Source organism: Pipra filicauda, unplaced genomic scaffold (genome assembly GCF_003945595.2).
Source record: "Pipra filicauda isolate LSUMZ 115617 unplaced genomic scaffold, ASM394559v2 scaffold21_size4447388_pilon, whole genome shotgun sequence".
Lineage (NCBI taxonomy): Eukaryota > Metazoa > Chordata > Aves > Passeriformes > Pipridae > Pipra > Pipra filicauda.
This window is the reverse complement of record NW_024104332.1, coordinates 3934894-3995841: the sequence shown is the minus strand read 5'-3', so window position 1 is coordinate 3995841 and position 60948 is coordinate 3934894. Positions and strand designations below refer to the sequence as shown.

Here is a 60948-nt window from a genome sequence, read left to right as displayed (position 1 = left end):
AGCAGCCAACATTTTTACCAGCTGCTTTCATAAAACTTCAGTCAGCTAATTCAATGTAATTTGTGTCAGATTAATAGTATTACATACATGCAATAATATTACACACATGTAATTCTCATCTTCCATAAACAGTATTCAATTTTCACCATCAAATGAGGAGGTTTCCTGAAAGAGCCAATATTTTTTATGAGTTGTTGGCACTATTCTTTTATGTTGCATTAAGTATAGTTGTGCCTGTGTTGATGCTGCATTTGTGCTGTGAGGGTCTCCCCAGGCCCTCACTATTTTTGTTCTGTGTGCCACGTCCAAATTCTGCAATGCCAAGGCAGGGCAGTATCTTGGCTTAACCCCAAATACGGTGAGATTTCTTAAAAAACGGCATTTTTCTGCTCATTTTTTTCTGTTTGGTCCAAGTAGAATGTATTCTCAGAGGATGCATAGTCTATAATTGTCAACGAGAACTTTAAGAACCTGATAATTTTTTTTTAAATCCCTAATTTTTGTTTGACCTTGTTTTTAGAGGGTCCTTAATGATCCTGGGCTGTGGAGCAATGCATGGTTGTGCTAATGATGTGGGGGCAGGCTCTGTACCTCCCTCCATGGGAAAGACTGAGTAGCATCTATCAGCATCTACCTCTGGGAGAGGTTTCCTGGCCTGGGTTCCTTTGTGTGGCTTGTTTCCTTCTTGTGGCCTCAAGCTCAGACCCTGCCAAACTACTGTAGTAATTGCTTCTCCTTAAATTTTTGCTGAGATCTGGGGATCACTTGGTTGTGCAGTTCCAGTGGACATAAAAAATATCAAGATGTTTAAACTGTCAGCTCTGGCAAACTGCTGGTGCCTCTGGCCTGCCCTTAAACCATTTATTTATGTAGCCCATGACTGCCTATTTATTTAGACTGAGGTGGGTTTTTTGGGGAGGGAAGGTTATATTTTCTCCAAACTGGAGAAGTTCCTAGTAGTGTGCCGTAAACTGCATCCCTTAGGATTACCAGGGTTTCCTTCAAACAAATTATCTTTGAAAAAATCAGCTGAAGTGGTACCAGAGTTGTGTCCTGCCTTGTTAATTTGCTTGAACAAAGAGATATAAATAGTAAACTTAAAAAAAAAAAAAAAAGATAGTCAGTTTTATGAAACAACAAGGAGTTTTATTAAGATATTTTATTATGTGTCTCTGTAAGGAATAGACCAACAACCATATAAAAGCTTACAAAGATGGTTAACCTTCAACACTATAAATGTGTTAACGTGACAGAAGAAATTCACAATTTTGCATCTTTATTGACTTTTACAGAGTGAAGGGAGAAAGTTCTCAACTATGACATGCCAATGGCTATCTTTGACAGGAGACATTTACAATTCTTTAAATCCTTTACATTTTTGGGTTTTTAAGCAAGTCAATAACCCTGACTTGCAGAGTTAGGAGTGAAAAATACATTAGCACCATCATATTAGTCTTTTACACTTCCCTAATTTTAGTGGTCTTGACCAGCAATGACAGGAAAGTAGAGAAGCACCTTTGACAACAGAATACAATCCAACAATAAAATTATGGTGACTACTGACATTAAGGTATTAAACTCTTAAAGTATACTGTACTTTTCACAGCTAATCAGTACAGAAATAGATGTTTTTGTACCAAATGATTCTATGGAATTGACACTGGGTCCAATGTGTTTTGACTGATTTGATTGATTTTTGGTTTGACTCAGACACATCCCAGTTTCTGTCCATGTTGAGGTAGTTGAAACAGGGAGGTCTTCCTAGCTTTATGGACTGCATCTTGGAAAGAAGGGTAAACTTTGGTACTGGGAGCAATCAGTGCTTTTTAAATTGGCTAACATTCAACTAATAGAACACAGTGTTGTTTTATTAAGTGTTGAAGTTGTATTATAGCACCACGGAGACATGTTTTGAAGATGGAATTTGGTAAAAAAAAATAGAGCAAAAAGCATTTTTACTGTATTTTGTGTAATAGCAAAAAAAAAAAAAAAACAAACACCCTTGATATCAAATTGATTTTTCCCCCAGAAATTTTGTTAATAAATAACTGGGATACAGATGGTCACCTGTACTAGCTGACAAGGCTTAAACAAAGGAGCATGGTTGGAGTGTGAATCCGTTTGCTGGGGTTTCAGAAAGAGCAGAATCTTGGATTTATAAGAAGCAGACTGGGCCAACGTCCACACCAAATTCCTGATCAGAACCACCGATATCTATGGGTGCAATATCAACCACGGGCAACCTCATTGGCTTGCGTGTCCTGTATTCAAAGACTGTTTTACCCCATTCACCAGTGTGTTTCTGTGAAGTTAAAAAGAAGAGGAAAAAAAATGTTAGAGAAATGAGTGTTGGGGCAATGTGAAAATCATCCCACAGTTTATCAGATTTCATGTTCTCTATTTCCATACTAACGTGTCCCTTTCAACCCCGTGAAAACTGGTTGCAGTCTCTGTGGCAGTGAACATACAGACAAGGCATTCTTCATTTCTGGATGTTTGTGTGAGGGCTTGTGGCTCAAAAGGGTTGAAATCCTGATGGACAGTAAAGTGCTCTGGAGCAGTTCTAGCATCCTGACTTTGGACTGAAATGTGCTCTGCCGTGCTGAGAGATGGTACAAATGGCTACTCTGTAAAAGTGGTTTTGGCCTCTAGAGTGTCAGCAGTGATGAGGCAGATCTTCATGTTGGTGTTAAAGAAATGACCATGAAGTGGCTGTGAAGTAGATATGTTCACACATCCTTAAATGGCAAAATTTAGCATGCAGTGTTTGTTGTCCTTTTGGAACCTTAAACACCAGGAGGGAGAAAATGTGGACAGTAATAGTGTTTTGCATTTGTTACTGGAAAGGCTGCAGATGCTGATAGACCAGCATGCTCAGGGGTGTTACTGCTCCTCTCCAGTGCTTTCTGCTGCAGTGAAGAAGGCACAGGATCTGCAAAATAACTGCGTTTGCCCCTTCCCATAATCACAGCCCATGGCTTCAAATCAGCTAGCCTTGATTTGTTGGTATGATTAGTTTTACAGCTGACATGGGATGGATTAAAACTTGTTGACTGTGACTTCAGTGTGTTGGCTCTAAAGCAAGGAGGTATGTGTAAAGCAAATATTTTAATGGAAGTGTACCTCACTTTCTACACTTGCTATGGGAATGAAACTTCTAGTGTACAGGATCTAAGTTTCCCCTATTAGGGGCAGCTGTATTCTTTCCTTGCCCAGGCCATGCAAAGCTCTCTTCTTCTTATTTATCTGCATTATTTATCAAACTACAGCAGTAAATTCCTGTTTACTTACCGTACAGCCATCTTCAAGAACAGCATATGTGAATTTGCTGTTTCCTTCAGCCTTGATCTCACTTTCTGTAGAGCTCATCAGTTTGAGAGCCTTTTTAACATTCCCGCTGGCTTCATCCATGTAGGCAATGCTGTTCTTGCAGTGGTAGGTGACGTTCTGGGAGGCACGGCTGGAGAGGATGCGGAGGAAGGCCAGCTGAACTTCTGAGACATCCTCGGGAAGCTCAGGATCCCCATAGCTGAACTGCAGAGTGCCACACATATACAACAGTGTTTAGTCATGTCTAGGGACAGCCTACATCACGATTATTTCACCTATTTATTTTTTAGTAGGCTGTGATGTACAATATGGGCTGTTAACTGTGGTTGTTTCTCACCTGGAAGCCTCCATTCATAGATTCTCCAAACCAAATGTGTTTGTTCCCACTGTTTGCACCAGTCCACCAGTTTTTCCTTGGCACAGTCCCAGGGTTAGCACTGAGGCATGTCTCACCAGTTTCCATATTGCAGTATACTTTAATAGCATCCATCTTGCAGCCCTGGTTTGGATCAATCCAGTACTCCCCTAGAGGTAAAAAACCCCAAAATGTTAAGGAGTTTAATATATTTGGAGAAGAATCTGACTGCACGATGGTAAAGCTTATTTCTATGCCAGATTCCTGAGCCAAATTAGGAACCATATTAATTTTAACCGAAGAGATACCACAGAAAATAAGATGATATAAAAATATAGTGGGTTCATGTGAATATTGTAATGGGACTGACATTTGAAATAAATATACTTATACTTGTGATGTTTTATTCCCTAAAATTATTTAAACATATGTTCACTTATAAGAACGTAAGGAATAGGGTTGAAATCAGTGCATATACTGTTTAAATGTATAGTTACTTAAAGTTTAAAATTATTTAAAATTATTTTTATGTTTATCATGTCTATCAGAATATTTGTTCAAAAAAAAAAATCAAATTTTTTATAGCAGATCACTGCATTTAAATACTCAGTTTAAAAAACAAAACAAACAAACCAACACCCAAGACCTGCTACCACTGGTGAAAATAAAATCTAAACGTACCGCTCTTGAGCTCGGGATGGCAGAATTTCAGATCTCTGCAGTTGCGAGCTGGATTCTTCCGTGACCCGTCAGGACTAATGATGTTTTCAATCTGGTTGTTAATTGATTTCATTGTAGATATGATGTCACTCAGATTGATATCATTTTCTTTTGGCTCATCTCGATATTCATACCCGTAGCCCACTGGACCTTTCTCACCGGCACCCAGGCCAACCGCACCACCACAGCACGGACCAGGAGGACCAGAAGGACCAGGAAGACCAGGCTGGCCTGGTGGACCCTAAAAAATATAATGAATGTAGCCCTGAACAGAGATCATATGTTAAAACTAAAAGTCTGCCCTAATCTTAAAAAAAAAGAGAGAGTTCTCACATAGACATTTTATTTACTCATTCATTAATTAAACAGATGTTTAATGTCTGTTAGAGTTTCCAGGCCTGTATTTTCCTAAGACTGGAATTTTTCTCCCCTAATTTTGTCAAGCTGTGACTGTTCTTTGGTCTGGGCTGTCAGAAGGAGAAGAAACCCTTTCCACCAAAATCCAGAGAATGGCCACTTCGTGGCTTTAGGAGGTGATTATGAGAGTGACCTTTGCAGCTCTGGCCACTCCAGAGGAGTCTAGAAAATCCATTTCAAAGCTTCCAAGAGACAAAGGGAGTCTGTGCTCCGCAATGGAGATCCCGCTGTATGTGGAAAAGTCAATGATCATCCAAGACTAACACGATGCCCAGTGCACCACTAGTTACACTAAACTACAAATGAGCTGTATTTTTCTGCATTTAGCATTGATAGCTAGATACCTCCTGCCACAGACTCTGTCCATGAAATACAGAATTTCCAAGGGAGATATTTAAAGAGGAGAGCACCCTACATTTCTTGAATATTCCCTAAATATTTGTCTACGTGAGCGTGCACTGTTTACTTACAGCAGGGCCGCTTTCACCTCTGGTACCACGGGGGCCAGGAGGACCAATTGGACCTGGGTATCCACTTCTACCCTCTTTTCCAGGTGGTCCAGCTGGTCCTGGGGGACCCTAGAACAATGATGAACACAAATAGTATGGTCAAAATAGTTTATGAGAGTTTATGAGGCAATCTCAAATTCAGAAATACTTTGTGAGATATGTCGAACATTTCTGTAAAATTTCTCAGGTGTTTTCTCTTTCTGTTAGGATGGTCAATGAAAAAAAAAATATATATATAAACCAAACAGTCTGATTTTTCCTTGCAGTTAGGCTAGGTAGTGAGTTTTTCTTACCTTTGGACCTGAAGGTCCTGGACTTCCCAGTGCACCTTGTGGACCCAGGGGACCCTATGAAGAAAAGAAAAGTCAGTCATGCGTGTTCTGCTAATATTTTGCAACTAGCTGGATATACCTTATAACTTATATACCTTAAATAAAGACATCGAAAACATCTTTCAGATTATATGAAACACATCCTTGTAAAAAGACTATGTTGGATATCAGAGAGAATGGTTGACATTCCTTGACCAGATTAGTGATGTGTTATCCAAAAATGCAAGAAAGCCAATTGACACCAATGAGCTTTGGATGAAATCTTGTCTTAATAAGAATACGTAACTATAGGTTCAAAATGCTGCAGTTTTAACCATATTACCAGTGAAATATTGTAAATAATTTGACAAAAACTCATGTTTTCAAATGCATTTAAAATTTGCTCTACATATGCATTACAAAGAACTAAGCCATTTGTTTAATTATTGAACATCTTGCACTCATTGTGTAAATGAGAATTTATCAGATTTTTACTCATATTGTACATTAGAGAATGGATTATATTGCGTTGTTAAATAGGTTGGTATTGGTGCCACCTTTCGTAGATGAATTGAGTGAGTTTTGGTTTCTTGATTCTCACTTGTGTCATGAGTGCTATTAATAGTTTTTTTGGGTATAAATCCCTCTTTAAACTTTTATCTGTCATAAGCATCCAGGGAATGCCTTTCTATTCCTGCCCATCAATTCTTCTAGCTATTAAGAACTGCTCAAATTGGTATTGCATGTTTACAATTCAGTAGTTTACAATTTCATGCCCATTTTGCCCTAATATTACTTCCTATAAAAGATACATGACAGAAGAAAGGTATTTGGATTCTGACTAGCTTTAATTGTCTACCTAGGATGGATTTCTAATACACATAGATATTTCAACCCATACTTCTACCTTTTCTAATTTAATCAGGAATAGCCTATGTAAGTAATTCAAAAAGTGTTTATTGGAAGGGATTATAGTAAACCCAGTTTCAGCTCCTACCAGCTTTCTTCCACTTTTCTGTTAATGCTTCTTTCAGGCTCATTCAGAGAATCTGGACTTTTGAACACATTTGATAGTCAAATTACACAGGTTCTTTATAATTTTTTTCCTTCCTCAGTAAATTAGTTGAGGCTAACAAGGCACCTCAGACCTAAACCACAGAAAGTAAGAACAGCTGTAGATCCCAAATCAATACAAAGTACTCACAGGAGGACCAGGTAGACCGGGGGAACCAGGAAACCCTCTATGACCCTTTATGCCGGGGCCGCCTCGTTCACCAGCGTCACCTTTATCACCACGAGGACCTTGAGGACCCTGTAAGAGTAGATTTGCAACAAAAGGAAAAAATAAGGAGATAAGAGCAGTGCCCAAATAACAGGGAACAGTGAATGGATGATATCACAAATACTTTAAATATAACTTACAGCAGGACCACGAGCACCAGCAGGACCAGTAGAGCCCGGAGGGCCAGGTGGACCCTGTGACAGGATAAGAATGAAATTATATGGATCACTTGGGGATGCCTAGACCACCTTTTTATTTCCAGATAAGCAGAATACTCAAAGCCAGCAGCTATTTAGAAACAAGAGAAAGCTACACACACACACACATACACTCTATAATCAGCAAGAATCAGGACCAGATCCCCTTTTTACCAGCCTTACTCAGCTGCTTGTAGGCACTAGAGCCCTTCTTCACTTAGTGAGGTGCTCAGTGCTCAGGCTGTGCTGGTGTCAGCACTTGTGAGAAATAACTTGAAGACTTCCAAAGGTACTCCCTCAGTTTAAATAAATAACATTGCTTGTGCTGCATGGGCACCAGATGGGATGGAAATTAAGAGAGGGCCCGGTGGGATGATGTGCTTTTTGGCATCCTATGGAGTACACAAATTTTGAGCTTGATTTCTATAGTTATCAGGAACATAAACTGAGATGTCTTTCCCCTTGATATGGTTATGGAAGAGGTCCTCAATGGCAAGAAACTGTGACAGTAAGAAATGTATGACTCTTCAAAACTTCCTCTCTATTACTGCATGAAATGGACTTTGCATAGGAAAGGTACGTAAATAAGCAGTAAGCGATTTACTTTGGTCTTACCTGAAATCCTCTTTCACCAGCTTTCCCAGGTGGGCCGGCAGTACCTGCAGGTCCAGGGTGACCAGGGGGTCCTGGAGCGCCAGGAGAGCCACTTTCACCACGGTCACCCTGCAGACAGTAACAGTTGACAGGATAATAAATGTCACGTTTTACAGAACTCAATATAAACAGTATTTTCAACTGAGCGTAAGAGATTCAAGGAACATATTAGATAGCAGAGAACTGTGCATATTGTCATGCATCTCATGTGTCATTTATTTGGAAATCTAAGTATACTGATGATTTCTTACTTTGCCTCCTGGGGATCCATCGCGTCCAGGCGAGCCATCGGAGCCAGGGTTACCCTGCAAAAGAGAGGGGTATAGTGTGTTCATAAATTGCATGATGAAAGAGCTTGTTTCCCAGTAAGCTTAAATAATGCTCATCAAAAAAGGAGTTTTCTAGCAGGAAGAGTTTGTGGAGGTGGAGTGGCCCCTAAAAGATCTGTAAGACCTGCATTATTTTGCAGGCATACAAGCAGTGCAAGTCTCTTGTTCAGTTCCAAGTGAGACAGATGATACCCACAGGCAGTGAAGGGGATGCCAGACAAAGCAGGCTATGCTACCTTACATGAGAGTGTGATGTGCCCAGACCCCTGTGCATCAGGCACTGGAGGGAGGCTTTGTGAACCCTAAAGCTCATATCCTCCCAGAGTCTCCCTTTAGTAACTCACAAGCTAGCAGGAAAGAATCACATCCACTCACATCCCTGCCAGGCTCTCCAGGTAAGCCTCTTTGTCCAATAGGACCTTGGGGACCAGGGGCACCACGTTCTCCTGGGACACCGTTGGTGCCTGGTCTACCATCTTCACCCTGAACAAAAAGGGAAAGGATTTTGTTACAGATAATGTACTTATGAAATACCAGTGTATTATACATCTAATTATTATGTAGTAATTTTTAAGGAGACCTAATAAAATGATGGGCCAGTGTGGTTTTGGAGATTGTGAATAAACAAGAGAGTATAAAAACTTGGACCAAATGGTTTCTTTTCATTGCTGGTAGCATTCATGCAATGTCATTGAACTCAAGGAATGTTTTTTGTCAGCTGGGAAATAATAAATGGCTATGTCTTATGTGCCCCAAAAAAATAGCCAAAGCAGTTAAAAAGAAAAACTGCTCTATTGCTGTATTACTGATAAAATATAAACCAAGCCTCACACCACCTTTTCTGAAGGGAAGTGAAAGTATTTTTCCATTTGAGTCATAATATTTAAGCAAGAAACATTGACAATGAAGCAAAGATACACAACTTGTATCTATCTCACAACTTGTGAGACTATGACTCAGATCTTGTGGTAAGGAGAGTTTATAGCCTCTTCCTTGACCCTCCTTAAAAGTGTGAAGCATCTTCTATACTTCTAGATAATCTGATATGAGACTTGATAACAGGGATAAAAGACAACCTCACATGCCACATTTGCTGGTTGCCAGACATTCTAAAGCCTGATCTTATGGATGTAAGCACAAACAACTGTAAATTCTGTTGTCTCTGGACTAAAAAGCATTAAACACCCCTCCCCCCCACTGCCCCTGACACATTCATTATTTTTTATGTCCCTGCAGTGAATGGCTCTCACCTTGGCTCCTGCCATCCCAGGTGGACCACTTGGGCCACGCAGACCTGGCAAACCCGTGTTACCCCGGCCGCCAACAATGCCTTGAGGACCTGGTTCACCCGGTGCCCCCTGATCGAGGAAAGGTCACATCAATCAGTATGAGCGTCTTTAACATTCCATGGGTGGTCGCTTATTCTTGACAGACATAATCCCAGTCTGTTGGTGCCACAGTCCCTGGCTGAAGGTGTACTTACCCTTTCTCCTCGTGCGCCTGGTGGCCCTTTTTCCCCTGGTGTACCGGGCTCACCTCTGATTCCAGCAGGTCCCGGACCGCCAGGAGAACCGGCACTACCAGGGGGTCCAGGAGGCCCATCCTTGCCTGCAGGCCCTGCATTACCAGGGGGACCTGGGCTACCCTAAAAAGAATTTTAAAAAGAAGAGTGTGAGCTGAGTTATCTGAAACAGCCGCACACTGGCACTGCTCTTATGAAAGTCAGCCAGACCTGAGTCGTTGCCTGAAGGCAGATTTAGGGTCCAGCCTCTGTGCACCCAAATCTGATCTGGTGCTGTAAGAGAATCCTTTCATGTATCACTCTCAAAGTTGGTATTTTTTTATCCCTGCTGTCTGGACAAACGGTTTGCATAATGTAACACCTGCAGGTTCTGGATGCCCAGCGGCTGTAATGGATCCAACACAGGATACATTTTCCTTACCCAGGGCTCTGCCACAGAAATTGGAAAAGAGTAGCAGATCCTTCTGCTTTCTTAAGTCACTGCTGCCAGATACCTTTAACATAGCGTCTTGGACATATACAGGATGAAACGTCTTTCATTAAAATCTTAGCTGAGCCAATCAATGGAAAGAACTGTGTTGATTTTAATGATACCTTAAATAAAATCCTACTTTTCCTTTTTGTTCAGTAATATTCAAATTTTCATCTACCTGTAACTATGACAGAAAATTAAAATCTGTTTATCCAAATACAAAAGAATTTTTTTACTTTATATCTCAGTTACCATACAACAAAAGTTTGCTTTTAAAATGGTCAAATGCTTTTGTATTCTTTTTATTTTCTTAATTTTTAAAGAATCAAAAATCAGACTAATTTTTACTGTGGGAGTCAAAAGTAGGCACACATTGAACATGCAAGGATATTAAGAAACAGCTTTTCTTCACAGACAGATATTATAGAAAAGTTTGGAATTAATGGATGCATCAGGATGTATTTTTATAATAGGACACTGCAGACTGGTAGATTAAACTTCAGATGAAGCCATACCATAAGAAAGAAACTTTGCCTTAAGAACGATTTCGGTTAATCCCAAAACAATTAAATCTTATGCCATTTTATTCTACAGGTACCTAGAAAAAAATCTCAGCAATTATCTACAAGACATAGCCTTGAAAGTGAATACCAGTTCAAAATGAGTATTGAGTATTTCTTGCATCATAAAAGAGCAAGAGAGAAGATAGGATGTCTGCCACCAACAGAAATACTCAAGGACCTGATCCAGGAGAAGGACTTCGCTAAGTCTGGCTTTGGAAAAAAAAACCATGCTAGAAGGTGTATCAAGACAGTAAGTTAAGTGAATGAATTGCTATTCCATATAAGGAGGGTAAACTCCTCATGCAGATTTACTTCCCTAAGTCCAAACATCATATTCAGAAAGATTTTGCATAATATATTTTATTATATTTATATATGCATAAATATACTCCCAAAGTAAGAATAAAAGGGGCATAAGACTGCTTACATTGCTACCAGGGGGACCAGGTAGACCACGAGCACCAGGGAAACCAGCAGCACCCTGTAAGAGATCAATACTTTTAGTTGTCATTTTCTGAAGACTGGAAAAAGATGAACAAATTGATTTTTATACACCAGCTGACTTTGAATTACAGTTAGCTGTTTTGCTTGTAAGTTCCCTGTTTTTACAATTTTGCTGCGAATTTTTTTAATACTTTTTTTTTTTGAAGTTGAAGATCACATATGCTCCTCAGAGGTGAATTAATGGGCTCTGAGAAGCTTGGAAAAGATACCAAGTAAATATAATAACTGTTGAGATAAGCCATTTTAGAGCCTTGGGTCATTGTACCAAAAGCTATTTTGTCACCTTACTTATATTAAAACCAATGTAATCCAGACCACTAAACACCTCAACTTTAATTACTCCTTCTAGAACACCTTAATTATTCTTGAACAGCAGATACTAAAGTCATTGAAGGTTTTTTTTTCATTTACATCGTATTTTTTGTAATAGACAGAGACATTTAGCAGTGACTAAATCAAGGAGATACTCACAGGGCCTCCAGGAGATCCACGGTCTCCTTTTATTCCTTGGGGACCAGGCGGACCCTACATGGAAGGAAGCAGATAAAGCAAAATGATTTGATAAAGACGGAAATCACAGTGAGTGTCAAGAAGTTTCAGGCAGTTCAGCTGCTTGCACTTGGGGGGGCCTGGCTGCCTCGAGGCTGTGGGAGGGCTGAAGAAACCTCTCTGTTGCAATAAGGGACAGCAAAGACTTACTGGTGCACCGGGGCCGCCCTGTGGACCCGCAGTTCCAGGTGGTCCAGCCTCTCCTCTCAGACCAGGTGGGCCTCTCTCTCCTTTCCCACCAGGTTCCCCATTTTGGCCCTGAAGAAAAATTATATTGCTTCATTACTACTCAAAAAAAAAAAAGCAGATGGTACCACTGTGATGAGAAACCTTATCCAGATACTCTTCTGAAGGGAATTTAAGCATTAAATTAAATGTGAATGCAATTGAACTCTCTTGGTCTGCCAGTACAGAAAGTTAGGGACAAAGTCATGTTGCTCTACATGTGACTGAGTAGAGACAGAGTGGTAGATGTACTTACTGGAGCTCCAGGGAAGCCAGCAGGTCCAGGAAGACCTTGTTCTCCTCGCTCACCCTGTAGAAAACAACATGTCAGCAATGGAAGATGTTAAAAAGATAAGCTTTTCAAGATAACCTACAGGTTAGAGAACACTCCTATTGATGCTGCTGAAGTTTCTTTGTCTTATCAGCCTTTGAAGGAAAAAAAACCCTGTTCCAAAACTACAGTTGCTCCTGAATGCTAAGAACAGGAATTATTTGATAATATGATAATTATCTAAAGCCTGACAGAGTGATCTCAGTTTCAACTGTATAAACCCTGAGAACAACCCATGGTGTTTCCCAGATCCAACTGAGATCCCAATGTGCTGTGTTATCAGTATAAAAAAAAATAAATATAAAGGTATTTTTAAAAGTTTACTTAACTGTAAGACAAAATGGACACCACTATTGCTCACACTCTTGCCCTGGGCTATCAGCACAGCCCTCCGACCCCTTTGCACTGTTAAAAGCACTGATTTTCTGAAGGCTTCTTTAGTACCTATAAATCCCAGGAGTCAAGAGCATCTGAATGTGCTTAGCTTATTTACAGCTCAAGTCTCATGAGTTCCAGACAGGGCAGGTACAGCACTGATGTCTACACCAGGCTACAGGAGCCACGCTCAAGTTATACTGGAAGGAAAGTACTGTCACTCACAGGACCTCCACGGGAACCCATCGGGCCTGGGGCACCTGCTGGGCCAGTCTCCCCCTGTAAGGAACAAGGATGGTTACTGGGTGTTTGTCTGCTCCCCGTGACACAGCTACTGCTGGGACTTCTTACTGCACCACGTGTCACTGCAGGAGATGCTTTACCTTATCTCCAGGTGGGCCGGCAGGACCAGGAGGACCGATGGGACCTACATTGCCCTAAACAACAAGAAAAGAGCATATTTTGTATCAAAATATGACAATGCTACCTGTGTTTTCATCAGTATCGTTTATGTCTCAGTATAAACAGATTGCTAGAGATATTTAAATTGAAGAGAGTCTACAATACCAGAGTGCTGTTGCAAACTATGTTTTGGAGTGACAGTCTAAGTTCACACCATTTTGCAACTGAGATCTCTCCAATGGATTGATAATTTTTTTCTTTTCCCTGCCATCCAAACCTAATTCAAACCCATCTGAAGTTAACAGGCCTCTTTCAATGGTATACACTAAAAGTTACCTGTTGCCCTAACTTTTCATATAAATAACTGATCCACATTTCTTCAGTGTATGTTCAATATCTCATGACTGGCTCCCTGAGTTTTTTCTTTCTTGACAATTTAATGTGTACCTTATGGTTTGAAATAAATTTTTTGTATTTCCTCCAACTCAACCAAGCTGCACTGGTATATTTTTCATGCCTCATTATTTTGATGGATGCACTGCTTTCAGGTACTGATTTGATATATATGTATATATTTCAAGTGTCTATTTTATGTGTATATGCTATATAGATGCAAAATATATCATATGCAGCAACTGTAGAAGTATCCTGAGTGAGAACGTTTCCTACAGATGTCCTTTTGTGATTCATTATAAACCTACATTCTCATCAGTCAGATAGATTTTCTCTACTTCTGTATGATTGCTTTCCCTCCAAAACATTGTCCCAATTAACTGTGATCTTCTGCTTTCAAAAAATTCCATTATATTTACCCAAGCAACGGTAATCACAAAAACTAGTATTAAGTCTGATTTAGTTTACAAAACTAGTTTAGCACTGCTGGCATGAAACACAATGGGATTACTACTTTACACCTCTTAGACAGTACTTATTCATTGTAACTCTAAGTTTATTCATGTTCTAAGTGAAGACTGTGTGAAGCTAATGGATAAATTGTTAGATGTTAAAAAAGGTTACTCACTCTCTCTCCTCTTGCACCAGGAAGGCCGTCAGCACCTTTGCCACCAGGTTCTCCCTAGGAGATGTAAGATGCAAAAAGCATAATCCAAAAGCAAGCATAAGGGAAGGGAAAGGACCTCGTGCTGAGGGTCTCTCAATAACCACATTTCCTTATTGAGATCATACAAATCTAAAATTGGGGATGACATTCTGCCCAGTATTCAGCATCAGATACTACATACTTTGATGGAAAAGAACCCAAATTGATTCAAAATGAAGCCTATGCCAAATTGTTTGCCTGTGGTATGAATTATTCTCATAGTTTATTAGCTGGTTTGATGTATCCATCCCCGAAGAGATCTAGCACAGCAAAATATCTAGCATATATTAAAGCAGGGGGAAAATCCCATATTTTTCAGCATATAGGACCCATATCGCATTGCTAACTCAACAGTACTGCTACACAATCTACACCTCTGAAATCAGGCCAAAAGTGAAGACATGAACAAACCCAGTGCTTTGTGGGAAGCTAACACTAAATTAGCATAAAATTGGCAGTGTGTCTGTGTTACCCTCTCCCCTTTTGGTCCAGGACTTCCAGAAGCTCCTCTTTCTCCTGGCATTCCCTGTAAGCCAGGCAGTCCTGTGCCTCCAGGGGGACCAGGTGGTCCAGGAGGACCCTAAGGAGTATGAAAAAATAATTAGAAAAACAAGATCAACCTGAATGAGATACATAACAGCAGGAAAACAAGAAAGTTGGTGGGTACCTTGGCACCTTCTGTACCAGCAGGACCTGGCCCACCTCTTGTTCCAGGAGGTCCTGGGGGACCCTGTGCACCACGTTCACCTGGGATACCATTTTCACCCTGTGACAAAGAAATGCATTATTCTTTGTTTTCAGGCTCATGCTGTGTTAATTCTTTCATGTAATTCAGAAAAGTTGCTTTATTATTTACCTTAGGGCCTGGGAATCCCGGTCCTCCAACATCACCTTTTGGCCCCTGGTTATGAGAAAATAAGTGTAAGTTATCCGTGCACTTGGTAAATCTCCATTATGGTTGGCATCCTATTTCTCCCCTCTATTATCCCTAAAATCAGACTTCTCTGCTCTGAATAGAGCTGAGAACTGACTGAATTTGGAAATGTAATATAGGAAAAACGTCTCATTAAATAAAAGGAATTACTACTTACTGGTTCTCCAGGCTTCCCGTTTTCTCCAGCTGGTCCTGGTCCACCAGGCAATCCCTATGTGAAGGAACAGTACTATCCATGTTACATAGATAAATTATGCATTTTCCATCTTGTAATTTTTTTTTTTTACCCAAAGATGTGTCTCAAATCATTCCAATCCTTTACAAAGGCAGAGGTGCCAATTTGATAGCTGAGGGTTTTATGTTGCACAATCTAAATTAACCACCCAGGCCTGCAATTATGATATACGAAGTAATAACTTTTGTCAAGTGGATGATCTGTCTTACTTCAAAATATGATGACATGCACTGCAATGTAAATGTTAAGCTGCCTTTATTATCTTTTTATTTCTGTGTGTTTTAATCTATTGAAAGGAATCAGAAAGCAATAAACGCACAGCACCTGGAGACCGGGTGGGCCTGCTGGTCCTGGTTCTCCTCTGTCCCCAGAAGCACCCTAGAATCAAACAAATGAGAAAAAAAGCGCCATGAACTTGTCTGACAACATTTCAACACCACCTCTAATCTATGCCTTCATTTCATGATCTGATGATGACTTTGCATAATCCCAAAGACTAATGGACCTTGGTGTTCTGGTATTTGCTCTTCCCGCTCCAACTGTTAGATGTGATTCCCCAGACACATTTTTACTTGGTAATAGTTGATATACACGTTAAAGGGAGACGTGCTTCAGTTTGAAAAGGTGGTAGATCTCCGAGAGCTCTTAAATTGGCTTTTCATTTCAATCTGTGCCAGGTGTACCTGACTCAAGTTTATCCTACTGAAATTTTGAGTATTAATTCATTAAAATAATGGCAAATAAGAGTTCTTCTATTTGTCTTCATAAAAGGAGATTTCTATATATCATTAAAAATATTTTCCTTCCCCTAAAGTCACAGTGTCAACCTATAGATGCCAAACCCCCTTGGCAATAATTGATCGTCGTCTCATACAGGGCCACCACACTTACAGTAGGTCCTGGAGGACCTGGGAGGCCAACATCACCATTCTTCCCAGCAGGACCCTGTACAAAGACAAAATTAGGCCATGGTTAGGGGTTGATACCATTTTTATAAGACTCATCAAATTATTATTCACATTATGCCGTTATTAAATTGTCATATTATGTAATTATTAAATTATCATCTTATTAAACAAAATGTTGACAAAACTTACAGGTGTTCCAGGTGGTCCACCAGGGCCTCTTTCTCCATTCTTACCCGGTGCACCCTTACAAAAGAGAGAGATCACATTTGAAATACTTGTTCTGGTCAGTAGACAACAACCTGAAGCCACAGCACGAGATAGTCCCAGTATGGAGCAATTTATTTTAACATTTGACTGATCAAGCATCAGAACAGAAGTGGAGAAATCCCACTCACCTCATTGCCCTTAGGACCTGGGAAACCCATTACACCTGGTTGGCCACGTGGGCCTGGAGGGCCAGGGGGACCAGCACGTCCAGATTCACCCTGACTGCCCTGGGATAAGGAGAAAAGAAAGGAAGTCATGGTATCTCTCAGGTGAAATAAAGGAATAACCATCGAAGGGAGAGTGAGGGTGAGACACTGTGGTTCAAAACCTAAATATGTTTTGTATTTCAACTCATCTCCTGTATACTCCATATTTTAACAGTACTAAATGACAGGATTTACAGGCCGTTATTACAATGATACAGATAAAGGGCTCTGGTAGTTAAAACAAACAAAAAAGGAGACAATTAATCTGACTGTGATAACAACCTGTCATGTAGATACTGTGGGATGAGGGTAAGGTCAAGGAGGAGGACTAGCATAAAATATTTGCACAGTGTACATACGGGAGGGCCAGGTTTCCCATCACTTCCAGGGCTTCCTGGAATTCCAGGCAAACCCTGCAATTGAAGAAAAAAAAGTGTTACACTTTGGTTTAAAATGCAGAGTATGTTTCAATACATAAATATATAGAAACTACTTGTTTGGTTTAATCCTCTTTAATAAAGATTAAAAGTCCTCCCATTTCTCCCGTCCCATGAAGGGGAAAAATGGAGAAGGCTAAAATATTTTTTCATTACGGGTTTATTGCTTTTCCTGAGGGGCACTGTATATAAACAAGACATGGCACGTTAATCAGCAAGCACAAAAAATGTATTCTTTCATTATTTGGGAAGAAAACTAATTTCAGATGGTAAAAAATCAAGGAATGAAACAATTCTGACTATGTACCTCTACCTAAAAGTAGCACAATTTATAACACTTTTTTATTAACTTATTTTTCTACATATTATTTTTGCTGCATTTTAAATAATTCATTTTCACTTCCAATAAAATCTTGTTTGGCTCCCAGCAGCCTGCAGTTGGGCTTTTGAACTTCAGTGTATTTGTTGTCAGCAGTTGTTAATTTTTGGTGTAGTTCACAGAATGCTGTTCCATTGTTCTATGAACACTTACATATTTTTACATCCTGTGAGTATCACCTGTGAGGCCACCTCCAAAAATCTTTGAAAGCCTGACCAACAGCTTATTTGCTTTAATTGCAAACAAGCAACAAATGTAAGACTTGGCTATATTGAAATATATAAATGGATATATAATTTAACTGTTTAAACATTAAGGTCTATTTAAATAATAATTTAAATATAAATGTATTTAAATAAAAACTCCTCAATCGTATCAGCTCCGACGAGTCATCCTTAATAGAGGTTCTCTCTCTTTCTTGGAGATGTCCTGTCTTACTCTCATTCCTGGAAGACCTGGGCCTCCGTCTTGTCCGCGCTCTCCTGCAGGTCCACTGGGGCCAGGGGGACCTGGGCTCCCACGCTCCCCTGCGGGACCCTAAAAAAGAGATGTGGGAAGTCACAGCAAGGAAACCAGCACCCTATTGAATCCGAAATTCTCCGTTCAAAATCACACGGATTCTCTGAAAGCTTGGAGGGTTTTTTTTTTAGGGGAAGATTTATACCTTTTCACCTGGAAGTCCATTGCTACCGGGCAAGCCGCGGAATCCAGGGGAGCCCTACCAAATAAAAGAACAGACTGTGGATCACAGGCAACGTGGCATAAGTAATGGGCAAATGGGTTTTTCTTCTAAACTATTTACCATTAGACACATTGTTATGAAAATTAATGAAAAGAAAAAGGTGGAAGTGGCATTTTACTGCAGTAAGAAGGATTACAGATTATTTTCTCTTTGGTTATAACCCTCCTGTTGAAATTATAATCCACCCATTATTATTTTAACTGGCTCTGCATCATTATTTATGAGTTTTCTAAAGTAAAAAAAAATAAATGTCATATTCAGTATCGAACAATTATACATTATATCCTCTAATTCAATACTGAGAAGAGCTCTGGTTTATTGTTTTAATATTTGCACTCACTACTATCTTCATTGCTTACAAAAAATTTTAATTGCAAAATTTAATTTGTACCCCATTTATGTATTTAGTATGATTAATTTGTTCGCTGTGCATCTTTGGTTTCCTCATAGCTTCAAGGAAATATTGCAATCAATTATTAAGTTAAGAGTTATAAATAGATTAGCACAACTTTGCTGATGGTTCAGATGGGATCAGAAATCTAAAATCGGTAATGATGTTGTTATTTATTTTGTTAAATAAATAAATTCAGGAATTCCTTTGTGAGAGTGTCTTCAGAACACTATTGAATCTACTAGCTAAAAAGATTGTTTGCAGTAAAGATATTATAACACAGAAGACATCCTGACAATATTGCTGCTATAGACATTTAAGATGTATTGACAGTAGAGATGTTGACATAAAGACATATCTTGAAGGTGGAAGAATTTGCATTAATTTCACTTTCCAGAGCTGAAATTTTTGTAATTGTTTATTTTTGTTAACTGAGAAGTAATTTTGAAATTTGTTTTATTTATACCCCCTTGTAGTTCTCAGAGTTTATGGTGCTTTTCAGCACAAATCTTTTGATACAACTTCCAGATATGTAAGATCACTGCTTCTTCAACATCGAAACCTGAAAGGCATTAATTTATTTCAGGCTGAGATAGATCCAAGTGCTGCAATTCAGAGGAGAAGCTGGATAACAATTCTTGCCCAGTTTCATAACCCAGTTTTGCGTCTGGAATTTGCCAAGAAGAGACAAGGAGCCAAATTTTCTCCTGGAAGTATTTTGAACACCCGAATTTGCTGTCTCTGCCTTAACTCAAAAGGTACTTCACGTGCAGGTGACCTGCAGCACCTTACCCTTTCTCCAGGGGTGCCGGGTACACCGTTCTGCCCGGGCTCACCGTTTGCCCCTCTTTGTCCTGCCTCACCGGGCGGTCCAGGAGCTCCTGGGGTGCCATTCTCACCCTGGCAACGACAAAACCCAAGCCCACCAGTGAAGGCAGAAGTCTCCAAAAAACCCCAAAAGGGTTTTTTGTATGGGGAGTGATTCAGAGTTCAGACTTCCTTGAAGAAGTCTCTGAACGCATTTTAAAATCGCTTACTCGCTCGCCTTTTGGGCCTGGATCTCCTTTTGCACCATCCTTACCAGGGTCTCCCTAAACAAGAGAAAATCCTGTTAAAAGATGGGTACCAACAGGGTAAAATACTAAAAAGTAAACGTGATATCTTTCAAATTATTGACTCATATTTATTATTTATCAATCTGCACAGAAATTAGCATTCACTGGCTGAACCTGGGTGTGGAAGACAAAGGGCTCCTTAAAAATCTACTGAAGAAAGAAGTGATACAATATTAAACACCACTGAGCAAAATTTTGTGTCTGTTTCTGAGCTATTCCAGACATCGAGTCTTTTGCTCAAAGTCCTTGAGTATTTTCTCTGACAAAGAACTGTGTGTGGTCTAAGGCTGTCAGAAAAGAGTCTGCTGGGGTAAATGGCAGTATAAGAGTAGGTACAACTCACTAGATGTAGTGGACTGTGGACTCAGCCCATGGGAATTTAAACAGGTGAAATTAGGATTTTAAAACAACAGATTTAGTCCAAGGTAGACATTTGTAGTGAGTTTCTGAACTGATAGATAATTTAGGAAAAGAAATAAGTATTACTATCCTCTTTATGTGTTTTTTGTATATAGCAATACCTAAATGTGTGAAAGATAAATATATTGTATATTTATAAAAAGTATTGCCTATTTTCATTATAAAATAATTTATTAGGCCATCTCAAGTGAATAGAAGTTTAATCATAGAATCATAGAATCATGGAATCAGATGACTTAGAAGGGACCTCTGAGATCATCAAGTCCAACCCTTGATCCAACCCTGCTGTGGTTCCCAGACCATGGCACTGATGCCACATCCAGTCTTATCTTAAAAACCTCCAGGGATGGAGAATCCAGCACTTCCCTGGGCAGCCCATTCCAATGCCTGATTACCCTTTCTGTAAAGAATTTCTTCCTAATGTTTCGTTTTGGTTTTTAATGGTATCAGAGATACTTTCACCATATTTGCTTGTACCACCAGTGTAATGAATATTAGTTACTCACCGGACTGCCTTTTGCTCCAGGGTTTCCACTTGTACCTGGTGGACCAGGAAGACCACGGCCTCCTGGCAGACCAGGAGCACCAGGAATACCAGAAGGTCCCTACAGAGAGTGAACAGCAAACCGGGATGAAGAGACCATGGCAATATTGGACTCTATCCAGTCCAAATGGTGACCCTCACCAACACAGCGCAGCAAAAGGCAGTGATATGAGCAGTACCCACCATTTCACCCTTGCCTCCGGGGCTTCCAGCCCTTCCAGGAGGGCCCTGAAAAAAGAAATGTATTAATAAGCAATGCTGCTCCCCTAGGACTGAGCCAAAGGACATGCAGGGCTTTGTGAAGAGCAGGTGACAACAACCCCTCTCAGGTCCCATGTGGCATTTATGTACCTGAGGCCCAGGTGGCCCAGCATTACCCTGAGGACCAGGTTCTCCTCTCTCTCCAGGACTACCACTAGAACCAGCAGGACCAGGAGGACCAGCTTCACCCTATGGAAAAAAAAGCAAAATGAGAAAATGAATGCATTTTAACCTTGTCTCCTGGACAATCTGTATTGACTTTATGGTGTCTTCCTCTAACTGTGGCATCTCTGACCTGGAAAGAAGATTGCCAGAGTCACCTCCTGAGTGCAAGAGACAAATTAGACAGTGCCCCCAGTGCTGAGGCACATGGTACCCAGTAAATGCTGCACAGTTCCTGAAGTTGTGGGAAGTTCCCTTCAGTCCCTGCCTTAACACAGCACAGAACACAGGGCCTACTGCTTAAAGGAGTTTTGGAGTGAGCATTCATGAAGATGATGGGCATAGGGTTTGTTTCATGCTACATATGAAAGAACATCAGTTCTAGGCTTGCAAACAGTGTAATAGCAGCCAGAAAAATGAGGGCTCACAAACTGATTATGTACAGTGACATAAGGTGTATAATTATAGAAAGGACCAAATCCCATGTAATTATGCATCTTTAGCTGAATACCTTAAAACCTGGAGAGCCTGGAAATCCTGCAGTTCCAGGGGGACCTGGGGGACCCTTAAAAGTGAAAGAAATACTATTAATGCAAAAGGTAAAAGCCATATGGAATTAATCTTAAGTTAAAAAAGAAATATCTGATTATGGGATTTTCCTCTGAGTAAGGAAACACCTGGCAAAATAGAAAATACAAATCATTCTGTAAAAGATGAAGTTTGGCTAGTCCTAAAGTATCACACCTACACCTTGGTTACTCTGACATTTACATGTTCAGATAAATTTCTGTGTTTTAGATTTAAAAACCGTGAAATCTATCATTGTAGAGATTAAGTTATAAAAATGTTTAAAATCTGTTCTAATTATAAAAAAGGTGTAGGAAGGGGAAAAAAGCCAATATAGCTGTCACATTTATAAGTGGGCATGCTCAGGTTTCTAGGCAGATGATGAAGAAAAAATTTTTTCCCACCTCGGACAGCTTATATAAATGTGTTTGATAAGACTATTCACAACTGCATAGAGGAAAGCAATTCTATCTATCTGTATGTTCTCTGAGAATAATCTGGTTTGGGATTTTTGCATTTTCCTGATTTGCAGTGTTAAAACTCTCCTATTGCACTCTAAGTGCTTCAAGGGTCTTAACCAACACAGTTATGAAATATAATTAAATAAAATGGTCATTCTTAAACCAGTGCACTGCAGAACACCAGCTAGAAGTAACTAGAATAAAGCAACACAAATACTTAAAGTCAAACATCCGTGAGTTGTCTTACAGGTGGGCCTGCTGCTCCTGGAGATCCGTCTTTGCCATGGGCACCCTACAGAAAGAAGAGAGGTGTTGAGTACAGAGCACAGAACCCACATGCTTTTATGTCCCTGACTCAGAGACCATGTTCTTGTGTCTGTACATTCCCAGCTAGTTGATCAAGACCTGAGGATTCTTCAACTGAGAAATTGCAAAATAATAATTAAATAAATACTTTGTGAAGGAATGTCCAACGCTTCATATGACTTGTACTGTAATGATGAGACAGTAAGATGCAAAAATATATTCTTACTACATTTCTTAAGGAAATGCTGGCATCATCTCTGTGAATAAATAAGATTGCAATACATGTGTATTTCAAAGTAACAGTCCTAATTCACATAAAAGACTAAAATTTCACTCCAAAAACCTAATAAACAGTGGTATGATTTAAATCCTGTTGCCTGTCTTCCAGACATATTAGACCAGGTCCTCTACTCAGGTTATGTAGTGTTTGTACAAACAAGTTGCTGGTTATTATATGTTAACTACGCTTTGGTGATTGTGTTGAATGCTATGAATTCCTTCAGAGCAAGTGATGTACTCCCTAATCCCAATCAAAGAGGAATTTTGTCTTTTTCCCACAGGTTACTTCTGAGATTGCATTTTTTCCTCTCTCTGCCTTCTCCTGCTGCCCTTTGCTTCCATTCCTCCTCCCTTTTGCTCTTGGCTGAACCTGAGCATATACTGAAATATAGAATTCTCCCTCAACGTGTAATCAATTAATTTAAAAAAAGGAAATACAAAATAAGATGGTGAACAGGTTGTGAGTTAGAATCGTTACATTTTTAGTTGGGGACCAGAAAGCTTTCCTGTATGATTTTACAGATGCCATATAGTTTTTTAGCCCTTTGCATTACAACTGTTTTAAGGAAAGCTATGAAGTAGGGAATTCTCAACATATTGAATCCAAATATGCTGCCTCTGAGTGAGAACAACAGCTGCAATTACTCACAGGGCCACCAGGATTCCCAGGTCTTCCTCTTTCACCAGCTGGACCTCTTGGTCCCTAGAAAACATATGAAAACAAGTCAGTTAAATGGCTTCCAAATTAATATGGCTGAGCAAAGAGACATTGTTCTTATTTGCATATCTTGCTATTGTTCAATGCATGTGGTGGGGTAATTAAAGTTAAGAGAATGATGAATAACTCGGGTAACACGGAAACACTACAGGATGCACAGACTTACTGGTTGGCCTGGTGCTCCATTTACTCCAGGAAGACCAGTTTCACCCTGTTATGGAAAGAAAACACCAATGACAGAATGAACTTTGGTGAGAACACTTTTTGGTTTATTCCAGAGGAAGAGACACAAAACAAGACACGCCAATCCGTTGCCCCTTTCTGCATCAAGCTGAGTGTCCCAAGCAGGAACTGAGGTCTGAAAGGTCTGAGAAGTCTAAACAAGTGCCAAAACGAAATATTAAACAGGAAAAAAAAATCAGGAAGACTCAGTCCTTTAAGTGTTATGCAACAAAGTTAGATGATCCAGCCATGTCCTTCACTTTGTAATCTCATGTTTATTATGACTAGACGACTGGGACATGATGTGGTTCAGGAAGTCTAACTCATTTGTAATGATTCTTATTCTTTTCATAGAGAAATTAAATGGGTTTCTTTAATGTTAACTGGATTTTTATAACTGTTTGAGAGGCAAAGCACAGCTGTACAACGACTGATGGAGGTCATTAATCTACCTACTACAAAGATGACCCTCTAGTTTTTTACCTTTGGACCAGGAGCACCACTGTCACCTTTGGCACCATCTTTTCCATCAAAACCCTGTGGGAAAGTAAAATCGTATCTGTGAATAGTATTCCTGCTGCATTCTGTAAAACTTGGTTCCTCTTGGCAAAATATTAAGCCCCCAAAAGAGGCATATTTTGGATAATGAATGCTATCAGCTGTTGGAACACTTTTTGGCATTTGGGATGAAGCTCTACAATTGAGATAACTAGACAAAACTTAAGTATTTGTTACAGAAGGTCAGATCACATTGTTAAGAAATTTGCCTTTAATTCTAGGATTCAATCTCTTTGAACTGATGACTGAAAGAGCACAACCATGCAACGCCATAATTCAAGTGGTTTACTTACTCGTTGACCTTTCATCCCAGGCATCCCAGGCATCCCAGGGATTCCCTTGTGACCCTAAACACATAAATACAGAAGTGTAATAAATCATGTATTTACTGTATTAAGGGCACAAACCAATGTTCACTGTGAGTCATGTTCACTTGGGAAAAAAAAAAACCCTTTTGATTAGAAAACTGTTGTTAGCGGGGGCTTTTCCATACCGGTAATCCAGGGAATCCACGGTCTCCATTTCTGCCTGGTCTTCCTGGTTCTCCCTATTGAAAGAAAGTAAATTTTTTCTTTTTTTGGTGCTTACTATTGTTTTAGTTAATGGCAAAGCAGCAGTTCTAGAAGATCAAGGTGAGCCAGAATAAGCAGGTGAAGCTTCTACCAAAGACAGTGGGAAAAATCATAGCAGGGTGACAGTTCACTGCTTTCTGAAAAACAAGTGCCAGGATTTAAAAACTCAATTTTAAACAAGATTTCAGTTAATATATAAGTTATTCCAAGACAAACTTTAGAAGAAATGATCCCAGAAAACTTATTTTTCCTGTGAAGCACTCAAAGTGGACAAAATATTTATCTTTTTGTCTTGTCTGGTACTATGCCTATTCAGGGCTGCCAGGTGTGATATAAAACGTGGTGTTAATGGCTAGAACTCTCAAAGGAAGATTTAAGGGGAGCAGGAAACTACCACTACTGTCTGATTTTTTTTATAACTGCTAATTTATTTTGCACCAGATCAAAGTGTTTTTTTATGCTCATGTTTTCTCTCTTTTTTTTAATTATATCAATCAAATTGCCTACTAAAACCAAAACATTTTTAATGGATAGTTAGACTTAATGTAAGGCAAATCCAGTGTCTTACAGTCATGTTGTCAAATGCAGAAATATTGAGATGTTAAAAATTCTGAAATGCAATGTGCTTTGCTGTCTTACCATTTAATTAACATTTTTTTCCTTTCCATTTATTAATAAATGGATGAATAATAGTGCACTTACATCTTTCCCAGGTGGACCAACTGGGCCTATCATTCCAACGGGGCCTGGAGGACCCTGTAAAAGAATAAAAAATATTAAGTCTTTTTCAAAGTAAAAATGCATTAGGCATCATAAAGTACTTGTATATTTGAAATGCATTATAGTAAACAGACAGGATGAACTGTAAAATTTCAATCCACTCCAGTGATGACACTTGCTTGTAAGATCACGCCTTTAGCATATAAGTGATACAAAATGTATACGTACAGGAGGGCCAGGTTGTCCTGGTTCTCCAGGGGAACCTTGGTATCCAGCAGAGCCCTATAATGCAGCAAAAAACCCAGTTAAGATGTAAGCAATTACATGCATCGTTTCGTGGTGCTGTTACACTTTATAATCACATAAAGGTAAGGAGAATTGTAGTCAGAATGGTCAACAAATGACCAAAGGTCAATTTAGCAGAACCAAGCAGAATCTGCCTCTGTGAAATCAGAAACAAAACTGCTCCTCTAACAGGAGATGGATGTCAAAAAAACAGACCCTTTGTGTGTTCGCTGAATGTGTATCAGGGTTCCCACTCTCCTTTACCTCCTGTTCAGCTTTTTGTATGGGTAAACATTTGGGGTTGTTAACAGGATGACAGGCAGTGGCACATCTTAAAACTGCCTTGGCTGAGACCCCACAGACTTGCAGAGAGCTCAGGGGTACACATGGACTTAAGCAAGCACAGTGTATTGCCCTCAGCTCTTGAGTCTTGGTGAGGCATAGAAGGTACAGCCCAATCAATAGAGGATGACATTTATCCATAAAATTCTTCAGCATAATATCTAGATTTACTGGTTGAAAAGATACTTAATATTTATGACAGAGAAAAGGAGAGGCTCATATAAATGGTATAAGGTGATTATGAAAAGATTAATTTTACTTACAGGGGGACCTGCATGACCAGGTGGGCCAGGGGGGCCACTGGGGCCAGGGGGTCCTGGAAAGCCACTCTATAGTGTAGATTAAAAGATAGTAGTTATATTAATGTATATAACTGTAAAGCTTAATGCAGTTGCAATAGTCATCAATACCTGTGAAATAAATTTTTACATGTTAGAACAGAGAAAAATTCACAGTGACCTTTGCCAGTCAAAAAGTGCAGTAGAAAAGAGGCAGCATTATATATACACATTACTAAAGAAATACACTGTCTTGTAGCTACAGTCCCTTCAGGAAAGGCTTCACTGGGTTTCTCCTTGCACGCTTAGCTGACATACTCCACAAGCTATTTTCATAGTTGCAATTCTTGTTTTTTGAGTCACTATGCCCCTCCTTGAGACACCTAGAAGGATGCTCACAGCTCAGCTTGTCAGCTGCCTGAAGGGCAACGGTAGATAACTGGAACTCCTAATTTGTTAAACAGAATAAATGAGTGTCAGCTTCTCTGCCATGTAACTGAGCTTTACTAGCCTAACACTACAGATTTCTCAGGACTTGAGGGTATACTGAATTAAGGTCATATTTTTGTTACTGCTAGTAAGGCAAGCATTTCCACCAGTGAAATCTTTTCTGAACTTTAACAGTACTAAGCCATAAGAAGGTTAGTCTGGACTAACTAAACCCTCAGTATTTCTACTTCCTGTAACAAGAACCACAAAAGCATTTGATGCTGCAAAACATAAAACATTTGAAAGTTAGCACAGTGGTCTACTGCTGCTGTATTGAGTTCTTCAAAAAAAGCTTTTGTCAAATTAAACTCTTCATTTGTTTCATAAAGCCAAAAGAGTTACATAGGTGAATTATATGAGAATCACTGTGTGCTGCAGTACTGGCAATATATCCCATAGTTAAATTATCCACATAATGTGTGTTTCATGGGATATTGTCATATTGTGTCAGAATAGGTCACTTGTTACGGGTGTTACATGAACCTAATTTTCATAATACAAGATCAACAGTGTTGCTATACTATCCTGGCATATGTAGTATAGTATACTACTATACTACAAACATGCTATGTTAATATTAGTCCACAGATTGTCTTTTGTCCAAAAAAGTAAATAATTGTAATATTTACTATTTTTTAGGACAAGAAATATACAACGAGTGGCAGAGCAGTCAGGGTCAGGGAAAATGGGGTGCCCTTCAATGTGTGAATATAATAAGCAGTCCCTCGTTGTTAATTGTTACAATTCATTTGGTATGAGTAACTAGAGACTCAAGATGAATTAGAGCCATCAACTTATCAATAGCAACCAATCCATTAGGCTTATGGCTACAAACAAACAAGATATTATTTTTTTCAAGCAACACAGTGAGGAGATAAACTAATAGTTAGGGGTGACACGTGTCTGCTGACAGCATCTCCAGGCAGTGAACAAAAATGGTGGAAAGAGACACAGACAGCACGTGGAGGTTATATGAGAAAGTCAAGAGAAACTGTGATGTAAAGCACAAAATCCATCTGCAAGCAGTGGAAAACCATGGGAAGACAGCAATGGAGAGATGTGTGATAAAGGAAGTACCAGGCATGGTAACCACCCACGGACTATATTTGTGCTATGTTTTTTTCATAAATCTTTCAAATTATTTCAGTTTGGATACTTATTCAAACTAAGTATTTAAGTTGAAAATTGATAAATTTATAAAATACTAAAGGATTTATCCTATGTAATGATAATTATAAACATTATTTATTCCTAATGATCTTAGTCACATCTGCCTGTAGCTGCTGTTACTTTGCAGTCACATATGCCATGATGCAAAGCAAGAAACCATATGACCTGAAAGCATACAGACAATCCTGAAGACATTCTAGGGTGCTCAATAAAGTAGTTTGATGGAGTTTTTTTTAGTCAAGTCCAGGGATCGGAGCACAAGAAACCACTGATCACTTCCAGGAAAAATGCCAATATAGAGAGGAGTAGCCATAGTTGTTAACTGAGTGTCTTGGTTACCCTGCCTGCTTCAGCACATCCTCTATTAAGAAAATAGGTAGTAAAATGCAGATGATTATGATAAGCTGTGGGCAAAACTGTGAGGAGCTGAATATGAATGAATGAATAGATAAATACAAAACCAGATGGTTGAAGAAGACCAATGCATGGGTAATCACATTAGCAAATGGAGGAAGCAGAAATAAAGAGATTAAAATAAAGGTGAGAAAATAATGAACTATATTTCAGGAAAACCAGCTGTCATGATTAGTAAACTTTACTTTGCAAGATGAACCCTGAGAAATAACACATTTGCTTGGAAGTGCCTTGATATGTTACAACATGTGATACCCAAACCTTGTTATGCAGAATTGGACAGAAAATAATGATTATGCTTAATGAAATAGCAGCCAATTTCAAATAATAACAATTCACAACATCCTCTATATAGCAGATTGCCTGAATCAGGAACACTTCATGGTGAATATCTCTAAAGTCCAGTGCCTAAAAGGAAAATCATAAGGTGCAACATTCAGATTTATTTTATATGGGAAGTATAGCTCAGGCACAACTCTTTCAGGCAATCCATGATTTTTGTCACTCAAAAAACCTGTGAAAAGCTTGTGCAGATACAGCATCCTTAGTACACAGTCTGAATAGCTGTGGGTAAAAAAATGGCTATTGTAAAAAGAAAAAGTGAAAAGATTTTGACTTCTGGGATGAAAAAAAAAAGGTTTATAAGAGGGTTTATTCACTTTTTATCAGGCAAATTTGAATTGTGGAAAAGCAAGCAAGTATGGAGTATCATGCTGAGTAAAGACAGAATGCTGCTGAATGTGTAAAGGTAGATGGAGGGCAGTGGAAAAGGTAGAAAGGTTGTGGAAGGAAGGGAAGCAATTAGTGGAAGAATATGAAGCAGATAAATGAGGAAGGTATGCAAGGGAGAAAGGATAAATGTTTAAATAGTATAATAAAGTGAACCAGAGACAGAGATTAGGAAAAAGAAGGTAAGAAATTGAAGAAAGAAAGTGAACAGGCAAAAAATCCAGATGATCTATAGCTACTTTCTAGAGTAATATTGCCGACCAAACTGCTGCCTTACATCACATTCAACTTGCAGACAATAAACAAATGAGAACTTACATTATTAAATTAAAATCAGGATACATACACATCCAAGGCACAATCTACAAGCAGAAATTTTATTCTTTAAAAAAAAGAAAGGACAGAAAAAAGGCTATAGCATCTTACAATGGCCTGTGGGTACATGGGTACACCTGGACCACCAGCCTTCACATCATAGGAGTCATACTGTGGAGAAAAACTCTGTAAAAGAAATAGAGAAGAACAGAAAGGAAAAAAAAAAAGAAAAAAAGAAGAAAAATTGTGATTGCTACAAATAGAGTAAGTCTTATCTTACATTGGCATGGCAAATTTATGGAAATAACTCATTTGTATCTACTGAGTAATACTTGTTTGACATATAGCTGCTATATATTTACATCATCCAAAACAGAAGTACAGCCAATGTCTTCCTTCTGAGGTCATGGTAAAGTTAGCTCCCTAGGCTGGGTGTATCCATTTTTCATCTTGACAGCTGGGCCTCAGCTGAACCAAAAAATTACCATTCTCTCTCCTTTTATTCTTGTTTTATTCCTTTTAAGCTTCTTCTCCCAGTCTCTTTTCTTTTGGACTTAGATGTCACTCAAGGAAGTTGATGAAATATTTTCTGTTGCACTAAAGAATGCAAATGTTTATTATTATTTTCCTGATTTCTTTTACCTGTGACTAATGAATGACTAATGAATGACTCATTTCATGTTAGCAGACTTAGTTAAATGATATGGCATTAATGCAGTAATGGCACACAGGTGGCTGAGCATGAATATGTGCAGTGTTCTGCCTGATATCCCAAACCAGTGTGGACCCAGCTCCTCCACTGGCCAGGTACAAGACTCCTGTGCTACTGATATCAACTCTCTTGTCAGGATTCAACAGCACATCTTTGGGTGACTAATTCAGCCTTTTATCCTCTCCCGTGTCACCATCTGCCCACCCAAAGCCAGTAGCTCTCTTCCTGTGTTACTGTGGTGTCCATTGAGACTGGTTAAGTGATCCATGAGGACCTCTCCCAAAAGCTCTGTCCTGCAGGGGCAATCCCTTTCAGAATTAAATAAAAACGACATCTTTCCTCAGTTTCTGGCTTACCTGGGAGTGAAAGTGTACATGCAAGTTATAATCAGTGGCCTATATTCAAAAGTAGCAATTGTTTCAACGTGCAGTTTTTAACATCCTGTAAATCCAGGCCCAGTCAATTGCATGGAAGACAATTCCATCTCTTAAAGCACTACAGAACAAATCCAACTGCACAGAAACTTTAGTTACAATATAGTTCTCTTGCCGAGCCTCGCCAGCTCTAATAAAGTTCTTTGGTAATCAGAAATGAATTCAAGATTCAGTGAGCCAGAAGTAAAGAGGGAGCACAACAAATAGGACTTGCATGGCACTTCCTTGCAAGCAGAGGACCTGTGTTTCAGTCTAGTCTCATGGGAATGTTTCTTTATTAAACATGCATTTCATAAAATATAGGAAAGTATGAGAGTTCCCTAACCATTGAGTGGACATACTGCCTCCTACATGCTTTTTCTTGTTGGACTCTTTCTGAGATACACAAGTGCTTCAACAGATCTGGCTCCAAAAGGTAAAAAAATAAGACAAGGCAGAGATTTAATTGCCCTTCGGGGAAGTTTTATAGACAACCCCCCCAAAAAACAACAACAAAACTCCGCCTACCACTCAGCTCTGTGTTTCAAAGGCATAAATGAGAGATGAAAGCAAAGCACCTGTGAAGGTGCAAGGGACAGGTGCCTGCAGTATTGCTCTGCATGTTTATGGACAACAATGTAGAAGTTGAACATAACAATGACTTACACCTCCACTTATGCTGGGACATGACTGGCAGATCCCAGGAGCCCCAGGAGCTCCAGGACTCCCTGGCTGTCCTGGTGGGCCAGGGGGACCATTTCTGCCTGGAATCCCAGGAGAACCCTGCAAAGACACAAACAGATACAGATGTTGTCACCTGCCTTCAACTGCAAGGGCATCGCAGGACAAATCTTTCCATTTGTAACAGAGCCTGTGTGACTGTGGTGGGAAAGCTCTGTCAGACACAGGATCACAACCAAACATTCAGGGAAGACATAGTACACCAATTGCACACATGGAAACAATTCTTAGTTGCTGGAGCCTTATTGCAACTGGTATTTGATCAAACATGTTAGAAATATTAAGCAGCTCAATTCCTAAATCTAAAATTGATACTGCTAGTGTAGTCATAGATTTTTTTATTTTGCTGCTGAAGAAGTATAACAAAGCATAACAAATGTGACATCATTTGGACCAATCTCCCTGTGTTCTTCCAGTTTAAATTTTTGAGAGTTTTGTTGAACTTAAAGGGATACTTCAAAATAACTATGTAGTACAGTCCTTCAGACAGTGCAGACACCAATAAAAGCTGGATATTTTAGCAGATTGGATAGGATATATAACACTAGAGGAACTGGGTCTGGTTTTGTTCATTTCTCTTCAGAGGGAAAAAAAAAGATGTACTCACAGGGTCTCCTTTGGGGCCTCGGGTAATTACTCCAGGAGTCTAGAAAAGAAAAAAAGAAAAGTAATTAAATAAGATAATAAAAATAAAACAAAAAAATTACACACATAAACAAGAGCAAAGCACATTTAAACATTTGAATATAGTTTTAGGACATGAATTCCATTTATTCTTTTACAGGATATTTAAAAGCTATGGGATCTGTGGTCAGTCTGTCTGCATTTTTTTTTTGGCTCATCCATAGAATTACACCTCCCCTTCAGCCAAAAAACCATGGCCCTAATAAAGTCAATGGAGCTGTGCTGTTGAGTACAACGGAGACACAATCCACTGTGGAACTCTGTAAGGGACATTTTTCTTGTGTCCTTCTCAGTCCAGCATGTAAAGTGTGAGTGTGTAGCTAATTTTGAATGCTCAGATCTACGGTTCCAATTTACTTATTTTTCAATGAGTTATTCAGTTACATGTTGCGATCTGGATTTTCAATTTACATACTCAGCTGCTGGTGGTAGCAAAGAATATTCAGCTGAAACTATCTTGGATCTTTCAAGGTGGCATTTTCTCTCTGCACCATGCGAGGTCAACAGGACAGCTTTCAATGGGCTCATATATCAAAGAGTGAGGCTGGGGGAAGTACTCCACATGTCCTTCATTATCAGGAACCCCAGAACTGATAAAATGAATCTCCAGACACAATGAGAGAGGGAGTTGTGCTTAAATCTCCAGTGTGCTTGTATGTACCACTCATTTGCACCTCTCAAACTGTTCTCTGAGGCAGCTCAGGTAATCCTGGAAGGAATAGAGTTGAACTAGTGTGGTGCAAATAACATGAGGTGACATCTCATGTTCAGGCAGGTATACTCTAGAGCTGCAGAAATGCATCCTCTCTCTCTTCCATATACACATCTTTTTCACTCTCTTATCCTCTAGACAGGAATCTTCAATGTGTCTGTGGCAACCTCTGTGCTCTAACAGAATCTCATGGGTCTTAAACACGGTTGAAATGTTCAGATAACCTTAGAGCTCAGCACAGCTGGCTCACTCCCTGAAGTGGTCAGGCAGAGGACTTGGCTTGTACCAACATTCTTGATTTTCCTGAGGTTAAGTTGCTGCAACTGGCTTATATAATGTTGGTGCCTATAAACAAGATGATGATGAGTTAGGGATGTGCAGTTTGAACCACCTTTCCTTTCCAGGGCATTAAGTCAGCAGTAAGTCTGTAAAAGGACATTTACTCTGTGCTGGTGTAGAATTGAGTTGATAAGAAATGCAGACTCTCAGTATGGTGTAGAAATTCTCCAGTTTTCTTTGACTCTGTGCTGGCATTAGTTTCATGGACATAGACTGAGCATGTGGTCAGCAAATAAGGTGTTTACATTATTCCTATGCTTCTCCATAAAATGAAAAATGTAATGGCTAATTGCTGCCCTCTGTTCCTTTCTACTCCTTTTCTGTGCCTATTGTCTGTGTAAAACTGAGTTGAAAGACTTAATGCTTTCAGCTGCATGGCCTGAAGGTCTAACGAGTGTTTTATGAGAGCTGGTACCAATTCTCTGAAAAAACATAGAAATATTTTTGAATTAAGCAAAAAAGGTAAAACTCTGTAAGTTCAAGCTGGTTTTTAAATTTGGTTTGCCAAAATTTGCCCATCCTAGGTATTTGCCCAAAGCCAGAAAGTGGCATTAAAAAGTGTTTAAGAACATCTAAACCAAAATGAACTGAGGTTGACATGGATCAAGAAGGCAGCACCACCAAAGAAGCAACATTGAGAATAAACTCACTCTTGGAGATGGTGTTGTTGTGGGTGGACAAACTGGACAGCACTCTCCAAAAGGAATCTCTGGGTTGGGACAGTCCAGCTCCTGGTCATCACAGACAATGTCATCACAGAGAACAGACCCTGAGTCACACACACAGATCTGGCAAGGCTCTGGTTTCCAAACGTCCCTGTCAGCGTAAGCCTGCCCAAGATGGGTACATCCTGTGACTGGAAACAAAGACAAAAGAGTGTTTAATTTTATTTCAATTTTTTTTTTTCCAAATCAAAGATGAATAACATGAAAACTGTAGGACAGTTTATTTTGTTTACTGCTGTCATACACTTCATGCACGTGAGGTAAAAGGCTGAATACTCCCCTTCAGACACTGGAAAGGATCTGTTACATTAACTGCAGAGTCTGCTCTGAATGTAGAAACAGACATCAATGGAAACCTCCTGGAGCTGATCCAAAGCCCAATTAAATCTCTGATAATCTTCAGTCTGGAGTAATTTTAGTGTCAGACTGAGTTACTGTCTAATTAGCAATTGAATTCTCTGCTGCAGCTAAAATGTAAACGTGCCAAACCTCTCAAACAAGTGTATGTTGGTCCCCATGTGCCAGTGTGAGCACTTACACATGGAAGAAGCCATCTGGCCAGCTTGTCACTGCATCCTGCATTATCAGCTAACACCAAGGGTTTTCAAAGTGTTTCTTGAAAGTAAATGTATGTGACAGATCTAAAAGAATGTTCACATTGATTGCCCAAATGGTTTGCAATTGTTGTGTCATCTGGCCTGCTCAAATGTTACAAGTGTCTGTATTTTCAGAAAAAATATTGTTCGTCTGTAATACTCACGGCTTTGTGAATTCCTTCCAACAGCTGTTTTACTAATCAACCTTGTTGTATATTATGAATTTGAAGAGATTGACAAAAACCAACTTCAAACATTAAATTTGGGCTTTGTATTTTCTTAGAAAAATACCATAAACTAGAAAGCTGAGTAATTTAAGAAACCAATATGAAAATAACACTACAAAGATTTATAAGCTCATTTTTAGTTTTATAGAAGTTATTACAAGTCTCAGATTACACATATAAATATCAGTGAATGTCTCAAATAATGATGTAATATTTTTTCCGTAACTAATTCAAAATAATTGTTTACAAATGCAAAACTCTGGAGGAAGAGCTACGTGTGAACCTACATCATTCTTAAAGCTTTAATATCAGAATAATTTACCTACAACACACCACCATTCAAAAAGAAAACCAAACTGCCAAAAGATGTAATTCAAAGCTCTGACATTAAAATTACCACTGGCTCCAGGCAGAAATTTCTGAATGCCATCAAATTGTTGAAATAGTCATTATTATGTAGTATGAGACTGCATCCAAATTTATAGTGCAGTCCCTTCCTATGGATTATTCAGTCCCTTCTATCCCTCACCCCCCTGTCCCCTGTCCCCTGTCCCCTGTCCCCTGCATCTTTGATCCCATTTTTTCTCTCCTCCACTGCTGCATTAGCACACTGGTCTCTTTTTTCTCTTTACATTCTTTGTTTTCCTTTCTCTCTGTGTTTGTGGGTACCTGTTCCCATACCTACCCCCAGGCTCTTTGGCAACTCACATACTTAGATGTGTTTCCCCTCTTCTCATGCTCCCTCTGAGCTTCACGCTTCCTATAACACGTGACTTCCCTTTTCATCTTCCATGAATCCTCTTTTATTTTGTACCTGAAGAGTTCACCTATCTTATTGCCATGTACTCAACTGAGATGAGTTTTCCTCTCCTCCCTTCCCAGTGTCTCACTCAGCTGTTTCCTTGTCCATATTAACCTGACTTTTTCCTCCATTTCACCCGTGAAATTCATCCCCTCCTTGTATGAGCTCTGGAGGGGTGACTGGGAATACAACCAAGATATCATGACTGACTGAGAGGAGAGCTGGAGTAGGGATCTTGGAACAGGGCACTACATGGGACAGGAGGGTTTTTTTCCAATTTCAACCCTCCTACAGGCTGTCTGTGCACACCTGTTATTTTCACACTCCAATTATACTTTGAGCAAACCAGAAAATGTTGGCTATCAGAAGGCTGACACTACTTATGGTTAAGACTTGATTTTGAACATTATCTTTATTAGGACTACAACAAGATGCATCAAGCTTCAAGAACCCTTTTCAGATGTTTTCTTTGCCTGATATCAGGCTGGGAGCCAGTATTTTACCTTCCTTTGACAACAGAGAAAATCCTAAACGAAAATATTCCAATGGCATATGAGAATTCACCCCCCTCAAACATTATCACTTAGAAATTTACTTTTTCCCTTTCCATCTCTTTTGGGTCTCACAAGAAACTTCAGATTCTGCACAAGAGAGATGGAAAAGAACTGCTCATTTCCAGGACAACCTCTTCCTCCCCCACACAACAGAGGGTCATGGCATCAGAGGATGCTGCTTCAAAGGACACTGCCTAATAATGGCTACCTTTGAAGAGGATATAGACATCCTTCCTTAGTCTGCCAAGTTAATTTCTAAAAAAGTTGCTTGGTTTCCCAGTTCTCGCACCACATAACCATGCCCATGGATCCCTGGTTAATAAGCTTATTCTCTGCTTAGTTAAGTGCTGACTGTTTCTGCAAGAAACATTTCCCTCCTTTTCACAAACCAGGATTTCACTGTGGGCACTTATGAAAAAAAAAATAAGTTGCCCACAAGACTAATGGTAAATGTTTCCTGACAAACAAGAAGGCTGAAATGTTTTTTACAAATGAAAAAAACCCTCATATGCTGTGGGAGGCAGAAAGCCACCAAAGTTACCGGGGAGGTTAGAGCTTGTTATCCATCCCAAAGGAGCTGGTTGGATACACCCTAGAGAGCACGGATGGGCAGAGATCCATGTCAGAGTGACTCAGCTGCCACTCCACTTAAGCACTTCCCAGGTCCACAGGTTAAAAGATTCTTTTCATTTATAAATGTAACAAGGAAGGGGAAAAATTATTTTTCTTTAGGGCAAGTTTAGATATAATTGTTAAATAAAGATACCGGGATACAGATCTAAAAGAACTTAATATTATTACTGCTTGCACTTGTAATGGACATTTATGTGAATTACATACACGTATAAAAAGATGCATAGTGTACACACTTTTCTATACCCCAAAGATGTGTTCAATTAATTGTAATATTCAGATTTTCAGCTCTCAGTATCATTTCCTTAGCCTTTCAAAACAACATTTTTTTTAAACTATGTGTTTAAGACCGCCAAGTCCTTATTCATTAGGAAATTCATATCCAAGGATTTGCACTTTCATATGTCCATTGTTTTCTTACTCCTTACATCATTTTCATTGATTTGTTCTGTTGTTTTGTTATTTTCAGAGATGTGATCCTGCTGCCCTACTATGAAGAGGACAGCTTGGATGGGTAGCAGAAAAAGGCCACCTTTCCCATATTTTTACACTACCAGCTAGAAAAGATTCTGTTTTCAGAACACCAGCAGAGGCTTTTCTCAGTGACCAGCTTTTCCCACTGAGAGCACCCACCTTTCCATATTTTAGTAAACAATATAAATGAAAATAATGGAAATTCAAAATGTGTCAAAACAATTGACACAATTTTACAGTAACAAGCAAATAAAGCAGATTTCTCCACATTTTTACAAGATTGCCATTCAGTTATTCTACAGTAGATGGCATCATTTAACAGAGAGAAGACCAAAAAGTCGAAGACATATGGATATAATGACATTCATATTTGCTTCTAACTTTCTGGGCATTGTTAAATGAATTAAGAAATAAGCTAGGAGAGCTGCAATGAAAATCACTGTGGCCTTTGGCAGAATGAAAGCATTAAAAAAGGTTTCCAAAGGAAACTTACATCTGGGAAGACTTAGTCTGTTAAAGACACCCCCTCTGTGCTCAGATGTAGATCTGTGTGTCAGCATGTTATGACATAATGCATTTTGCATTGCTCATGAAGATTAACCATTAGCTCCAAAATCCTTTGGAAAGCTGATTTGGGCTAAAGCACTGGCGAGTAACATATAGGAATAATGAGGTTATAAAAAGCTGACTTGTCTGCTTCTAAACTTATGTTATAACAGTCACATACTTGCCAGCTTTTCTTATTGATTCTTAAATGTACACATCAGCCTAAGATTTAAAAAATATTAGAACTCGACAGTATTTGCCTATAGCAATGCAAAGTCCTATTCTTCTTCCCAAAGTCCTAAATAGGGTGGCTACACAGCCACCTCTGTGGCACTTACTGCAATGGTTTGTTGAAAGTTCTGTTAGTCTCTAGTGCACAGTAAAAAAGTTAAATATTTGAAAGCCTGAATAATTTCACGTTTATGCTGTTTATTGAGCATTCATGTTGTTAAAGATTTTGCTGTGAGTAGCATTTCCCTGGGCCAGCCCAAAGAGTGAATAAAAGAAAAAAAGACAACACAATCTTTGTCATATGCTGGTTTTGAATTTTTTCCCATTTCAAGCAGACTAGCAGCTGTACAGAAGCAGGCCAATAGTGAGAACTGAAAGGAAAATCATGATTTAGTTCCAAAGGGCCTATAGGTGTGGTACATAAAGGAGCCCAAATGGGTACAAGGGAAAACAGATATGGTCACTGCAGGCCTCAAGGATGACAGATGTCATACGGGACACAACCCCAATCCCAGTGAGGTGAATGGGAATTTGTTATCAAGTGCTATGAACTGGGAAGCTGACCTGTTTTGTAGCTGCTTTTGGCTTTGCATTTGTGCAAGCACCATGATCGTGACTTAACCACAATTACATGGCAAAAGGAAAAAATTTCCTAATAGTATCCTCAAAAACCACAGGCTTTTCCACTTTGGATAGAGCAAATGTCCAGCTTTTGCATTAGGAGCAGACTCATATATCCCATTTGCAGAGATGTGACTAAATGGTTAGAAATTAAAAAACATCTTGAATTTGTCTGGTTCTGCCTCAGAAAGGGCAATAGTCCACACAGAGGTGACTCATGATCCTCCAGCAGCCGCCTGATGATGGCTTGGGAAACAAAACTGAGGAACTTTGATCTGTGAGAATCTGATCACAAATATAATGAGTCAAACAGTTTTTGCTGTGTTTAAAGTGAATTTGGTAAAGGTTAAAGCACTGACATGAAGGAGACCTTGCCTCTAACTTTGACTGGATCCAAAGCCTGGTGAAGCCAAGAAGGGTCTTTCTGTTGCTTTTTAACTGTACGAAGCCTGTGCTTCCTTACTCTGACCTGGTTTTACTCATTTGCTTTACAGGATGACTACTTCAAAAGTTGTTTTACATTTCTTCCATAGTAAATACATTTATTAATTACATGCTCCAGCACTGTTTGGTACACTGTTTAACCAAGGGACAAAGCAGAAAGGAGATGTGTTGCCTATTTTCAGTGGAAATGCTATCATTCTCCCCTGCAGTGGAGTAGATGGAGGAATCCATTCCAACATCTGCAGCAAATGTTGCTTTCCATTTACTGAGCAGAAAAGAATGCCACAGAGCCTACCTCAAAGTAAATGGTTTGGGCTGCCTGTCTGGTATTATGATGATGTTTATAAGAAACCCAAACACGCTCGTTCTATCCCATCATTAGTAATGGAAACAAAAGGACTGTCATAATGAATGAATTGGCTTGCTGAGCCAGAACGGCTGGGCTTGTTGGCCTGTTCTCCTCTCAGGTAAGGGCTGAGTACTCAGAAAAGTCTGAAATACTCTCTTTTTCAGGGAGTCAGAAAAAGAGACGGAAATAAAGGAAAAGAAATGGTTTAACATGTGGGGTCCTTTTTCAACAGCAAGGCCTTCAGACATTCTTTCAGCTGGAATTGTCTTAAAACAACAAATTGAGTCTACTTCACACAGTGCATGAGGACATAAGGGTCAGTTTGGGCATCCCTACCTATTAGGGCATTTTCAGGAAACACTTTGTAAGACTTGTCCATCATGTGATCAGAGGTACCAGGAAAGAATCCTCAACTTATACATCACTTAAATGCAGACCGTGAAGAATTGGAGCGGGTCTATCTTAAAAATCCTTTCCTGCTCCACGAGCTGTAGAGCATGAAGAACTGCTATCAGGTGGAATGGAAAAGAATGAATGAATAGTTCACAGATTTCCCAAGTTTCACACCAAAAAGAACGACTTTCAGAATGAAACCAAAGCTTTCTTACTACTGGAGATGCTTGTCTGCCAAGAAAGCTGGCGTTGGAACAGTCCTGCCACAGTGCCAGCCCCAGTTTTCCCCTTTTCTCACATGCAGAGTAAGAAAGAGAAAGCTGCATAAAAGAATGCTGGTTAAGCATAATACAGCCCTTGTCTGTCAGCAGTATTGTGGCGTGGAGTCACGCACTGTTCCACTGGCAATGCATGGAAGAGGCTGAATTCTCGGGCTCAGGATCCTTATGTCACACAATCAAACTGTCCTTGCTCTGACACCCACCCAATCTATCTATCAGATTACAAAATAAATAAGAGAAAACCAGGCCTGCACTGGAACAAGCAAGTACTTGTATTTTAAACAAATAATTTCTTGTTACCTTCCTTCGTCTTTGTATGCTACAAGTGCTGCAACCTTTCTGCAGTCTTTAAACATTTTAGAAATGTATCTTAAGGATATTTACTACCAAGTAAAACACAAATTGCCTCCATTTTTCTTGCAGATGATTGGCTTTTTTTCTAATCTTTCAAAATGTGATTTAAGAACTCTAATTTTCCTGCTTTATCTTCAGGGGGTTGTTGTTCTTTTCAAAGGTAATGTGGTCTAAAGGAGTTGAATCTGTCACATTGTATTGCCTCAGCATTTCTATTTCACAAATTGCTCTATTTGGGCATGCATGCTGACATCCTGGAATGATGTTCTTCATACAACTTCTAAAGGTCACCCTGCCCCAGCAGTGCTGCAAGGAAATAGTGACCAGCAATGTCCCATCAGTGATATTGTTACACAACAGCCTCTCTGGCTTCAGCTGGTGTCCAGGGTGAGAAACAATGGCAGAAGAGTTTCCTTGTTTCAAAACTGCTAATAAACAAAGAAAGTTCAAGAAGGTTTCTCTGGTTTTTTAGTTGGTGGGGATTGGTTTTGGCAGAACTGTTGTTTCAGGCTGAGTCACACAAGGGGCAGGATGGAGCAGACTGCTGTATATCTATCACCATGCTTCTTTTTGGGGCTTGCCCAGAGAATTGTTGTCTCTGTTTCTGGACTCATAAAAGTAATTTTGAGAAAAACGTCTGATGGATGCAAGAGATGGTTATATTCCTTTTGTTCTAAGCTATTCCTTGACAACATCACGGCCTATATTGGTTTTTGCAAGGGAGGAAGATATTCCTGAATGACATCTCTATTGAGATGTTATTCTGGGATTTCCTTTCCAAAGTCTTCTATTGACAGGTTGACTCTGTCACTCAATTATATTTATACTTCTGTCTTTTTAGTAGAGATTAACCTCTTTTAGCCATAAGCTGCAGAATGCAGATAATTCCTTCCTGGTTAAGAGTAATCACTGCCTGATCAGAACCTCCCTTGATTTTAGTGGGCTTTCAATCAGCCTAAAGAACATCAACTTCTAATTATTATGGTAGGAACCAGAGCTCTTCAGTGCCTGAGAGGTCAAATCTTTTAATAAGGATAACCATTTGAATTAGACCAGGACTCAAAGTAAGAAAGAATTTCATCTTAGTTCAGTGCATTCAATTAGAGAGAGCATTGCATAATTCTTTAGTTATTCTTCCAGTTATTGGTAAAATGCCCATGAGATTTTTCCACCCCCTCTGTTCTTACATTACAATATTTTTTGGCACATCACCTTTTGTGCCATTTGGTGTTACTCTAAAAATAAGTAACAGGCTGCAAGCACTTCATCTGTGGCTCTTTCGTTGTAACACTGGCATGAATTCTTACTACCCTGCAGTAATCTGATTTTAATGTGCTTCTTGTCTTTAGTCAATGATACCAAATGGCACAAAGGTTTGTGTGTCTTAAACCAAGCAGAAACTGATATAAATTCAAGGTTTAATACGATTACTGATGATTTAATGGATTTATTAGTTTCTTTAAACATACATCCTGCCCATTCCTTGGGTAGTCAGTGAAGACTTATACAGTCAGAATCCAATTGTCAGAGTGATCTTGTTTTGAACACTTGACCACTTCCAATTCTATTCCATATTTCTAAAGAAAAGCAATAGCTTCAAGTTCAACATTATTAGGATCAATTAAGTGGAAAAAATTAATAAAATCCAGCTCCGGATTTTGTCAGAACTTTAGAAAAAAGGTATTGCTCAAAATCATACTCCTGTGTTTCTGATTTTAGCTAGGACCAGGAATATTTTATAACACTGGAGCATTCTTTGCAACATTCATTGCAGTAGGTCTGTCCTGGGAAGAATAATGAAAAGCTGGAAAAGACATTGTGTACACATTTCCCAGACTGTACAAGCACTCTGACAGATCCAAGGCATCATAAAAGTGAGAGTCAGCTTCTGATCTGCTGCGTGAAAGGGAATGAATGGAAATAGAGAGCTGTTACTGTTTGCTCTACACAGCACCCCATGTAAAGCACTGAGCTACTTAATTCAAGATGCTTTAAGCTTTTCACATGATCAAACCCAAAGGTTATGTGGGGAAAAATGTATGGTTTTTGTTTTGAATTTCCTAACTTTGTAATTAAAACCGTTTTTGTCGGGTGATTAAAATTTCAAGTGGGACGTGATCCTCTCCTTCCCCTCAGCTCTGTGAGAGGACTAACAAATTTATGTAATGTTGTTTCTGTGCTTTGCCTTGGAAGAAATCAGCTTGATTCAGTGCTTCTCTCCTGAGGCTGAAGCAGATGGGAAATGTTACAATGCAGAATAGTACATGTGGTAATATCATTTATATATTCAGATACCTTGGACAAAGTCAACCCCAATATAACTCCATGGCCATAGTGAATTTACATCAGAGATGATTAAAGAAGTAGGGGGTCAAATTCTACACTAGCGTAAGTCCCTGCACAATTTTATTGTTTTCCCTGTAATTTCAGATGTTGGAAGTAAATGAAGGGTTTGGTTCTTGTGTTTCATATTCCTGTGAAGGATTAAAGTACTCTGGCATATTGTCTAAAGAAAAGGAGTCGTATCTCTGGCTGCCAAAAAATTAAAGGTATTTGTAATTTAGAAGGTCACGGTGGGATTTCGAATGCAGAGAGTATCATTAACCTAATTTCATCTGCAAAACACTTGTATCCATTCACTCCTTATTCCAGTTTGTACTAATTCACCCCACATCCATTTCAGACAGTTTGTTGGATACGAATGGCAGTGTTTGAAATTCTTCTTAATCTGCCTCATAGAGGATATTAAATGGCTATTTGTACACTGGATACAACGTTCTTATTGTCAGCTTCCTAGGGCTACTAAAGTGAGTATTGTGAGGGTTTTCTCAGGGTACCAAAGACAATTTTCTTAATTTTGGGGCCACTTTTAAGTATCAAGATCTATGCCTGGCCATTTTTCAAATACAAAGACTTAAGGATCTCCTGAACTAATTCCCTTGTGAGGTGAAAATTCACACTTTTGGTGCAGTGAAGAGTCAGCAGAGAGCTGACTTTTTATTAATATCAGAGGTCAGAGGCTTTGCTACTGAAGTGGCTGCCTGAAGCCTGGCACACATTTAGCTCTCCCTGCTCTGTGCAGCAACATCAGCTGGCACAGGCTGAGAAAAACCAGCAGTGCATAGCAGAGGAGGGCTGGAACATCTTCAGCAAACACAACCAGATCCACCACAGTTTATCTGCCACGGCCCTTAAAAGGTATGAGTGGAAGAGCCAGAGCCAGAGAATACCTAATAAATGAAAAGGTTCTGTACAGTTTTGGTTTTTTTTTTTTTTTGATTCTTCACTGGAAGATGGTTATATCATTCTTTCTCTCAGCTGCTGTAACAGGAAAATAATCTGTTGGACTTGAAAACCTCTCTTCTTTCTTTTTTCCCTCCCCCTCCTCCATATTTATGCTATTCTGTTCTTACTAAAAAAGAGGGATCTACAAAGAGGACCACCCTGCCAACAGCTAAGCCACCAACAGGCTTAGAATATTGTGCAAAGAATCTTCAAAATGTCTGAGCAGATTTCAATTGCTCTTTTCAAAGATTTGCAATTCCCACTACACAGCCCATTGTTTGCTTTCACTAGGACATTCTTCTCTTAAACAGCTGGCACAGAATGACTACTGCTCTGCAGGGAAACAAGCAAACACCATACAGTAGATTTAAAGCCAAACACAGAAAATACATATATTTTTTTTTTAAAAAGAGCCTCTCATAAACATAAAAGTGTTTCCCAAGAAAATATGAATCCTATTTTTGCTGCTTACAGCTAAAGAAGGCATGGGGTATGTAGTTTATTCTCCTTTGATGCTCAGTGTGGCAATTGCACTGAACAACAAAGGAACAATGAGCGATGCTTCCCATATTTCCCATTAACTTTGTTCGGGTGAGCAATTGTTCTGTTGTGTCTGTTTAAAAAAGGGGATGCAATTTTGCTCTTGCCTGTTTTCCTAAAAGAAAATGGAAAGAAGGAAATGAGAAGAAGCAGCACAAAGGGAAAGAAAAGAGAAAAAAAGAGATTTTTGCAGCAGACAGCCTTCTAATGCACCGACTGGTCACTGGGCGTGAACTGCAGGGAGTTGCAGTGGGAACTAATTATGTCCAGAAGTTTTCCAAGAACTGCCAGCACTGAAATGCTGTGGGAAGTAGTTTCCAGGCACAGGTCACCCTTTCATATCTACTGCTCCAAGCGTGCACGGGATGTTCCTGTGATTCTGCCGCCCTTTGCGGGGCTGAGATTGGGAACAAAGCGGTGCCTGGAGGTACCACAGCAGCCCACAGGAAGTTTGCACGTGGAAGGCAACCTTTCATTGCCTGACAGGAGAGAAGAGATGCCAGTGCCACCCTCTAAGATGGGATGCACAGTGACTGAAAGAGAAATCCAGCAGCAGAAAGGGATGGGTCTCCTGTTGTGCTGAAGGCAATTCTGGTACAAACTCAGCTAAACTCTTAAATCTACAAGTCACATCCTTCATTTCATAGCAGTTATTTGGGCGCCTCTTTAGCTGTAAGAGAAGGCCTAGGATTTCAAAAGAAAAAAACCCACATTCAGCCTTAAAACATATAACTTTTCATTATCCTCACATTCTTCCTCTTCAGTGTCCTGTGCATGCTTTCTCCTCCCTGGCAGACACCTCTTCATGGAGCACTTGTGTGAATCAAAGGAAGACAAAAATGTGCAGGCATTGTTAAAGGAAGTACCATTTTCAATCTCATCCTGATAGTTCATGTTAAAATGAAGGGTTTGACGTAAATGAGGGAAAATGGAAGTAGTCTCTGAGCTAATCTGAAAGGAATCTCCTCTGCTAAACTAAACAAAACCAGAAGTCCCAGAGCTCAAGTTTATCCAAACTAAAGCCAACAAACGGTTGTTGTTGGAGGGGGTTATATCATGTTTTCCATTGTCATGTTGACATGAAACAGGCAGAGGCTTCCACTTTGCAAACTTGGAGACAAGATTGGCTCTGAAGTGAAAATAAATAAGATCAGTGGTTGGAAGTAGGTTAGGTTTTCTCAAAGCAAAATGGAAAGAACCTTTCCTCTCATCTCGAAATACAAGATGAGAAAAAATAATGACTGCTTGAAAATATAAATTTAATTTATATTTACTATGCTTCTGTGTGACAGATGTGTTCCTCATTCCATCTCCCCAATGATGGATCTCATTCCTCCTTGCACCTTTTCAACATTTAAGATAGGATACGTACACCTCTCTGTCTCTCTTTCGAACATGCAGAAGAAATTTTCTGACTCCTGTAACATGTAACTTTTTACTGCCTGTGGAGATTATCAGCTGATTAGCCATAACCAGGAGCAATGCAGGGGTTAATATTTAAAATTGTTATATAGTCTCATAGCAATGTGAGAAATATTAATAGCGTAGTCCCCACACATAAGTATAGAAATCTTATTTCCCTGAAACATGAGGCATCCCACTGTGCCGAATGGAAAAAGGTCAGGAAATTCCATGGGAATTCCTTATAGATTTTTACAGAGACAACACAGCTCTTGTCAGGGAAGCCATAGAGGGGACAGAAAGCAAAGCTTCACAAACCCTGTGCATCAATGGAAGAAAGAAAATCCATAGAGAATAGTTGTGCAGCAGTAACCAAACCAGCACTGGCTCCCGAATCTAGGAGCAGCATGGCCACAGGAAACCAACAGCAGCATCTCTGTAACAGAGACAACATCACTGGGACAAGCATGACCCAAACTGCCCTCCCTCCAGGAGGAATCCACTGGATCCCCTCAGCTGGAGACGGGCAGCGTGCCGAGGGCCAGGGGCTGCAGCATTCTGCTGCACCTCTCCATGACCCCCTCAGCAGCCTGACCTGAAGGTACAGAAGTAAAATAACACTTCTTGTACCTCTCCTGCAGAAGGAATCACACCTGTGCCCGGTTCTCCTTCCGTACAAGGTATATTATGATGGCTATGTTGAAGGAGAGGTAGGCTGGTAAAATATTGCAGCAGGTAAAATGATGACACTGAAGTTTTGGTTCTGTTTTGGTTGAAGGTTATTATCATCTGCCAAACCCCAAAGTCAGAATGTCTCAAAACTATAGACGGTGGTAGGTACTGAACTCTAAACTGTGTTAGGGTCGTGCAATCTACAATTTACCAAGCTGCTACAGAGAGAATGAGCTAACAGTTGCAATGCTGAATCAAAACAGACTTTATTATACCCTTTTCAAGTTTGAGTTTTATTTTCTTGGGTGCTGCCAATAATAAATTGAATTTTGCCCCATCACATTGAACTGCAATGATGTGGGACCCTAATCCAGTTACTTCAAGACCAAAAAAACCCATTTTGTTAACAATACTTCTTTACCATTGCCAACAATTTCCCTTTATTTAGCTGAGATTTTTTGCCTAGTTTCTTAAACAAACATGACTAAAGGACAGCATAATCTTGAGTATTAATGGGTATGAACATTGCACTGATTTCTAATTCTGTGGGTTTTGATGGCTTATTATTTCAAATCAACAAATTAAGACTTGCAACTGTAAGAGCTGCTGTGACTTGTGCTCTTCTCCAGACTGTGAATCTGCCACAAAAACATCAAGAGCAATACAGTTTTCCTGGTGCCCACTAGCCTGGGAAAGTGTGCTTTGTTATTGTTAGCCCCTACTGGTAGACTGAACCTTTCAACTCTGAAGAGATTGCTTTTAATCCAGAGTGCTAAATGACAGTCTGCATCATTTCTGTTACTGACCCTTGGTGCAGTGTCTCTATTATGGAGCCAGGTAGGTCCCATTTTCTGCAGATTTTTGATTAAAACAAGGAGTGGCATCACAGAATATGCTGAGTTGAAAGCCACCCATCAGTATCATCAAGTCCATCTCCTGGCCCCACTCCAGACACCCCAAGAATCCCATCATGCACCTGAGAATGTTGTCCAAATGTTTCTTGAACTCAGACAGTCTTGGTGCTGTGTGAACAACATCATAACATAACTGGGACAATGACTAACGTCTCTGGTTTCTCAGCCAGTGTGTGAAATGAAAAAAAAGATATTAATTCACTCCTTTCTTTCTCTTGGATAGCATTAATTAAAGCTAGCACCCAACTGTTGTGCAAGGCTAAGAGTTTGCCAGTGACACCTGGCTGCTGATTTCAAACCTCAACATTGCAAGAGAAACTGGAAGAGGAAATAGGATTTGCTTGTAATCTACAGCACCAAGAGAGCAACTGTATCTACTCTGACTGAGGCATCAACAGTAATATTTGTGCCAGAGACAACACCCTTCTACCTCTGCTTCTTCCCCCCATAATAAAGCAGTGGATGTTTCCAACTCCACCTCCTCTTTTAAAAAATCAGTCTATGTAGATTTGGTGATTTGGTCTCAGCTCAAAAATAAATCTGGAAAATAATGAAAGGGTTATATAATAGTCTCATTTTCCTAAGGCTAATGTGTTCCAGGGATGTGTGATATAAAATGTGTTTATGAAATTTGTCATATTTCCAAGAACACATATATAATGTTTAGAGGGGGTGGATTCCCCAGGCTTTCATTTAGCATGATTTTTCCATACCAGAAAGGAATGTTTTAATTTTCCTAAGCATAACCTTGTCTGCCATGTGCTCACCAAAAAACACTTAGGAAAAATGGAAGAAGAGGAGTAGACCCCTGATATTTCATTACTTCACATAGTCCAGATTAATTTATGATAGTTAATTATCTGTTGGCATACAGGCACACATCATCTGGTTTTACTGTCAAAACTGTGGAGGAGATGTTTTCTGTGTTACCAAAACCTTTGAGGAAAGAGAGTTCTGACTGTTGTTAGCATTTACCTTAAACTAGCACTTTATCAACAAACAACACACATGTGCAGTGTTACAGGGAGCTAACTGCTAAACATGACAGTCTGGCAGTCTCACAAATAAACTGCATCTGTACAGTACCTATCCACTTCATAACCTATCTAATCCTTCCCAGTTAATAAAAGAAGTAAAATGGTCAAGTCAGCCTTTTACAAGTTTTCCTAAAGTATCAGCCTTTTATCAAGGATCAGAAGTGGGTGCTCAGCATGAAAAGTCATTTGCATGCTGCCTTCAGGACCCTACATGTAATGGTTATATTTCATTTTAAAACTGTGAATTGTGACTGAAAGTAATATGAAGGGTCAATAAGTTTTTTCAGAGGTATTTGAGGATTCAGTCATTACCTCAGAAATGAGTTTCCTGACCAAACATCCAAGATAATACTTACATTACAAGGAAAACAGTAAATTATATTAGAGGGAAAAATTATTTAGAGTAATCCTGAAGGGTTTCTGGCGTTGCTGTCACTCTGCTTTCACAGCAGCAGAGTTTTCCTGATGACCTCAGTTAAGTTCCTCAAGGACTACTGGGTGTACCTACAAGAAGTGTCCCACTCCAGGTGACTGAGGTGTCCTTTAAGCATTGCAGATGAAGATGAGACAGGCCCAAATCCATCTAACTTCCTTTTTGGCACTCATGTAAGGGGGCTGGGGATGTGCTTCTTTTGTAGTAGGTGGAAACTGCCAAATATCTCCAGTCTGTCTAGCTAAAATTTATTCTGTCTTCTGGAAGTAGCTGTCTTGGTTGACTACAAACTCAAGATAAATGAGATGAGAGTATGTTGTAAGGCTAGCAAATGCTTTTCACAAATCATGCTGGCTGGGTAGAGGATGGGTTTCTTTCCTAAAGAAACATTCCAAGTTCTTACACTTTTTAGTAGTTTAATATGCAGAATGTAGAGGTGCCTTCAAACAGTGGAACTGAAGAAATATTGATGGAATCTGACTCATCTGTTGTGCCTGAAGCATCAGCTCCATGTCCTGTCAGCCACCAGAAGGCATTTTATCTTGAAAGCCCCTTACAGTAACCTGACACCCACCAGAAAACCTGTATTGTGTCAAGGTGGTTTCACTTGCTGGCTACAAACACCCCAGTGTGACCCAGCTTTTGGTCATGGAAGTCACAGAATATTCCTGGTTCCACATTATCCAGCTCCCCAGCTTTTGAGAAGGTTTAGCCTGAGGCTGTGCTCAAATCTCCCTTCCAAGCTATTACAGCAAGACAAAGAAACACATAGCCCAAGGGTACATCTGACTATCCTAAACTTAGTGTATACCGAGCAGTTTCCTTAATATCTTGCCAAGTCTTGTCTCCTGGTAGGCTTTTCCAAGGAAAATTTTATATTGACTTACATTTGATACTAACCATATAAACATTTTTCTTGACAAGAGAGTACATTTTAGCATGTCTGGAAATTCTCTTTTCAGTCATGGAAAATTTGCTTTCCCAGTCCATTGCTGCCCTGCACGTGAGTCAGTGATGCCAATAATCAACTCCTTCAATTGCTATTTTCTGTGAGAAAAGCATATTCAAATGTGTGGAAAGAAGCATTCCAAAGAGAGGAGAGAATCCAATTTTTTAAGGCATAACTAGTGATTTATCAGCCTCTCTCTCTCCAACCTCATCCCTGCAAGTAGTATGGAAGTTAGCCCAGTAAGGAAATGTTACAACACCATGAAACAGGAATGTGGCAGAGAAATGAGAATACTCCTTCACACTTCGTTTGTATATGGTTCTTCTACCCAAAATTTACCATTTTTTGAGTCAAACATGTCTTGCAACTCAGAAATGTTCAGGGAAATAAGTGAGGGAAGGAGACCTGACACTCAGGGGGGATTTGTTTGTTGGGAGAAATAAAATTAATGTTCCTTTTTTTTGTATTGGATCGTCCCTTAGCCCTTATCCCTCTGAAGATAGTTATATAAAAGTACACATAATACATGTTAAATACACACAATATATATATTATCTGCTGCTGTAAGCAAAGTCACAGTATATGGTTGCTCAAATTCTACAATCTTGACCGAATTTTATAATCTTCACTGAACATTATTGGAGAGAGAGTTTATATACTGGCCAAGCAGAAACAGAAAAGCCTCAGTTCACAGTAAATTATGTTTGCTCTCTACAGAACACCTTTATTTGCATTGTTTTGTTGGGTTTTTTTTAAAGATACCTAAGCTTAGCTTGTGTCTGTGCTTGGAGAGGAGGCTGGTGTCTGGGCACGCTGCTGTTGCAGAGGGTGTTGCCTGATTTGCTCAGGCAGGATCCCCCTGAGCTCTGGCTGCTCCACTGCCTTCTGGTGGACTCACAGTCACCCCCTTGGCAGAGGAGGTGCCTTTACAGGTATGATGAGGCAGAAGGATTTGCCATGAAGTGGCTAAAGTAATCATGTTCCTGATTTGTGTCATACAGAGCAGCGCAGGGTGTGGTTTTAGAGGCATTTGGCTTTCCTTTGCAGCACTATAGTTTCTTTGGCTGCTGCTTATCGAGTTATTTGTAAGGTTATTCATTGCCTCCATGCAGGAATAAACATATTGCCAATCTCTCATATTTTCATGAAAGAAAAAAAAGTTTCATTTTAAGGACAGCCTGGTTTACAATGTCTGGCAAGCAGGAACAGAGCACATCCAAAAAAGGTCAGATGAACTTGTGGAATGTCATCTGTTTAACTTAAATACTCATACCACACTTATCTTCACTCTAAGTTGAATTATTGTATACAAAGTAGTTTCCCCCCCTCTAAATTCCATGTTCAGTTAGAATTTTGGTGTTCTTGCTCTCTGTAAACATGCACACACATACTTGCATGGACTTCCAAATACCATCAACTGCTAATCAGTCTCGTGAGGGACTGAAACAGCCTGCAGATGCCCAATTCAAACTATTGCAGCTGAGAGAATTAATTTTCCTGTTTTATGCCAAAGTAAAAATCCTGTAAGCTGACATATTTTCGTATATCAATCTTAAAAGCTCCTTCATGAAAACTGGTTAGAATTTAAAGGCTCTTTTTTTTGCAAGCAAATTGTTTAAAGAAACCCCCTTGCTGCCAGTCGAAAACAAACAAGTACAAAGGAGAAGTTCAAACAAAATAGCTGGAAGCAAAGACTTACAACTTGTGACAAAAAACTTCCAGGCAGCACAGAGCTAACAGTTGAAATGTCATTCCAGGAGTTAAAAGAAATAGCTTAAAATCTCTCCGGTGTCTGTAGTAGGAAAACAAGAAAGAACAAGAACAAATGCAGCCAAGGTAGACAGCACTGTACAGTGCTTCTAACTGTAAAGAAAGCAAAGCAAAGAGAAAACTTGGGGATGAAAATGCAAACCCCTGCAACTTTCAGCTTCAACAAGAAATATCTGACTGCTGAACTAGTGAAGGAAAAGTGTTCCGGTGAGATTTGTGAATGCACATTTCTTACAAGCTACTAAAATTATTGGTAAAAATGAAAAATAAAAGCATAAGAAGCTTGAATTACTCACCAACTTGTTGTGCCAAAATAACTGAGGGTTGAAACACGGCAAGAATGAGCAAAGTTACTTTTTGCACAGAGCTCATCATGCCTAAATATTAGACATGAGACTCTCTGTGCAAAAATAAAAATAGGGGGGAAGAAAAAAATCTATTCAAAATAGCAACATCGGTTGTTCCCTGCCCTTCCAGCACCGGGCCATGTACAGAACTCAGCCACAAGCATTCCCCAGCTTTGGCCTTAAATAGGAAAAAAATTGGCTTACTTTACTTTTCCACCCCCTTTACTGAAACATGAGAAGAAGACCCATCCCCTAACAGTAAATGAATGATTAATATTTCTCTTGGCTTTACAGAAGAATAAAGTCAACTAAACAAGATACACAGCACATCTGGAACTTTTGTGTGTGTATGAAACGACGCTGACACTGTGTCTGGATAGTTAGTGTGTGCTGCATGTGTGATATATGCATGTGGAAAAAAAAGTCCTGTGGTAAAGCCTCTGGGGCAAAGCACTTTTTCGTGTTAATTAGGAGTCAGTGGGTACAACCCAAAGAGGATTTTTAATTGTTAGTGCTCCCTTGCAAAGGTAAAAGGTAAATAAATACCTGGTGTGGCTGCATGAACTGAAAGGATCCCAGAAGTGGAGGAGCAAAACTGGATGTTTATGCTGATGAGCAATCAGAGTTAATGAAAGGAAGGACTGAAAATCACAACACTTCTGTTCCGGTACTTTTGTCACCATTTCCACCTCCCAACAGGATTTTGTGTGATTTGAGGAGAAAGTAAACATCAAAAAAAAAAAATAATTATAAAAAGATCAAGATCCCGAATCAGAAGAACTAATTTCTCAAAGTAAAACTTTTCAAATAGTTCAGTTTGATGCTGTCATTACAACATTTGGAAGGAATGCAGAACAAGTACCACCTTTTCCTTGTCTGTTTGCTTCTTGAACAAGAAGGTATGGCTGAGAGAAAAAAATAAAAAATCTTGATACTAATCCCTTTTAAACCTAGTCCTTTCTTTACTCCATGCAAAACTTTTCTGAGAATAAGATCACAGCCCACAGACTTATTTTCCAAATCAAATGGCTTAAGCAGGCTTTGTTATGAATGTAGTTTTGCTGGCAGTGTAGCTTTAAGTGCAAGTTTGGGATACTCCAAAGTGAATGCAGAACTCTGTCAAAGTGGACATCTCTACTAAAACAAGGACCAAACTAATTACTGCTCTCCAACGATCAACATGATCCAGGTCATTAACTGTAGAGGTGTTCATTCATTTGTTCTGAAGTGTTGCTGAGATTACAGTGACCCAGGAACCAACCATCTCTCCTATCAATAATTCCTGAGCACCATGAACAGTCATCCAAAAAAAGGGACCCATATCTCTGCATGCATCACAAAACAAGAGCAGCCTGAGGTTAACTTTTAATCTGATAAATATTGGGTTTCATTTCAAAACCTATTCATCTGAAATATATTTGCACTTAAACTGAAACATGCTCTTCTGTTGGGGTCACTTGAGGTGGAAGAGGCTGAAGTAAGTATGAAAAGATCTTGAATAATTCAATGTCACTATCAACATATGCTGAGAGTTTCTTCTGTGTCTTAAATACTTATCAGGTATGAATGACTTGATATATTTCAAAGGAATTACACACCATTTTCTTTCATGAATTAAGTACCTTCCAATATTCCACGCTGTCTGTGTTGCAATGGCAGAAGTATTTCCTGTAGCTTTGGGGTTTCATATCCAGTATCATATCACTGAACAGATTAGGTTATTTGGTTTGTAACATTCAGGTAGCTACAATCAACAAAGATAAATGCCTCCTGTTGAATATACTTCAAATTTTTATACACCGGCCTATAAAGTTTTCTCCTCTTTTGGAGGGGTTATGCTCAGGACATAAAATAAAACAAGAGATAAATTCAAGATAAATCCTAGATTTATTTATTTGTCACTCTTCAATAGAAATGCACAAGCAGATCAAACACTGGATACAAGCATTCTCAGCTATGGAATGGAAATTAAACTAAATTAATTGTTTATCAAAGTCATATGTAAGTGAGTTTCAATTTTCTCTAATAATGTCTCAATGTTTGTCACAGTAATTGTTTAGTTTTCATGAAATATATGAATGCTATGTGATAAGTGTTCACATTTAAGGAAAAAAAGAAGATAAATGAATTCATTAATTCATTCTTTGACTTAAAGCCACTTTCTTCTTGAGTTCTGCAAATTTTTCAGCCCATTTGATCAAAATACACATTTCTCTACATTTCTTAAGTTTAACCTTTCAAAAAAACCCCCCACTCTTGGTGACTCCCTTATTCTCACTAATGTTTGCCTTCAATTGACTGTTTGAGTAAAATTTAAATTCTAAGAACAGTTTTGGGTTGTGCACCTTGTATATTATATTCTAGGTTATATCTAGATTATGAACCCAGATTTATCCACAACACCTACTATTTGCCACAGGCATTGGAGTATCAACATGTGTGTTTGAGTTTGTACAGAAATGAATCCTGAGGTATAGAAGCACAATCCATATCACTCAGTGATTACATCCCATAAAAACCAATAACCTGTGGACCTTATCTTCCTTGGGCAGTACATTTGCTGTGGTTCAATACATGACACATAGCAATGCTCAGCTACACTGGAACTTCTCATTAGTGCTACCTTCCCCAAACAGTGGTTGTGAATTGATTTTATAATTCTGGTGTAAAACACTGCAAAAATTTCCATTTGCTGTCATGAGTCAATTACTTTTGACTGGCATTCCCCACTTTCTTTTTAATTGTATGGCCTGCACATCCACTTTCCTTGAACATCCATGGACACTTTATGAACAAAGGCTTCCTTTTCACATCCTCTGCACAGAAACAGCCCCCCTAGAAACCCACTTCTCTTGACTCTTGTGTCTTGAAGGCAGCTTTGGATTATTTAGTAAGTAGCTCTTGGTTAATGCTCAGCTTCCTGGGCATGCAATGTCTTAGCATCTGGACCAAACTGGAAAAAGTACTCATTGTACTTTGGAGCATTTTTAAATTGGAGCATTGTAAATTGGAGCATTTTTATGAAGGGACTTGGAATAATTACTTGTAAAAGATACAGAACACATTTGTGCTTCACTGTAGATACCATGAAAGAGGATCTCTACCATGTGCAGCTCAAACCTATAGACTAATCTCTACATCAGATGATTGGAATATTCATGCTGCTCCTGCAACCTGGGGTTCCTCGTGCCTGTTTGAGTCTTGTGGTTAGTGGCATTCAGCCTCAGAAGGACAAATGAGAGACATATTCTTGCATATTTATCAGGTGACCTCAGGTCCACTTTCCTAAAATGTCAGTCCTTATGCAAATAATACAAGGGTTACTTTAAAAGTTCTGATGTTCTGGCCTGTAGAACCAGCTGGCAGCTCTCCTGTGTTTCCAAGAGAGCTTAATCTGAACAAAGAATCTTCAGATTTTGTCGTAGTCACCCCTATGTCAGGAACAAGACATTTATTTTTTGTTCAGTGTGGATTTTAATAATACTAAAGAACCTCCAGATTTTAAAAGGAATGTATAGCTTCACAGAAATAAAGCACTGCAAATGGTGCAAATAGTGACAGAAGGTACAGTGGAGGAAAGAACCTAAAAGAAAATCTGAGTGTGGCTGGATGAGGCACTTAGTTCCATGGTCTAGAAACCATGGTGGTAGTGGATCAAGGGTGGGACTTGATGATCTCGAAGGTCCTTTCCAACCAGCTGATTCTATGATTCTATGAATTTAGAGCCAGAAAATAAAACAAACGACCAAAACCCCATTGCACTTCTTTAACCGTTCCTGTTTGTGAGCCAGAAGCAATGCAAATTATGACTGTTGCTTTAACAGACAATTGAAGGAATTAAGGTAGCCAAGTCAATGAAATGGTTTCATTCTTCTCCCATTTTTCCATTTTCACTGAACTTATATCCTAAGAAAATGGGAAATCAGCTTTTGACATCCAGCCTCTTGTTCACATGTGCCCTTTTTTCAGCTTTGCACATCCTCAAGGTTTCCACAAACGAAAATCCTCTTTTTTTTTTTTTTCCAAAGTCCTGTACAGATTAAATAAAATCCTTCATCTGAGTCATGTTGGGAACTAACTGTGTTACAGCACAGCTGCGAAGGCTCTAAAGGCAGAGCCAACATTATGACTGCACACGGGTGAAGCAGACAGCACCCACAGCATTTTCTCCTCACAGCAGGAGGGACACCAGCCAAAGGAGTTTAATGACCTTTGGGTGTACTGAAAGCTGGGGAATTCAAAATCTGTGGCCAGGGCGTAGCTTTTCTGTACTGAACACGCACCCACTCCTGCTGCCAGTGATGGAATCCTTAATTCAGAGCACTGGCTCAATGCCTTCTGAGGATGCTCCTCCTTTTCACCGAGGTGTCAAAATCTTTTCGCAAAGAACCCTTTCTTCTTGTCTCCAATCCAGATTTCCACTGTAAAACTGAAAAAAAAGCAGACATTCACTTTTTAAAGAAATATCACAGTCCTATACACCTAAGGAAATACTTAATGAAACAGCTGCAAGACTTTCTGGCAGGAGATCCACTTGTAATGGCTTTTGTACTCTGCAGCTTGTGATTGTTGCACACCAAAATAATATAAAATAGTGGAAAATATTTATAAATTTAAGAGTAAACCTGACTGTGCATTTGTGATTTTGTGATTTCACAAAATCTGTTCTGCTATATCTCTAAGTAGCAAAATGATGTTAAATTCATCAGAAGAGCAGCCTGAGAATGAATTACTGTAAAAAGTAGGATGTCTTTTCTACCTCGGGCTTGGTGTAGCAAGTGTAGGTGCACTATGCAAATGAGCCACTCTTGGCTCTGCTCAAACCATCGTGGCTCCAGGCAGTACATGTAGTTCCCAGAATAGCTCAAGTATATTGTACTTCAGCTATTGGCTCATATGGCACCTCAGCATCAAAAGGTTCCAGGCTCTAGGCTTCAGCATGGGCAATCCAGCACGTTAATTGAACACTTTTCTTTTTTTTTTTGGTCTTTTTAAAATAATAATAATAATAATAATAAAAAAGAACAATAACTGTAAGATACAGCCAAGCTCTTTTAAAAATCACTGTTTCAAATTTTTCTGTTTGGTGATTTATTCTTTTTCTAATGAGGGAATAAATATTCTTGTTTGAGTTTACTAAAGAATAACAAAAGGCCATCCGTACTCATGACTCATCCTTTAGAAAAAACAGAAAACAGAAGAACACAGGATTAAATGTTTTAACTCTTGATCTGTTCAGTATTAACGTGCTGGGAAGCAAAAAAAAAAATTACCAAGGCAAAACAATTGAATTTTGGAAAAAAACCCAAACCCTGCTCTAAATGAAGTCACTGGAAATGCGCAAGTAGGTCAGAGAACCTTGCAATACAAGAGCCTTCCACTAAAAATGAAATCCCAGTCTGAAAAAAACCATGATGTAGTGATCATCAGGAATAGAGTCAGACCAGTTCTCACTGGCCGACAGGCCGAGGCAGGTATGACGTTCTCTTCTGGACTGTAAGTGCTCCACGTGTCCCAAAGAGCACACTGGTTTCCTAGAACAGAGAAACAGCATCCAGCTGCTTTTCTGGAAAGAGGGAAAGTGTACCACGCTGGGGCCAGCCCTGATGATGCTCACGCTGGAGGGTGGGTGGCCTGGAGAGCTGACTGCAAGGATTCTCTCGGCTTCTATTTTATGGTTTTTTTTTCTGATCCGTGACCTCGTCACATTCTTTTCTCTTCTGTTAAGTCCAGCACATTGTCATAGAGCTCATCATACATCTGCTGTGGGAAAGTGGCCGCACTTATAAATTCATCTGTCCAATGTCCTGCACAACTTGGGACCCTAATTTTGATACATGGGTTGATCCATTCCACTTTTCATAGGCAGTTTTAAAAGTACCTTTCCTTTCGAGATGAATCCTGTCCTAACAACATAAAACCACCACCTGGTATTTAAGAACCTAAAGGTCTGTACTAACAACATCCAGTATAATGTCATATAAAAAGGATATTAAAAAAAATATAGAGTTATGTAGCTTACTGCTAATCTGAACTAATTTTATGGCTGAGCTCTATATGGGCTTGTAGGTTTTATTTTAATATTATGGAAAAGAAAACCCTACTTCAAACAGATCAACTGTATGTCAGTAAGAACTGTTTGGGCTATCATAGGCAAGTGTGGGAAAGTTTTGTTAGACACTCTGAGTGAAAAGATGCCACAAAACCACCCCAAAGTAGTAACAACCAAGTTGTGGTAGACTCTGGAGACCAAATAAAATAGTTAGGAGGAGTCATCTGGAAAACCAAATGAAAATACCACACATTCATTCATTCATTTTCATCCCTGCAAACTCTGTGGCATGAAGAGTGGTAATAAAACTTATTTTCATATTTTTAGTTGAAAGATACATGGAAATGAATTGGAGTCAAACTATTCTGTGAATCAAGAAATGGTTATGCCTCATTCGAGATCCATTTACTCTTTGTTTCCTAAAGACAAGGGATGCTTTCTATCTCCTTTCCTAACAATTGCATCTGATGGAAATTTAGAAATAAATATAATAGAAGAAATATATTTTTTCGTTGGAACAATATAATTTTTTTTGTTTTAATATTCAGCTTTGAGGTGTGAAATCTTCTTATTCCTTAATAGAAGAACGTATTTTTCTCAGCACATCATTTTCTACATGCACAGAAAATTCAGAAAAGGGTCCGCTACATTTAATTAAATCCATATTTGAATGGTACAAACATCCTTTTTTCTCAAATGGCAGAACAGTGAATGGCCTTGTATGATTACACTGAAAAACAAGACTATTAGGTGAGTGTTATGATTACAGAAGAGTATCATAGTCATGATTTTGAGAGCAAAGAATTAAGAGCATGCCATAAATGAAGACATGTGCAACCCGACCTTCCCAGCCTGGCTGAACTCCCCGTCCCCAAAGGGATATTCCACCAAAGTGTTGCTAGAGATCAGTCAAGTTCCAAAACCCACAGCATTGAAGAAATCTTGCATGCAAAAAATTAGAAGCAGCAGCAGTGGAAAGAATCTCTCAGTTGAATGCCACTCTGCCTTGTTAGTATTTATTCCAAGATTGGAGGTCTGAAATGGGTCACTCTTTCCTGATGTTTGCTGCAGTGGCAGCATTCAGCCCATCCAGTTGGCATTACAGGAGAGGAGAGTGCAGAAGTCAATAAAGCTAAGACGATCCCAGGAAGACAAGAAGCTGGAACGCTTTATTGGACTTACGAGTTCATATTTAAAGGGTTTAGGGTCTACATATTCAATAGGGGGTTATAACTATTATGATTTATTACAAACAGGGGGTTTCAGGGGATGACATAAGGGAAAAACCTAGATTAACAAATTTTTGGGGTCTTAACAATTACCTCATGGGGAAAACCCCACTTTATCCTAGGGGATTTTACGGGGGGGAACAGGTATTCGGGTCTACAGAATGCAAGGATTCAGAGAACACAAAGGGAGAAATAAGGTACAATAGGTCTTCTGCACAGGTCTGATGAGATCAGGGTTTGGACTCTGGCTTGGGCAGGACATGTGATAATATCATGCAAGGAGTCTCTTCACATCCTACTGAAGAAGGGGGGAAGAATCCACAGGGATGAGGTCAGTGAAGAGGAGTTTTACCAGCTTCTGTAGCCCATGGTCTTTTGCAAAGACCACTCAAATCTCTCTCTGCAAATATTATATTTTGGGATCCAACAGGAGAGTCTCAGTTGCAAAGAGACGCCCTGGTGGGAACCAAAGGCTATTCAAATTCCACCTCTCCTGGGAAACTCTGCAACTCCTTGGCATGGAAAGAGTGCCAATCCCCTGCCACCCACCCCACATCTCCCCCGCTGGCTTCTGCTTGTTCCCGAGGCCAGCAGGGCACAGAGCTCTCAGGAATGCACGGAACCAAGTGGACACGTACACAGGACTGAAAGTCTGACCTGCTGCTACGGAAATCTCTGGTTCTTTGTACAACAGAGAATTAAGCCTGTTTCCATTCCCAGAGTTTCTGGTGATGGTTTTGATTTAGAAAATGCACTTCCTAATTTATAAAGGCCAGGAGGTCAGTGTTGTTATTGTACTATCTTTCCCATAAGCTGCCTTACTGTACCTCCTTATGTTTTGCCATTTTGAAGAAAACCACTTCATACCCTGAGATTTCCAGCTCCCAAGGTATCATCCATGACAATTTTAACTACTTAGAAAGGGGAGGAAAGATTTTCCTTTGGAAGAGCAATAATATTTCAAAATGACTAATTACTTCACATATTTACCATCTCTAGATCTCTGAGAACTTTACTGAGTGCCATCCTTGATTTAATCAAATAGGAAATTACAGCATAAAGAAGAGGGAATAATTTCTAAAAACATGAAATAAAGGTATGAGCAGGAACATGGTCCTGATCCAGTGTCATATTTTGTGAATTACAGTTTATGGAGGTTGCCACGTACTTCAGACTTGATCCTCACCAGCCAAATGACACTTACCATTATTCCTCAGAAATATAACAGGCATTCCCATCAAACTCGTGGTACATTTGGAAACAGAGTTGTGCCACCAGAGAGTGAAACAGTAAAACATTTTAAAGCTTTATGCTGCATATTCATTTGTCCTCTACCAGTGTCCAGATAGTGCAGGTCCCCAGATTCAGATCTATACGTTAGGTTGAATTTCTGAAGAAAACAAAAAAGCATTTATTAAATACACTCGCAATGTAGAACAAACTTCTGGGGATTAATTTAATTAACATCCTTATAATGGTTAACATTTCTAAAAATGTGTGTGAGTACAACCTACAGAGAACTGTACTGCTGTTCATGTTTATGTTCCAAGCTAAGTCAGGCATTTGCAATGCAAAATATATCAACAAACTAACTGATTTCACTGACTGATAGAAAAAATTTCAATACAAATGGTGAGTGGTTTTTCACCCCTAGCCTGTTCTTCTCAGGAAATGGAATTCCTTCCACTTTCATGATTCAAGATGGCTGCTTTAGGGAAACAAAAAGAAGGATCTTGCTTTATTGCATTGATGCTTTCTATCAATGCCTGCTCTATTGCTTTTTAGCCTGGGGCGACCCTCAAGGCAAAGTTTTATAGTGGCCTTCTGCAGCTGTGTGCACGCACATTTGCCTGGGTGTGATACCAAACAAGTGCCCTAGAGGTTATTAATGATGAAAAAAAAAATACTGGCAAGAA

The 60948-nt window shown here is 39.3% G+C and overlaps 1 protein-coding gene across 1 annotated transcript; it reads right to left on the bottom strand.

Annotated features, from left to right (window-relative positions):
• Nucleotides 1-1124: 1124 nt before the first annotated feature.
• COL3A1 (collagen type III alpha 1 chain) lies at nt 1125-51818 on the bottom strand. The gene is made up of 51 exons (XM_027751994.2): nt 51701-51818; nt 33824-34029; nt 32046-32084; nt 31364-31480; nt 29684-29758; nt 26441-26506; nt 25779-25832; nt 25533-25586; nt 24752-24805; nt 24552-24605; nt 24184-24237; nt 23645-23689; nt 23410-23463; nt 22423-22467; nt 21659-21712; nt 21076-21174; nt 20908-20952; nt 20687-20785; nt 19683-19736; nt 19438-19545; nt 18177-18230; nt 17951-18049; nt 17056-17109; nt 16619-16717; nt 16413-16466; nt 16207-16260; nt 15640-15693; nt 15238-15291; nt 15003-15047; nt 14814-14912; nt 14619-14726; nt 14069-14122; nt 13029-13082; nt 12871-12924; nt 12196-12249; nt 11865-11972; nt 11637-11690; nt 11089-11142; nt 9588-9749; nt 9355-9462; nt 8480-8587; nt 8027-8080; nt 7737-7844; nt 7065-7118; nt 6847-6954; nt 5625-5678; nt 5293-5400; nt 4367-4646; nt 3668-3855; nt 3292-3534; nt 1125-2302 (listed from the first exon to the last, which is right to left on the bottom strand). The coding sequence occupies exons 1-51, from the start codon at nt 51777-51779 to the stop codon at nt 2156-2158; spliced, it is 4383 nt and encodes a 1460-aa protein (XP_027607795.1). The 5' UTR covers nt 51780-51818; the 3' UTR covers nt 1125-2155.
• Nucleotides 51819-60948: the final 9130 nt, after the last annotated feature.

Coding starts and splice junctions, on each gene's coding strand:
- COL3A1 (XM_027751994.2), bottom strand. CDS start 51,779: ATGATGAGCTCTGTGCAAAAAGTAACTTTGCTCATTCTTGCCGTGTTT. Junction 20,953..21,075: donor CTGGGCCACCTGGGCCTCAG/GTACATAAATGC, acceptor TTCTTTTTTCAG/GGCCCTCCTGGAAGGGCTGG. Junction 18,050..18,176: donor ATGGACTTCCAGGTGAAAAG/GTATAAATCTTC, acceptor TCTCTTTTTTAG/GGTCCCGCAGGGGAGCGTGG.